The sequence below is a fragment of the Rhododendron vialii genome, chromosome 13a (genome assembly GCF_030253575.1).
Source record: "Rhododendron vialii isolate Sample 1 chromosome 13a, ASM3025357v1".
Taxonomy (NCBI): Eukaryota; Viridiplantae; Streptophyta; class Magnoliopsida; order Ericales; family Ericaceae; genus Rhododendron; species Rhododendron vialii.
In genome coordinates, this window is record NC_080569.1 from 5,131,146 (window position 1) to 5,192,093 (window position 60,948).

General features: G+C 37.3%; 10 protein-coding genes across 10 annotated transcripts in view; 3 read left to right on the forward strand and 7 right to left on the reverse strand.

The window, feature by feature from the left end:
• Positions 1–1,492, reverse strand: part of LOC131313652 (pentatricopeptide repeat-containing protein At5g48730, chloroplastic-like) — a 3,051-nt gene extending 1,559 nt beyond the window's left edge. Inside the window, exons 1-2 of the mRNA XM_058342086.1 lie at positions 1,166–1,492; positions 1–385 (exon numbers count right to left, since the gene is read on the reverse strand). The exon at positions 1–385 is cut by the window's left edge and continues 22 nt beyond it. Of these exons, the coding sequence (XP_058198069.1) occupies positions 1–385; positions 1,166–1,456 (676 nt within the window). The 5' untranslated portion in view covers positions 1,457–1,492. The remainder of the gene's footprint in view (positions 386–1,165) is intronic.
• Positions 1,493–8,388: 6,896 nt separating this feature from the next.
• Positions 8,389–11,986, reverse strand: LOC131313606 (pentatricopeptide repeat-containing protein At5g48730, chloroplastic-like). The gene is made up of 3 exons (XM_058341996.1): positions 11,493–11,986; positions 9,957–10,363; positions 8,389–9,308 (listed from the first exon to the last, which is right to left on the reverse strand). The coding sequence occupies exons 1-3, from the start codon at positions 11,883–11,885 to the stop codon at positions 8,585–8,587; spliced, it is 1,524 nt and encodes a 507-aa protein (XP_058197979.1). The 5' UTR covers positions 11,886–11,986; the 3' UTR covers positions 8,389–8,584.
• Positions 11,987–18,392: 6,406 nt separating this feature from the next.
• LOC131313264 (UDP-glycosyltransferase 87A1-like) lies at positions 18,393–21,045 on the forward strand. The gene is made up of 2 exons (XM_058341480.1): positions 18,393–18,952; positions 20,082–21,045. The coding sequence occupies exons 1-2, from the start codon at positions 18,481–18,483 to the stop codon at positions 21,020–21,022; spliced, it is 1,413 nt and encodes a 470-aa protein (XP_058197463.1). The 5' UTR covers positions 18,393–18,480; the 3' UTR covers positions 21,023–21,045.
• A 426-nt stretch (positions 21,046–21,471) lies between these two features.
• On the reverse strand, positions 21,472–23,126 carry LOC131313803 (uncharacterized). The gene is made up of 2 exons (XM_058342310.1): positions 22,813–23,126; positions 21,472–21,931 (listed from the first exon to the last, which is right to left on the reverse strand). The coding sequence occupies exons 1-2, from the start codon at positions 23,124–23,126 to the stop codon at positions 21,925–21,927; spliced, it is 321 nt and encodes a 106-aa protein (XP_058198293.1). The 3' UTR covers positions 21,472–21,924.
• Positions 23,127–24,854: 1,728 nt separating this feature from the next.
• Positions 24,855–27,620, forward strand: LOC131313189 (UDP-glycosyltransferase 87A1-like). The gene is made up of 2 exons (XM_058341357.1): positions 24,855–25,414; positions 26,545–27,620. Exons 1-2 carry the CDS (start codon positions 24,943–24,945, stop codon positions 27,423–27,425), a joined length of 1,353 nt encoding a protein of 450 aa, XP_058197340.1. The 5' UTR covers positions 24,855–24,942; the 3' UTR covers positions 27,426–27,620.
• Positions 27,621–31,493: 3,873 nt separating this feature from the next.
• LOC131313509 (UDP-glycosyltransferase 87A1-like) lies at positions 31,494–34,886 on the forward strand. Its single transcript, XM_058341839.1, has 2 exons — positions 31,494–32,107; positions 33,901–34,886. The coding sequence occupies exons 1-2, from the start codon at positions 31,636–31,638 to the stop codon at positions 34,779–34,781; spliced, it is 1,353 nt and encodes a 450-aa protein (XP_058197822.1). The 5' UTR covers positions 31,494–31,635; the 3' UTR covers positions 34,782–34,886.
• Positions 34,887–35,468: 582 nt separating this feature from the next.
• LOC131313804 (uncharacterized) lies at positions 35,469–38,718 on the reverse strand. The gene is made up of 4 exons (XM_058342311.1): positions 38,657–38,718; positions 36,507–36,560; positions 35,891–36,001; positions 35,469–35,789 (listed from the first exon to the last, which is right to left on the reverse strand). Exons 1-4 carry the CDS (start codon positions 38,716–38,718, stop codon positions 35,681–35,683), a joined length of 336 nt encoding a protein of 111 aa, XP_058198294.1. The 3' UTR covers positions 35,469–35,680.
• A 4,763-nt stretch (positions 38,719–43,481) lies between these two features.
• On the reverse strand, positions 43,482–43,953 carry LOC131313805 (gibberellin-regulated protein 12-like). The gene is made up of 2 exons (XM_058342312.1): positions 43,935–43,953; positions 43,482–43,689 (listed from the first exon to the last, which is right to left on the reverse strand). The coding sequence occupies exons 1-2, from the start codon at positions 43,951–43,953 to the stop codon at positions 43,505–43,507; spliced, it is 204 nt and encodes a 67-aa protein (XP_058198295.1). The 3' UTR covers positions 43,482–43,504.
• A 1,957-nt stretch (positions 43,954–45,910) lies between these two features.
• On the reverse strand, positions 45,911–47,181 carry LOC131313607 (gibberellin-regulated protein 12-like). Its single transcript, XM_058341998.1, has 3 exons — positions 46,989–47,181; positions 46,850–46,883; positions 45,911–46,204 (listed from the first exon to the last, which is right to left on the reverse strand). The coding sequence occupies exons 1-3, from the start codon at positions 47,064–47,066 to the stop codon at positions 46,023–46,025; spliced, it is 294 nt and encodes a 97-aa protein (XP_058197981.1). The 5' UTR covers positions 47,067–47,181; the 3' UTR covers positions 45,911–46,022.
• Positions 47,182–59,343: 12,162 nt separating this feature from the next.
• Positions 59,344–60,488, reverse strand: LOC131313608 (gibberellin-regulated protein 12-like). The gene is made up of 3 exons (XM_058341999.1): positions 60,367–60,488; positions 60,236–60,266; positions 59,344–59,691 (listed from the first exon to the last, which is right to left on the reverse strand). Exons 1-3 carry the CDS (start codon positions 60,442–60,444, stop codon positions 59,507–59,509), a joined length of 294 nt encoding a protein of 97 aa, XP_058197982.1. The 5' UTR covers positions 60,445–60,488; the 3' UTR covers positions 59,344–59,506.
• Between the last annotated feature and the right edge of the window lie 460 nt (positions 60,489–60,948).

Below are 60,948 nucleotides of genomic sequence, written 5' to 3' on the forward strand. Positions count from 1 at the left end.
CAATGAGGGTACTATATGTAACTGTGTTGGGCTTGATTCCCTGAGATGCCATGACAGAAAGCAAACTATCCACTTTGTCAAATGCAGAAACCTGCACGCATGACTTGATTAGGATTGAGTATGTGTGAACATCAGGCTTGCAATCAAGGCTGTTCTTCATCTCCTCAAGGAGGGAAAATGCTTTGTCAAAAAGACCATTCCTACTATAGGCAGATAACAGAGCAGTGTAGGATTCACGATTCACCCCACAGCCTTCACTAATCATAGCTTGGAAGAGGGAATGGGCTTTCTCCGGCTGCTTGCATTTTCCAAGCACAACAATCAACTTGATGTATATATCAGAGTCGGGTCTGTACCAAAGTTGCTCACGCAATTGATCAAAAACCTGAAACAAAACGTCTTACACCAACTGAATAGCAATTCTTTTACGTCAAATTTTAACTATAAAGAAACATTGTAGTGTGTAGCATTTAAATATGTTCACAACAAAACACAAGAACACGGGGAAAACAATGATATATGGAAAAGAGAAAAGGCATTACAAAGCAAAGGCAAAAAATAGAGAAAAAACAACAGGTTTTATGAAAGTGGAAATCATGATGATTCGTCCGGAATATGATCCCCCTTTCCATTGATCCCCGACAGGATAGTGCGTCTTCTACTAGTCATAAAACCAGTTGAATTCCACGGAACCATCTTCTACATCCTATGAAAAGTTAAATTATGTCATCTAATGTTTTGCATCTTCTTATTTATCAAAAAAACAATGTTCACATAATCAGAATTAGGCCGTTTAGGCGCTTGAAAAACGTGTCTTCGGAATAAAGTGAATAATTTCCAGCTCCATATTCCTCAGTAAGCACATGCCGATCAGTTTCACTATTTAAACATTCAAATTCTTCGTCATTAGAAGATAGCCAAATGGAATTTAAAGAACCACGACCTCTATCCAATCCCAAAATTGCCTTGAGATAAACTAGCAAACAATAGCTGAGGAACTATATCTCTCATTATGCCGTTTCGCTGCCACATTCATATCGTGTAGAAATCGGAAGCTCATATAAACACAGTAATGCTATTACACGCACACAATTGAATAGAAATTGCAGAGCAAAAAAAAAAAAAAAATTGAATAGAAATTGAACGGATGTGGGAAATGACTGACATTTAGGGCTGACTCCCAACGCAAGGCGGCGATATGCGCTCGAAGGTTTTCGAGGAGCGGCAAGGGCTCTTTGGAATTACTGGGCCCACTCTTGTCCCCAATGACGGCCTTGGTGGCCTCACTTCTCAATTTCATGGATGTAGCCTTCTGTGACGCTATCTTCCTGTTCACTTTCTCTCTCCTCTTTTCCTCATCTCTCTCCTTCGCTGTTAGTGAAATTTCCGGCTTACCATCGGGTCGACGGTTAACCGGAGGTGGTAGTGGATTAATGGGAACGGAGAAGGACGCCATTGCTCTTTTGGGGCCACTTGGGAACTGAAAAGTGTAAGGACCCGTTTCAGTTTCTTAATAAACAAAATTTTAGGATTTTCCGCTTGAAAAAAAAAAAAGTAATTTCAAACTTAAAAATATATTTATGCAAATAATTTTTATACAAATATGAATTTGTTTGATAGATCATTGACATTTTTTAATTGTGCAAAAAAATTGAAATATTATTTTTTATTTTCGTTATATTTAAATTTAAAATTATCTTTATTTAAAAAAAAATTAAAAAGAAAACGGAACGGGGCCTAAACACAGCACCGGAAAATATGTAGGGCCATTTGCACATTTATCCCCTACTTTTCATTAGGGAAAATTTCAAAATATCCCTCAACTTTTACTTTAAATTTCAATTGGACTCCCAATTTTTAAAAAATATCAATTTTACTCCCGCCGTTATCTTCTGTTAATCAAAACGTCTCATTATGTCCGAATGACTAACAGATTTCGTTAAAGGCTCCGTTAAATAGCGTCCGGATCGAATTTCGATGATCCAAGCCGCTCAATGTGTTCAAAACTTGATTTTCAAGGTATCTTGGAGAAATCAGCAAAAAAAATGACCGGAAAGGACTTCATCTGAACAGTTTTTTATTCAATAATTCATTAAAAAACTGCTCAAATCATGTCCTTCCCGATTTTTTTTATTTCTCGCAAGTACACTTAAAATCACTTTCTAATCACATTAAGCGGCTCGGATCATCAAAATTAAATTGGGAAAGGGGAGGTGGGGATCAATCCAGATTTTGTTCAAGTCCGGACGTCCGGATTTTGCTTCGATCCGCACCTCTCCTTTTCCGATTGAATTTCAATGATCCGAGCCGCTCAATATGATTAGAACGTGATTTTTAAGGGTACTTGTGTGAAATCAGCAAAAAAAAATGACCAGAAAGGGTTTGATTTGAGCAAATAAAGCCCTTTTCGATCATTTTTTTTCCCCCTTATTTCTCATGGGTACCCTTAAGATTTACTTTCTCTTTTGTTTAAGAGTTTCACTGAATGCATATAAAAAAGTGGTTAATTGCATTATAACATCCCCTCATATTTCTAGCAAATACGGACATCTCATTGACCAAACTCATACTTTACAAGTTCCCTTCCAATTAGTTTGACACAACCATATCATTAACTGCACTATTTACGAATACGAATACGGAAAAGATATCTGCACCGACGGTTTTCGTAGGGAAACCATATCAACGGCCACCGGACAGCCGATCCGAGCCGTCCAAATTTTTTTTTATAAAAAAACGAGGGGGCCTAAGCGGGAATCAACGGCATCCGAAATGTGTAAAGTGTTTGATCCGGTACGAGTGCTCCCTCCATTAGGTTTTTCCTTTCACGTAGCCAGTAGCCATGTCCTTCTAATATTCTCCGCCTATCTCGCCCCACCATCCCCACCTCCTTGGCTCCATCCTCCCCACCTTCGCATCCTCCGCCCCATCCTCCACCCTGCCCCGCTCTCCCTCCCCATCTCCACTGCCACCCACGCCCACCTATCTCCTATCTCTGTGTACCACCACCGTTTTCATTAGATGACTACCCCTCATTAAGCCACCCCGAAAACCGGAGCAGCCGAAGGGGAGCAATCTTTGAGCCACGTAATTATGTGCACTAGGAGTAGTATACTCCTGGTAATGGCTACCGGGGTAGGAATTGACTGTTATTTCCGTTTCAACAAACAAGCCGTAGAAGTGATCAAAGCAAATACTCTTCTTCTTTGGGAAGAAATCAAGGAATATGAGAAGAAGCGAGATCAAGAATCCAAGAAAGGCGAGATGTCGGAAGGGGTTTTTAGGGAAAAACTTCTCATTGAAATTAAGAGAATCGCCAACTCCGTCAACCTGCCCTTTTCCGCAGCCCCGTCACCACACCACCCCAAGTATGAATATCCCATTTTATTCATGTTCGTATACATGTATTTAGGGTCTTTTTCACTTGTATAGTTCGTATCGAGATACGTATCGTGTATCTTGAGATACGTTTGCTGGAAAAGTAGGAGTTTCTATTGTGTAGTTAGACAATATTTTCTGGACGAGGGAAAATACTAAAGACAAGCATGGAGAATGATAGTATTTTATTGCACTTGAACTCAAACTTTTTTTGGCTTGGTACAAAATGGTTAGAACCCATCCCTATTTATACTACTTCATGGAAGACTCTAGTACAAAGATATTTTCATACAAGATAAATTTTGAAGTAATTCTATAATTACACATGAGACTAATTCTCACAAAAAAACTCTAGATATTTCACAAGGATATTCTAAAGTTTCTAAAGCTAGATATTTTAGAGTTTCTAAAAACTAGATATTTATATCTTTTTCAATAATATCTATCATATTTGGGTTTTGTCAATTAGAAGTTTGGCAAAATACTAAATTTAGTTTATGCTTCAATACCGTTAATCATAATTAAAATATAATTAAGAAGTAGATACAACTAATAACACCGACAAACTATGCTTACATTTTAAAAAAAAAATTTAAGATGCAAAATTTCAAATCTCTCAACTGGGACCTATTACATTAAGGCTTTATGTTCCCTTTGTTAGGAAAAGAAAAGTAAGGAGTATGGTTCTTTCTTTTATACAAGACCTACATTGAGGTTGAATTTCTATCAAAGGGTTTGAAAGATGGCATAATTAGATTAAACGGCTTAAATTAATGCATTTGGGGTTCTACTTCTTAAAATAAGGTCCGACTTTTTCGAATAAATAATCGTAGGATACGTATAGAATTAAGATTTGCGTATAAATCGTAGGATACGCGATCATATCGTAAGATTTTTATACAAAAAGGATACATGATGGGATACGTATCCTTCTCCGAATGAGACGATATAAATCGTAAGATACATATCGTGTATTGTAGGTTTTTAACAACTATGCTTTGACCTATCTTGCTTGGTGTGAACTGTCGATGGAGTTATATTTGGTGTGGATTTATGTGTGTTATTTGCTTTATTATATATTTCACAAGTTTCAACATTCTTAATTTGTTTCTCAAAAGAAATCTTGTCCCTTAGTTCATCAAACTTGTGTTAATGACTTGTATGTGGACTAATCGCTTGTATAATGACCGTGACAAGTGACAACTGACAAATCTTCATGTGGTCATATGATCTCATAACCTGATAAACGACGCGTAGACATCGCTTCATTATTGCAGTGCATTTTGTTTACTGATGGAAAAAGGCATTTTAGTTGAAGCTTTTCATACTCTTTATCGACTCTACAGCTTACGGTTCAGGGATTTAAGATATCATCCAGAAGTGCCTGTTGTCGGGATTGCATCTAGGTTTGATTAAGCAGGGATTATTTTTTATTTTTTATTTTTATCCGAATCAGGTGTTACTTTTATTAGTATTGTTCTTGGGTGGATGGAAGATGCAAATGCTTTGTGGGGTGCTTCTGTCATGTTATGCAATGGATGGATACCTTTAAGATTGAGGGAGATTTTTGATAGAACGATTGCATTGGCACAGATGCTATGTATCAGATGGGTGTAGATGACGTGAGATTAAGATGGGTGTTTGATTAGACTAGGAGAGAGAATTAGCACCAAAAGCATTTTATGCTTGATAATAATCTCAATCTTAGAGTAGAGATGAATAAATTTAAGCAACCGATATTGGCAGTGCAATGGGAAAAAAACAAGAAAGAAGTAATTTGATGGTTAGAAATTAAGACCGAATTTATGAATTGGTTATTGAAATTCTGAAAGCTAATTAAGTTGTGAAACTTTGAATGGGCCAAACTCTAATGTACTCTATCCAGTTGGAAATCGTTAGCATTGCCATCATCATGATGTTTATTTAGTTTAGCATGTTAAGGCAAGCCATTTTCACTGGTAAAATTTTCTTTCTTTTTTTCGCTACCTAGGTCAGCTTTCTCGGTAATTGCTTGTAGTTGGTAGTGATGTTAGGGCTGCAGATTGCTTCTTGTTAGGTTGGATTCATTACCTATTTTATCATGTAACGTGAGGTGGCAAAAACTCAGTATACTAACCTTTGTGTTGAGGTTTCGAAAATGAAGGGAACCACTTTGTGCATTTGATGCCTACTGGTTAGAAAAAAAACCCAATTTATTGTTCCCGTATCCATTATCGGGTACTGACTGGGCATACTTGTTTTTGGTGTTGTTCACCCTCCTTAAAAGAGGGTGAACGTCATCATCCCTCTTATTAGTTGAAATGATGTAGGTTTCACCACAAAGTGATGTCACGCATACACTTTTTGATAAGCATAACATCTTTTTGTGGTGGGATTCACACCATTTTAGCCAATAAAGAGGAGGGTAATGTTCACCTCCTTTTAGGGAGGGTGAAGAAAATTAAATTCATTTTAGGTGGCAACCTATGGTATCATCTTCTATGTAGACTTCTTGGGTATATATGCATGCTTTGTTACTGTATTTCTCCACTGCCGGAGGTTAGTTTGGAAAATCGACAACATCCACCTACAAATTCATGCATTGATTTTGATTCCATCTTTGATGGAATTTATCTGCAATGTTGACCAAGGCTGTCATAACCACCACTTTTATGCACTCAGATTGTGTATCTGCAATGTTGACCAAAGTAAAACCAGATCGTGTATTTGTTGGTTTTTAAATGAGTTCTAACACTTTTATCTTAATTGTTGAAAATCTAGGATAACTGAGGAGCAGAAACCAAAGGAACAGAGGCCAAAAGCTAGTGAAAATAAGCCTGCTATGAACGAGTGATAGCTACATTCTCCAGCTTCGGGGTGTTTGGAAACCTACTTTTTGGCTTTTCATTTTCAGCTTTTCGGTTTTTTGGCTTTTTGAATTATGACCAGAATGTATTTTTAGTATGGTAGGAGTGTTTGGGAGATCTGTGCAGAATGTATTTTGAAATGTAGTAATGTTTGGTAGATGATTGTCGAAAATGAATTATGGGTTGGGTTTTTACCATATTGCCCTTTGTCTTTATTACTTTGTCGAAAATGAAGGGAGGAAAGTGGATATTTTGGTAATTGACCACAAAATCCGAAAATGCAAAAATGTGAAAAACACCTCTAGACCTGCTTCTAGGTTTTTGCCTCTAAACCCAAAAACCGAAAATCTATTCTCCCACAATCCTTTTTCAAAATGGGATGCCAAACACCCCAAATGGGAAAATGAGAATCCGAAAATGCAAAAATTAAATTTCCAGACACCCCCGAATCTTTTGGCACGGGGTAGGATCTTTTAATTGCTATAGAATGAACAGTATTAAGCACCTATTTTGAAGTGAACTTGGCTACTGATGATACTTGTATTTGAGCTTTGTATCACGTTCTTTAATTACAATGTTGCAAGTCGCTTTAAGGACTTGATCCTTTCGTGAAGATTTGATTCTGACAAGTTGTGGTCGACAGCTGTAGGTAGGTGTTGCAGTTACTTAAAGGCACCTTGTCTTTGAAGTTGCAAGCCTGCCCTGGTTTTGCTGAATGGAGTGTTTCTGTTCAGTTTTTAGAGGTAATTTGAGGGCATCACCGACACCAAAATCACGTAAATCGAATATTGTTTGATACGATTTCAGAACACACATTATTTTGCAAATAAAATGTCGACAAGGTTAAATTTAATGGCATTTTCTGAAAAATAACAGTCCCGATTTGACTATGGCCCCCAGAAGAGTCCAATGATATGTAAAATAAAAACTGCATGCACTAGACCCTCTGGTTCGTTTTGTAGACGGGCAAGAATCCAGTTTGTTTTGAACTCCAAAAATACTTTTTGTTTTTTGTTCTGGTAAACATCACACCTTATCTATACCAAAACTACGCACAGATGTACAGCTATTTAAAGATTTTACATGTCTGGCTATTGCAACTCAATGCTTTATACGGCGAAAAGACAATCAAAGAGTCCGGTTCACACATTAAACTTTTGTAGTGGGTCGACACACTTGGCATTCCTTAACACCTACTAGCGTTTGGGCACATGCGATGCGTGTGCAATCTTAAAAATTAAATTCCCTCATGTTTAAAACGAAACCAACCGAAGAAAAAAGAAAGCGAACAAAGCAACGTGAAAACCATAAATGAAAACAAATTTCACCCAAAACACCATTGTAAAGGCCCCGGCCGTGTATGAACACTTTATTTGCGAAAACAAATGAGGGGGAGCAGTTGTCAAGAAGAACTGCCATGTTATTCTCCGGAATGTGGGGGTGGAGCGTGGGAGTGTGACGAAAAACACATTACATGGGTGAATTTACCGATTTATCCTCAACAATCCCGTGACATGTGTGCAGTATATTTTTTGGGAAGAGACATATGTTTGTGTAACTAATGGAAACAAAATACTTTTATCAAACGAGACCTAAAGAGACATAAGTCTATGTAACTAATGGAAACAAAATAGTATAGTAAATGAGATATTGGACCACCAGGATTTTCCATATCGTCTACGTCAAAAGGGATTGGAGGGCTCATTTCACATTCACTTCAATATCGAATTCATATACCGTCAACAGTACTATTGTGTTTTTAATATCCCGTGGACAGACAAGCACTCAGGCACCGTTTGGTTCCTTAACCAAAAAAATTTATTTTAATTTAAGAACAATACTAAAGTCCATACTTTATTATTTATTTTAATTTAGCTTATTTTCCTTAAAGGAATGGACGGGAAGAAACAGTCCAAATCTAAACCATAAATTGCGAAAATAAAGGCTCAGATCTACTCAAGAACTTTTCATGCTAAGAATTCAATTCTTCCAAGGGAGAGTCTTTGAGTAGATCCGAAACATTGATTGCAAGATTGCAAATTTGCAGTATTGGACGGTTTAGATTTTGACTGTCTCCTCCGGTCCAAAACATGAATCGGAGAGGATCCACTTCCTTCATTAAAAATACAAATGGTTGACTATAACTCAAAGGAGAGTCGAGACAGATCGTACAATGATTGCACCGTCCAATTTGGGTCTCTCTTTTTTCTTTTGACGTTCATTTAGGGGTCCTTCATGAGCCCACTTTGATGATGGAAAGCATTCTTTTCCCATTTACTTCTTCACAAATGAAATGTGAAGCAAGAGTTACAGCAATTGATAAGATACTACACATTATACGCAGGATTGCTGCCAAGCTTTTAAGCCTCTTGCCAATGATTGTACCTCTGGTGTGAAGTCTTCTGCACAGAGTTATTCATAAAATCCTTGAGCTCCTGTGCATGGCTAGTCATTCCAGCGGTAGTGTATGCGTTAATCATGGTTCTATATGTGATCCGATCAGGCTTACAATGTTTCCTCTCCATCATTTCCAGCACTCCTTTCATCTCTGCAAAGCATCCCATCATCCCATAAGCATCCACAAGGCAATTGAAAAATATGACATCCAGTGTCACATCTGTATCCTCAATGAAACGCAGAACACCAGTAATTTTTTCAGCTCTCCCAGCTTGCCCGTAAGCCCTTACAAGGGAGCAAAGAGTAACACAGTTTGGTTTTATCCTCTCTGACTGCATCAACCTAAACAAGAACTCCACCTGTTTCAAATCTCCAGCCCTTCCAAATGCGTCTATTACGATGTTGTATGTTACTAGTGTCCATGAGAAGTGGTACTTTTGCATGTATTCCATCACGGAACTCATTTTCTCATAATTCCCGGATTTCCCATAGGAATCCAAGAGAACATTGAAGGTCTTGATGTCAGCTTGGATTCCAGCGCGCTGAAACTTATCGTAACATTTCTCCATTGTTTCTATCTGTCCGCTGCCGCCAAAAGCTCTGATAGTGGAGTTCATGGTCCAGACATCAGGCTCGCATTGCCCCTCACGGAGCATTTCCACAAGTGTTGATTCCATCTTGGCAAACCTAGTGGAAAATGGAACAATGGATCAGAGATGGTTATAACATCATGGAACGACTACAATGAATTTTATTTAAGAATGAACAATAGATTTCATTCTCAAATTTAGTAATCCGACTTCCAAAGTGCATCATAGCCAATAATGCTTCTGCAGTAAGGGGCTATTTGGCACCACATCAAGGTTGGTGAAAGAAATGGAGGAATGCCGCAGACAAATTCAGTTGAGGCGAGGCAGTAAGACCCAAAATGGGAGACTTTCTTTGATCAGCCAAAATGGGAAGCTTAACCTTAATTGAGGAGCAATTCTTTAAAAAAAATACTTTTAAAGAAGGAAAAGGTTCTGCTGCTACTAGTGGCAAAAGAGAGCAACAATGCTGAAATGAAATTTTGGTGGCAGAGGTGGCCACGAAGGGGAAGCAGTGGTGGCAATCAGGAATAACGGAAGTAATGGCTGTCAAGTCATTCTCTACCTTCCGCTGCTCATTTTATGGAACAAAATCAACCAGAAAGAAGATCTAGACTATTCTGTAATCTATTGATTTCCCCCTTTTTTCATGACCAAACCAATTTAAGGAAAAAAAAAGAAGCTTGAACAGTTGAACATGTCCTTCAATTGCAGAAACTTTTAAAGAAAGAGGAATAGTGATACCAACTTTCTTGCTTTTCCATAGGCATCGATGAGGGTATTGTATGTAATTGTGCTGGGCTTGATTCCTTGAGACGCCATGTCGGAAAGCAAACTATCCACCTTGTCAAAGGCATAGACCTGTACACATGATTTAATCAGGATTGAGTATGTGTACACATCAGGCTTGCAATCCGGGCGGTTCTTCATCTCCTCAAGGAGAGAAAATGCTTTGTCAAAAAGGCCACTCCTACTATAGGCAGACAAAAGAGCAGTGTAGGATTCATGATTCACGCCACAACCTTCATCAATCATAGCTTGAAAAAGAGAATGGGCTTTCTCCGGTTGCTTGCATTTTCCAAGCATGACAATCAATTTGATGTACATACCAGAGTTGGGCCTGTACCATAGTTGTTCACGCAGTAGTTCAAAAACCTGAAAGAACAAATGTATGGCCTTGAAGACAACATCCTAACTGAACACTCATTCTTTTACTAGACATATCGTTAGAAAGGAAACTGAACCAAAATTCACAATAAAGAACCATATGCTGATCCATAAAATTTTGGGTTCAACTACAAACTGCTGCCTTTTCCATCTCACTTCAGTAATTCTCGTGTTCCTCCTTCGAGCGCATTCATTCGCATTTACTGCATCTAGGAAAAATCTCAAGTCAAATTCCTCTAATCTCACCCCTGTGTAAACCCTTCCAATCTTGCTTCCTCTTTCCTTTGCAAAAAGTTCATCCATCCAGTAATCTCAACATTGAAATTCGTTTCACCAATATTGATTCATATCATGAACAATGATGTTTCTTTAGACTTCTTCACTGTTCAACCATCTTCCCACAAAGAATGGTCAGCCAGCGGCAGCCATATCAAACTACCTCTTGAACTCCAAACCCTCCATGACAAATGCACTATAAAACAAACCAGAACGTTACCCTCTCCAATCCCGTTAAACGCTAAAGATTGTAAACAACTCCAATTTTAGATTGGAGCTCAACACTGCACACTTAAACTCTCTCCCGCCATTTCGTAGCCCCTCTGAATTTGAAACTCCTCCTAGCCTGTGACCTAATTGATCCTTTAGCCAGAACTAGGGCTGCAAACGAGCCGAGCCGAGCTTTCGAGTGTCCGAGCTCAGCTCGTTCGAAACTATTCTAGCTCAAGCTCGAGTAGAGCCCAAATAATGGCCCGTTTAGTATCGTGGTGTTCGACCTTGTTTCATTTATTGAACGAGCAAAGCCTCCACAAACGAGCCAAGCTTTTATAAATGAGCCGAGTTACAACTAACTCAAGCTTGGTTCATTTACTAGTCGAGTTTAAAACACGAGCTCGAGCTTGACTCATTTGCTAACAAGCCGAGCAGAGCCAAGCCCGTAGCGCGCCACGCCTTGAGCTGCTCAGGCACAGCTCAGTTCGTTTGCAGCCCTAACCGGAACAAAACCCAATTCCGGACGCATTACATACAAACCTATGCAATTGAACTGCTGAAGTGAATGTTCATGTTGTTTTATGTACTTAACCGAAACAAAATTGAAGAGAACTGACAAACAACTGACCTTCAAAGCAGACTCCCAACGCAAGGCCGTAACACGCTCGTGAAGGGCTTCAAGAACAGTCCGAGGCAACAGCTTCTTAGAATTATTGGGCCCTCCCTTCTTCTCAAGAATGGCCTTCGTGGCCTCGCGTCTCAGTATAATCGAAATAGCCTTCTGCGACCCTATCTTCCTGTTCACTCCCTCTTTCCTCTCTCTCTCCTCTCTCTCCTTCAGCTTCGACGCGTCAATTCTGCTCGGGGCTCTATCGCTTACCGTCGGTGCGTTTGTTTGCTCCGATACTGTTGCCGGTCTGGAATTAGGTTTCCGGCGCGTCCAAGCGGTTGGAGGCTTGAAGTCCGGCCGGCGGTGGACCGGAGGGGGGAATGGATTGGCGGGAGTGGAGAGGGACGCCATGGAAGGTTTCGGGCCACTCAGTGAAGCGATATGTATCAGTTGCTGGGTTTTACGGTATGTTCACGGTGGGTTACGAAACATCAGTGAGGCATAATACATGCGCCCACGGCTCAATTTTTACCCGCTATTTTTACTGCTCTCAATTTTATTGTCAAAAGTGTACAGAACAGTTTGAATTTTAAAAATTTTTTTCAAAAAAGAATTTGTTGGACAGTGAAATATTGAGCGGTGAGCGTAGCACCGAAAAGACAAATGATAGCTGCCCTATGGATTGAGGGAGGGATTTCATGAGAAAAAAACGGAATAGAAAGGATAATTTTACCACTTGATTTGATAAATACTAAGTGAAAAATGACGAGGAATGTATGCAAATGTAAGGTCAACTTATGTTTCTCACGAAAAAGACGAAATTTGGTGAAAAATCATACTAATTAATCTTTTTCTTTCTCATCAAATAACTCAATCCAATTGGGCCGTGGGTGTTCGTCTTTCTGATTTTTAGGTACCTAAAAAATAAAATCCACCCCTAGCCGTGGGATCTTTCTATGCACCCAAAGATAGGGATGGCAATTCTGGCCGCCTCACCCCGCCCCGCCCCATTCCCCGCCCAAAATAGGTTGGGGATTCGGGAATTTTTTGGAGATTAGGTAGGGGATGGGGATAATTTTTAAAAAAAAATGGGGAACGGGTAGGGGATGGATATGAGTCTGTCTCCGCCCCGTCCCATTTGTGTGTGTGTGTGTGTGTGTGTGTGTGTGTATATATATATATATATATATATATATAATAAATAAGTTATATACATAAATGAAAATTATATAGGAGCACTATATATACATAAGTGAGAAAGAAATAAGGAAACTAAATCTCACTGTCAATTAACATAGAAGTAATTGAATTCACTTACTATGGATAGAAAATTAGTAGAAAGAAGAGCTCAAATCGATAGTTCTAGTCAGATAAATATTGTTCACGTCGGAAACTCATGAAATAGCGTCGTGTTGAGAGACTAAGAAACGAAGCTTTAAAGAGCTCTGCATGTGTTGTTTGTTCTTGGCGTTTTGCTGTAGGAGGGATACCGGATTAAGAATATTGGTTTTACCTGTGGTTCTAGTTGGATCTCCGATTCCCCACGGAGATCCTCGTTCCCCGTTTGGGGAGGGGATGGAGGATAAAAATATCCCCGGGGAGGGGATGGGAATGGATTTAGATTCAGGAATTGGAGATGGGGATAGTGGTATCCACCCCTACCCGCCCCATTGCCAACCCTGCCCAAAGACCACCTTCACGTCTCTTTCCTTTATGATGGTTACTGGGCCAGATCACTATCAGATAAATATAAAGAGATCAACCTTTAGATCCGCCAGTTTATATGTATTTTGACTAATTTTACGTTTAATTCAGCTGTTTACATTGTTGTTATAAATTTATAGTAACAGAATCTGAAGCTAGATTTAAAAAATTTTATCCAAAACTATCGAAAACACGCCCAAAATGTCGTTTACAATGTTACGACAAATTTAACGGGTCATTGGATTAATAATCGGTCAATATTTGACTTTATAGTTTTCATAACGTCCTAAACATACTTTTCAGTAACATGCCATGAAACTTTATTTCTGGCCTAACATATACTACTACTGCAATAGAATATAGATGGTGTTTCCACTGAAATTTTTTAATTACAAATTATTGTATTTCGTCATGTTATTCACATTAATAAGGCCTTTCCAATAAGAGCCCCTCATACTAATAAGTTGCGGACGTTGTCTTTCCCAATCGAATTTTAATGATCTGAGCAGCTCAATGTGTGCAGAATGTGATTTTAATAGTATCTTTAAGAAATCAGTAAAAAAAATGATCGGAAATGACTTGATTCGAGTAATTTTATTTGAACTGTTCAATGAAAATTGCTCAAATGAAGCCCTTCACAGCCTTCTTTTTTGCTGATTTCTAGTAAAAATCCTTAAAATCACGTTCTGATCTCATTGAGCAGCTTGGATTATCAAAATTCGATTTGGAAAGGCAAAGTTCGCAACTTATTAGTCTAAGGGCGCTCTTATTAGAAGGGCCATGTTCACATTTAAATTGTCGTTCCGCTTTCTTTTTAAACCTTCTTTTTTAAAAAGAAGATAATTTCAAGCTCAAATATAATTAAAATGAAAAATAGTTTTTTAATTTTTTTAGCACCATTTAAAAAGATCTTTATGAGATCTATCAAACAAGATCCATATTGGTAGAAAAATTATTTGCATAAATACATAATTTTTAAGTTTGAAATTACCTTTATTTTTCTAAAAGTTCTTTTTTTTTAGTAACCGGAACGGGCCCGAATCTTAACTTTTTCATCTTCATTTTCCCCTCTATTTTTTCTTTTGACCCACTCATATACCATCTACAATATATTGCCCACTATCCAAAACGGATAATGCATTCTGTATTTGTTAAATATTTTTCACAAATTAAAAGAACTGTTTGATATGTATTAATTTGTGGGATATAGTGTTATGTTTTTTTAAGAAAATCATTCGTTTTAAGTTATGGTTCCGAGCAATGAACAATCTTACGGAACGAATATGGAGTATTTAATAACTTCTAGAATGTGCTCCAATTTTCCTTTCCTTTACTTTCCTTTTCAATTTTCATTTAAATATGCTCTTGTTTGACCACAATATTCGGACAAAAATAGTTGGTTTTATGCTTATTACATTTGTTACCAGGAATTTTTTTCTCATCAATGTATTGCGGAGTATTTCATCTAAATTCTGTCTTCTAGACTATAGGAGTCTCCTTTCCGCTAAAGTTTTTACAGTATTTTTTAAATACTTATTTCTCGCTAAAATTCTCTTACAGTACATCACTTTGACTGTAATTCAAAAAATAAGTACTTATTTGAAATAAATACTTACTTTACTTGGTGGAACACACTCTAATTTAACTTGTTGCTCAATTTAATTTTGCTTCCAATAATTTTACTATTCTACTAATAATATATTTAAGGATAGTTTTACCGCTTCTTCTTTTTCTACTCTGTACACTCAAAGTTTGTTAAAACTTCATTTAAATTATTGCTCGTGTTATTTGCGTAGTTTCTTATTCCTCCACATGCCAAAATTAGTGGGTTCTTATCACTGGATTTTAAATGATACTGTTTGTAAGAAATGGAGTAGTAAGGCTCCGTTCAGCTTTCTTCGTAAATCTTCTTTTTCAAAAATAAGGTAATTTCAAACTCAAATATAATAAAAATGAAAAATAATTTTTTGATTTTTTTTGCACCGTTTAAATGATTTCAATGAGATCTATCAAACAATATCTATATTGGTAAGAAAATTATTTGCGTAAACACATGATTTTTGAGCTTGAAATTACCTTCTTTTTAAAAAATGAAGGTTTTAAAAGAAAGTTGAACGGGCTCCAAGTTGGCCCTCGCCATGATTAAAAAAAAAAGATATAACACATATGTTCGGACATAGATGCACTCGTAGTTGTCAAAGAGTGCGGAACTCACTTGCATGTGTTTGGGACCCACGTGCACATCAATCGATTTTGAACACATTTGTGTTTCAATTTTGTCCGATCCGATTGAACAACTATGTAACATAACACTGCTGACTACTCTGATAAACACATGCAGATGGGTTAAGTTGTTTGAAAAAGAATTGGACAGATGGTCTAAATTCGTAAAAATCTTCGTTATAGCTTGAAATCGACGATGATTTGAGAGGAGGCTGGTGAGGAGAGATCGATCATATAAAGATTGGCAACGGCAGGTGTTAGAACCACTTGATTTATTCTTGTAATTGCAGATCTGTAGGCCTGGACGAAATTTATCACACGTAAAAACCATTGATGTAACAGCAGATCATATCATACTTAGGCTTGATACTATTAGGCATATATGCATGTGATCAATGATTTTATTTTCCATTCCTTATTGGTCAATCTCTGTTCTTGTCATACTTAAGTATTAAAAATCAATCCTTTTCTCTTACAGCGGCCGGGTTTGAAAAAGGAAGAGAAAAGTGAGATCGAGAATACTAGTCAGAGTGCGGATCAAAAAAAAAAAAAAAAAGAATACTAGTCAGAGTTGGCCGGTGCGGTACAGTGGAAGCATAGACCTTCGGGTTGGTGTTGTGCAGTGAAGTGCTGCGCACACTTCTGCACAGCACCATCTCTCAATTCGGAAGCATAATTTGTTAAAAAAACACACCCTCTACGGTTATTTTATTGGTACCATCAGCTTAATTAATTTCTTCTTCCAAAAAACTAGTAGTAGGAAAACAGAACAAAAGCTGTCTCCGTCCCCCGCGCGTGTTGCACCATGGTTGATCAAATCAATATTGTATGGGATTTGATTCTCTTTCCTTAAAAGAAGAAGTCCACCAGATTATTATTTTTTTTTTATAAGTCAAGCAATTCATTTCAAAATATCTGAAGGTAAAACCCTCAGGCTACAAATAGTGGCGGATCTAGGAGCCACTCATTTTCGATCAGTTCTATACATGTGAAAGTCGTAGGCGAACTCACGTTAATTTTCATGATTCAATTCGAAAATAAGTATACATGTATCATATATTTTTCTTTTTAGTGTTGGTTAATTTTGTGCTTGTAAAAAATAGAAATACAAAAAATACAAAATACATTAAAGAAAATAAGTGTTTTTTTTAATTTTATTTTTTCGTAAAAGTTATAGTAATATTAATTGATTTGTGCAATCAATGATAACATTGTAGATGACTTTGTGGTATCAATATGCTACATAAATTCAGTTTAAGGGTGTGTTCAAGTCATAACCCAGTCAAATTCAAGGAGAGAAGTATTTTTTTAATCATTGACACAAAAAAGAGACAAAAATGCAGGAACCGAGTTGAACCGATGTCATTCATCAAGGTACGCGGCTCTCTACCACCAGAATAAGTGAACAACTTTGTTAAATTTCGGCATTTTATATATATATATATTACTTACCTAGTTTTGGGGGCCCTCTTTTGGGGCCTTATTTTTAGCAAGGTCACGTGATCCATCTGAGCCTATATTAGATCCGCCCCTGACTACAAAGATTCCATCAGAAAATACAGAAATGAACCAAAATGATCAAAACTTAGACCGGAACACATCCACAAGGATGCTCCAAAGCGCATACTGCCAAGGCAAACCATACATAAATGCAGGGTATCAAGCCCGTCTCCAATTTTAGTAGTAGAGCTCAAAGGGACACCTAGCTCAAATCATAGCCCTAAGCACAAGATGAAATCATCTACAAGCCGGTAACAAAGAAAACAAAAACGGCAACAAAATAAAATTGGAATTCTTCGCCCACCAACCACGCCCACCGAAGTTAGGGTCAAGACCAGTACAGTCTCCAGACTCAATTAAAGTTTAATGTTTACTAGCAATGACTCAATTAAAGTCATCCGCATGAGCAATCTAGAATAGTTAATAGCATCTGTGAGAGTTCCGAATCTCAAATCGTGAAAAAAGAAGTTAAACTTCATAGTCACATGCCTTGAACGCCCGCCGACCCCTTGGCTGACTCACAAAAGTAAGAAATTTTTGGGTGCCAAATGCCAATCGGGTTCCACGTGATAGTACAATATCTAACAGCGATCTCAGCCATCAAAATATGTTTTGAACAGCCTAGATGTATTCTCTCTCTCTCTCCTCTTTTTTTAAGAATTCAGACCGTCAAAACAGGACGTGGGGGGGCTGCTGTCTCAATTTTGGGGCTCACCCCGGTCTCGCTCCGATGATCTGAATCGTTCATTTTGTAGAGCTCGTAGAGTAAAACAACTAGAAAAAATCAGCTTAATTGGATATCATTAAATACTTGATCGGAGCTCATATAACTCTCAGTCCATGGGTTACAGTGGATTTAATCCAGTGGTTCGGATCCATTCTTTTTAAGATAAAAATGTTCCGATCAGGCACTTAATGATATTAAATTAAGCTGATTTTTTTTAAAGTTGTTCTACTCGACGAGCTCTACAAAGTGAACGATTCCGATCATCGAAGCAAGATCGAGATGAGCCCCAAAATGAGACGCAGCAGCATGCTGCTGAAAAAAAGGGGACAGCATCCACCCTCCCTCTTCAAAAACATATTTGAACGGCTGATATTGCTGATAAACTTCTCCGCAAAAGTACGTGCGACTGTCAAGTGTCAACAACTACCCCGATCAAATTACAACTCCATCGACTTTGACTAGTCCAACCCACGATGAATGAATAAACAAAACCTTAAAATTCAAATCTGAAAACACACAACTCCCACTTTTACAATAGTTGCTAGTTTTATTTCAATTGGTTAAAAAATAAATTATATTTTTGAATTCGTAATAAATTTTTTATCAAATATAAATCTTATTTGATAGAGTTCGATTAGTTTTATAATATAATATTTTTAAAATCACGTAAAATATTATAAATTAAAAAATATAATCGATTGAAAAATATTTCAAATTCTAAAAAAAATTATTAAATCAGGACGATGGAGTATAAAATAAAGTACCCCAAGTCAATCTTCCACCCCACAGCACAACAGAAAACGATTCAGAGACTATTTTCTTTCTTCCTCTTCACCTTCGATCTCCGAACAAATGGCGACATGCCACGTGGTAGCCATGCCTTACCCAGGTAGGGGCCACATCAACCCCATGATGAACCTCTGCAAGTTGCTCTCTTCCCGGCGTAACGGGGACATACTCGTTACGTTCGTCGTCACGGAGGAGTGGCTCGGCCTAATCAGCTCCGAGACCAAGCCGGATTGCATCCGCTTCGTCACCATCCCCAACGTCCTGCCGTCGGAGCTGGTCCGAGTCGACGACATGGTCAGCTTCATGGAAGCCATCCTGACTAAAATCGAGGAGCCGTTCGAGGGGATACTTGACCGGCTGGAGGCGCCGGCGGATGTTATTGTGGCTGATACTTTCTTGCCTTGGGCCGTTGATGTCGGGAGGAGAAGGAATATTCCGGTGGCTTTGTTCTGGCCGATGCCGGTGACTGTGTTTTGGATGCTTTACCATTTTGATCTTATCGCTCAAAGCCTGCACTTCCCTGCTGAGTTTCCCGGTAAGCATACTGGTTAGATCACACTTTTCGTTTTTCCCTCTCTTTTGCCACAAAATTACCTTTACAAATTACGAAAACACTTGTGGCCTGTTTTTTTCATAAATTTGTTCCAAAGTATATACTTAAAGCAATATTCAATCAACATAATTTTTGGTGCGTTGTTTCTTACGAATGTTTTCGACGAGATCTGTAAGTTAATTAAACGGTCTCAACTATCAAAATGAACCTGAAAAGTGTTTAGAAGTGGTCCGAATGAACAGCCGAGTCCAAAGAGGATCTTTCCCCTTGAAGGAAGTTCAAAGTAGTCAAATCAATAAGGAATGCGACAGAGGCTTCAATTCTTTAGACGGCTATAGAAAGAATCATGATCCTTTTGTGATTCATCATACGCAAAATATGATCCATTAAGGTTTTACTTGTTAATTTGATGTGTTCTTAATTTCGATTGGACATTGAAAAACTTTACACACAGTATATTTTTTGCAAGAAAATTAGATAGCAAGACTCCAACTATACATGCTTTTTGTGCCAAATATAACTTGATAAAGTATTTGCGGATACGGTCGTTTTTTCTAAGGACTCCCGCATTTTATGGACCTGATTGCTGACAGTTGGATCGTGTCTTAAATGATCCGGATTCACAGATGGTTTATGACTGGTCATAAATGTAAAGTCATAAACCATCCGCGAATCCGGACGATTCAAAACACGATCCAATGGCTAGTAGCCCAGTACGCATTTTAAGCTAAAAAGCGGGGGTACTTAGGAAAAATGCTTTGTTTACGGATGTTCGGTCAATTTTTTTTTTCTTTCCATGGTGTAAAATAGGAATATCGAGACCTACAAAATTGGGGGCTCAAAATTGTCAAATAGACCCGCCGTGGATTCCATTTTATGTGCCCACATAGAGAATCCGTTCTCGTGGGACTATGTGCCGTCTGATAACAACCAAAACAAGAAAAACTAGCAATGCACACATGAAATTGCCACAAACGAACTCTTTTACAAATTATATTTTAGGAATATGATGCGATTCATTGAGTTCTTTATTTGGATAATTTTCTTTCTTAAATCACATTGATGAATAATATTGATTAATGCGTCTTCCTTGCTTGTGCTTGCACAACAGAAAGAGCAGAAGTGACGGTGGACAACATCCCAGGCCTATCTCCATTCCGTTTATCCGACCTTCCCAGCATTTTTCACCCTCTGACCTCCAAAGTACCCCAAGGACAATATCTCTTGTTGAACTCCAAAGCACCCGGAGCACAATATCTCTTTGACCTGATGTCCAAAGTACCCCAAGCACAATATCTCTTGTTCAACTCCGTTTTCGAGCTCGAGCCTTCGGTCATCGACACTTTGCAAGCCACATTCCCGTTCCCCGTCTACTCTCTTGGCCCCATCATACCTTACTTCAATCTGCAGTACCACAATTCCTCTCGCCCCACCGCCCCAAATGGTGTCGACTACCTCGAATGGCTAGACTCTCAGCCTCGGAGTTCCGTTTTGTATGTTTCGCAGGGAAGTTTCCTTTCCGTATCTAGTGGCCAGATGGATGAAATCGCAGCCGGCCTACACAGCAGCGGTGTGAAGTACTTGTTGGTGGCGCGTGACAAGGCGTCGAGCTTGAAAGAGTCCTTTTGCAGTGGTTTGGGGATGGTGGTGCCTTGGTGTGACCAATTGAAAGTGCTATGCCATCCGTCAGTTGGAGGATTTTTTACTCACTGCGGGTGGAATTCGACTATGGAAAGTTTTTTCGCGGGGTTACCATTGCTTGCTTTTCCTATTGGAATGGATCAAGTCTCAATAAGTAAATTGGTTGCGGAAGATTGGAAGATCGGGTGGAAGGTGAAGGGCACGAATGGTGATTTGGTGAGGAGAGAGGAAATCACTGAGCTTGTGCAGAGGTTTATGGATTCAGAAAATGTTGAGAGGAAAGAACTAGTGGACAGAGCAGGAAAAATACGAGAGACTTGTCGACGAGCTATCGGAAAAGGAGGATCATCTGAGAAGAACTTTGAAGCTTTCATGAAAGATATCTCCTGTTCTGCTAAGGACAAGAATTAGTTAGGTTTATGTCATGGACGGTAACTCCCCGTTCTGCTAAGGAAAATAATTACTTATTTTTATATATTTTTTAAAATAAAGGTAATGTATTGTGAAAGAATAACTTATCTCATAAAGCGAAAAATAAGCACCTAAAAAATAAAAAACTTAGCGGAACGGGGGCTCATTCTTTTTCATTATGATCCTACATGTAAGGGTGACCTTGAATGTTGATTTTGCTATTATCTTATAGTCTTGGGAGCTTTTTAATCATTGTGTAGATAGAGGAATAGATGCCATTGCCTGAAGAAGTGTGCAATTTTCAAAAATACAACCAAAAAAATAGAGATTTTTTTAACTGGAAAAACTAAGAATTGGAAATATTTTTTCCTAAACAGCTCAATGAAGACAACAGATTGGTGTTGGTTGAAGATATCTAAACTACCAAAAATTACCATCTCATGTTGCAATGCCTCAATGAAAATATTACCAACAAAAATAGAAGTTTAAAAACAAATGTCTTTAGAAGTGTTTGTTGTGTGTGAATTCCAACACATTTCTTAATGAAACAAATAGAGCCTTAGCAAAAATAAAAAGATCACCACGATACAATCATTTGTGAAAGGTTACACTTATCGGAGAAGAGTAAATATTTTTGTAATTCACAAGCTAATCTTGGATAATGATCACAAGAAATAGTTTCAGAGGTTCATCTGGGAAATGGGAAAAATAGCATCCTCCCTGAGGGATTACAGGTCTTTTTGAGTAAATATTTCTGTAATTCACAAGCTAATTTTGTCATAATTAAGCAACTATACTCTGGGGTTCACAATCGGAACTGAAAAGGCGAATCAACAAAGCCGTTGTTGAACTCACAGATAAGGCTCCACAACCTGCCCATTAGGCTCCTGGGAATGGTGATTCTAGGACCTGCATTAGAATGGAAAATGCATGAAGAAGGTTATAATGAAATGCGTAGATTCGTAGAGTGCGAAGATTCGGAATCGCAGAGTATATGGCAACTAACAAAGCAATTACAACGTTCAACAAAAAAAGAAAAAGCAAGCTTCAACTCAGATACCGGACATAGAGGAAGCCTTTGTGTGTCCACCAATCATGAAATTCCTCTAAAAGCATGTTTATTTCAGTTTTTTCAAAGTTCAATAACTTGGGATCAATTCAAAAAGGCCATTTTTATCACTTGGGATCAGTCAAGCTCAAGCTAAAATCCCAAAGTTTTTTTGCCGGTTCGTCATCTTTAGCTAGAGCGCTCAATTTCGCTATGTTACAATCCGAAAAATGGGGTCCGATCTCGTCCATTTGCTTCGGACCAGTTTGGTGCATCCGAGCCATCCAAATTTAAAAGGGTGTTTTTCAAAACACTTTTGGACCGCTCGGATGCACCCAAATAGACCGAACTGGTCAGATGCAAATGGACAGGATCCGAGTCCCCGAAAAATACTCTCCACTTACCCCTTTGCCTTGTGGATTCAGTGCTACATAGCATGTAGTTGATGCTCCTTATAACCTAAACCAATACAACTAGACATGGTACTTACGCAAATAAGAAGCCTGATCAAGTGATCCTAAACAAATGAACTCAACCGCAAATCCAAAAACATGTGAAATGAGTCAAATGACACAAACCCAATTCAAATTAAGCACTTTCAGATATGTTTCACACTTCAATCCTAAAAGGCCCTAATTTTATGAAATCTGGAGAAGAAGAAAAAACCTATTCTTTTTTGTTGTGTTTTAAAAAAAAAAAATTCAAACGTAGATTAGTGGAAAGGGAAGTGAGAAAGAGACACCTGTGAGAGACAAGAGGTGGTTGTGGTGCGTCGGTGGCGATGGGGGCTGGTTTGGGTGCCCGACGGTGGCAATACATCGAGAGGAGAGTATGTGAGAGGCGGAGAGAAGAGAGGAGATCAGGGTGGTGGTGGTCAGACGGGAGAGGAGATCGTGGTGGTGGCGGGTCGGTGGTGGTGAGGCGGGAGAGAAGACAGGATATCGTGGTGGTGTTGAGTCTGATTTGATTCAAAATTCGGAAAATTTGAATTCGGCAATTTGGGGCTGGAGAAGTTGGGCCACTTGGTGCAGAACTTGGTGGGACCCTTAAATCCATGTAGAATCAGTTGTCTTCTTTGGTTTCCTTCGTTGCATATAGCATTTCTTTTTTTTGATCCGCGCATATAGCATTTCTGAAGAGGACAAAAGAACAAAAGCTGTCTCCGTCCCCCGCGCGTACACCATGGTTGATCAAATCAATGTATTCAATATTCTCTTTCCTTAAAAGAAGCCAGATTAGGTTCTTTTTAGAAAGGAAAATTTTAAAATAAGCTAAATGGACTGATAATAGTAATTGTGTGAATGTGCGTTAAAAAATGTGAAATATACACAAAATATATTTTTTTCTTGTCTTTTAATGTGTTTATCGTTAACCAAGTAAACTGACAATAGCAAGACCGTTTTAGAAAAGTTCTTTTTTTTGTCATGAACAGTATAAAACATCTGTTCCGCTGCAAAGTTCCACTTCACCCTAGGTTGGGTTGCTGAATGCTCACAAAATGGGAGAAGGGTAGTATTGTCATTTCATGCAAGAGTATTGTCAAACATTCTTAAAAAATAGGAAGTTTCAGAAATCTAGAACAAGCCTTCTTTTTAGACCAAAAAAAAAGGAACTTTTTCCAAAACTGGAACAGGCACGAAGTCCGCCAGATTTTTTTTTTTTACTCCCTCTGTCCCAAATTGAATGTCAATTTTTGATATTTGTGCCAATTTCAATTACTTATATCTTTCAATATGGATCTCAAAATATATGCAATATGGATCTTGTTTGATAGTTCTTGATTAGTTCTATTATACAAAGTTTTCAAACTCATGAAAAATATTATAGATTGAAAGATATAAGCGATGAAAAATGACACGAGTTTCAAAAATTGTCATCCATTTTGGGACGGAGGGAGTATTAGTTAAGCAATTCATTTCAAAATATTCGAAGGTAAAGCCCTAAGGCTACAAAAATTCCATCAGAAAATACAGGAATGAATCAAAATTACCAAAACCTAGAACGGAACACATCCACAAGGAGGCTCCAGAGCGCATGCTGCCAAGGCAAATCATACATAAATGCAAGGTATCGAGCCCGTCTCCGATTTTAGTAGTAGAGCTCAAAAAGACACCCAACTCAAACCATAGCCCTAAGCACAAGATGAAATCAACTACAAACCAGTAACAGAGAAAACAAAAATAAAACTGGACTTATTTGTTCACCAACCACGCCCACCGAATTTAGGGAGTCTAGACCGGTACAGTCACTGAACTCAATTAAAGTTGAATGTTTACTAGCAATGACTCAATTAAAGTCATCTGCATGAGCTGAATCTAGAAGAGTTAATACCACCTGCGAGAGTTCTGAATCTCAAACCGTGAAAAAAGAAGTTAAACTTCCCTGTCACATGCCTTGAACGCCCGCGGACCCCTTGGTTGACTCGCAAAAGAGAAATTTTTGGGTGCCGATCGGGTTCCACATGATAGTATTTATCAGCGATCTCAACCATCCAAACGTGTTTTAAACAGCCTAAATTTATTTCCCCTCTCTCCTCTTTTTTTGTAAGAATTCAGACTGTCAAAAACATATTTAAACGGTTGAAATTGCTGACGAAATTACAAGTGTGTGAAACCCGTTCGGCACCGAGAAACTTCTCGGCAGAAGCACGTGCAACTATTAAGTGACCAAATTAAACAACTCCATCGACTTTGAATAGTCCACCCCACGATGAATGAATAAACAAAACCTTAAAATTCAATTACTACTATAAAAACACACTCCACCCACTTTTACAGTACCCCAAGTAATCTACCACCCCACAGCACAACAGAAAACGATTCAGAGACTATCATTTCTTTCTTCTTCCTCTTCACCTTCGATCTCCGAACAAATGGCGATATGCAACGTGGTAGCCATGCCTTACCCAGGTAGGGGCCACATCAACCCCATGATGAACCTCTGCAAGTTGCTCTCTTCCCGGCGTAACGACAACATACTCGTTACGTTCGTCGTCACGGAGGAGTGGCTCGGCCTAATCGGCTCCGAGACCAAGCCGGATTGCATCCGCTTCGTCACCATCCCCAACGTCCTGCCGTCGGAGCTGGTCCGAGCCGACGACATGGACAGCTTCTTCGAAGCCGTCCTGACTAAAATCGAGGAGCCGTTCGAGGGGGTACTCGACCGGCTAGAGGAGCCAGCGGATGTTATTGTGGCTGATACTTTCTTGCCTTGGGCCGTTGGTGTCGGGAGGAGAAGGAATATTCCGGTGGCTTCGTTCTGGGTAATGCCGGTGACTGCGTTTTCGATGTTTTACCATTTTGATCTTATCGCTCAAAACCCGCACTTCCCTGCTGAGTTTCCCGGTAAGCATACTGGTTAGATCACACTTTTCGTTTTTCCCTCTGTTTTGCCACAAAATTACCTTTACAAATTACGAAAACACTTGTGGCCTGTTTTTTTCATAAATTTGTTCCAAAGTATATACTTAAAACGGTATTCAATCAACATAATTTTTGGTGTGATGTTTCTTACGAATGTTTTCGACGAGGTCTGTAAGTTAATTAAACGGCCCGATTATCAAAACGAATCCGAAAAGTGCCTAGAAAATGGTTTGAATGAACAGCCGAGTCCAAAGAGGATCTTCCCCCTCGGAAGAAGTTCAAAGTAGTCAAATCAATAAGGAATGCGACAGAGGCATCAGTTCTTTAGACGGCTATAGAAAGAATCATGATCCTTTTGTGGTTCATACGCAAAATTTGATCCATTATGATCTTACTTGTTGATCTGATGTGTTCTTAATTTCGATTGGACATTGAAAACTTTACACACAAAGTATATTTCTTGCAAGAAAATTAGACAGCAAGACTCCAACTATACATGCCTTTTGTGCCAAATATAACTTGATCAAGTATTTAAGGATATAGTCGTTTTTTCTAAGGACCACTGCATTTTATGGATCTGGCTGCTGGCCATTGGATATTGTTTTGAATGGTCCGAATTCGAGGATGATTTATGATAGGTCTTAAATAATTTATGGCCAGTCATAAATCATCTGCGAATTCGGACGATTCAAAACACGATCCAATGGCCAGCAGCCCAGTACGCATTTTAAGCCAAAATGCGGGGGTCCTTAGGGGAACTGCTCTGTTTTCGAATATTCGGTCAATTTTTTTTTCTTTCCATAGTGTAAAATTGGCATATCAAGACCTACAAAATTGGGGACTCAAAATCATCAAATAGACCCGGTGTGGATTCCATTTTATGTGTTCACATAGAGGATCCGTTCTCGTGGGACTATGTGCCATCTGATAACAACCAAAACAAGAAAAACTAGCAATGCACACATGAAATTGCCACAAACTCTTTTACAGATTAAATTTTAGGAATATGATGCGATTCATTGAATTCTTTATCTGGATAATTTTCTTTCTTAAATCACATTGATGAATAATATTGGTTAATGCGACTTCCTTGCCCTGTGCTTGCACAACAGAAAGAGCAGAAGTGACGGTGGACAACATCCCAGGCCTATCTCCATTCCGTTTATCCGACCTTCCCAGCATCTTTCACTTTTTGAACCAAAAAATATTGCAAAGACTCTTTGATATGATCTCCAACGTATCCCAAGCACAATATCTCTTGTTCAACTCCATTTTCGAGCTCGAGCCTTCGGTCATCGACGCTTTGCAAGCCACATTCCCATTCCCCGTCTACTCTCTTGGCCCCGTCATACCTTACTTCAATTTGCAGTACCATAATTCCTCTCGCCCCACCACCCCAAACGAGGTCGACTACCTCGAATGGCTAGACTCTCAGCCTCAGAGTTCTGTTCTGTACTTTTCGCTGGGAAGTTTCCTTTCCGTATCAAGTGCCCAAATGGATGAAATCGCAGCCGGCCTGCACAGCAGCGGGGTGAAGTACTTGTTGGTGGCGCGTGACAAGGCGTCGAGCGTGAAAGAGTCCATTTGCGGTGGTTTGGGAATGGTGGTACCTTGGTGTGACCAATTGAAGGTGCTATGCCATCCGTCGGTTGGAGGATTTTTTACTCACTGCGGGTGGAATTCGACTTTGGAAAGTATTTTCGCGGGGTTACCATTGCTTGCTTTTCCTATTGCAATGGATCAAGTCCCAATAAGTAAATTGGTTGCGGAAGATTGGAAGATTGGGTGGAAGGCAAAGGGCGCGAATGGTGATTTGGTGAGGAGAGAGGAAATCGCTGAGCTTGTGCGAAAGTTTATGGATACAGAAAATGTTGGGAGGAAAGAACTGGTGGAAAGAGCAAGAGAAATCCGTGAGACGTGTCGACGAGCTATTGGAAAAGGAGGATCATCTGAGAGGAACTTCGAAGCTTTCATGAAAGATATCTCCAAATGAATTGACAATGTACTAGTAACAATTATTTTGTCGAAGAACAGGACTTAATTAGGTTTATGTCATGGACAGTAGCTCCCCGTTTTGCTAAGGAAATTAATTACTTATTTTTACATATTTTTTGAAATAAATGTAATATATTGTGAAAGAATAAACCTGTCTCATAAAGCGAAAAATAAGTACTTAAAAAATAAAAAAATTAGTGGAATGGAGGCTCATTATATTTCATTATGATCCTACATGTAATGGTGACCTTGAATGTTGATTTTGCGATTATCTTACAGTCTTGGGAGCTTTTTAATCATTGTGTAGATATAGGAAGCCTGAAGAAGTGTGCAATTTCCAAAAATTCAAAAAAAAAAAAGAGATTTTTTTAAGTGGAAAACCTAAGAATTGGAAATATTTTTTTCCTATACAGTCCAAAGAAGACAACAGATTGGCGTTGGTTGAAGATATCTAAACTACCAAAAATTACCATGTCATGCTGCAATGCCTCAACGAAAATATTACCAACAAAAATAGAAGTTCAAAAAACAAATGTCTATAGACGTGTCTGTTGTGTGTGAATTTCACGTCTACCATTTTTTTTTCAAATTATAAACATGTCTGCGTTCGAATCTGTGTTCTTTTATCTGCATCTAACTTTAATGATGTCTCTAAGCACATCTAGATCATAGATTCATTAGGAACACCAATTATTATGTAACTACTCAGAGATGCTCTCCAAAGAATATGACAGGGACGAACAGGAACAATGCGAATCATTTGACATTTAACAGAATTCTCTCATCTCGTGAACCTATTCATCCCAGCTCCCAAAACGAAACAACCATTCCAAATCAGAACCGCAAATACGCAATCTAACGGGAAATCGCATTAATCCAAATCAGACACACAAATTACAGAGTTCAGAAGCCAACGAATAAATGTCCAATTCAAGGCTTTAACCAAGCAAAGCCTTGAATTGTTTAAGTTACATTCAGAGAAGTCCGAGAAATTCCAAATCTAAAAGCGAGATCCAGAGAGTACTTCACAACATCCCTCGTCTACTCACAAACTGTCAGCTTTGGATTATTTGAGATTTTCTTTGGATATTTTTCCAAAATATTTGTGTAAAAGTTATAAAATTTTTTTTTCCGATTCCCCTCATCCTTTACTCACCCATATGACCAGAGACAGAACTAGCAAGGGGCTTATGCGGCCATGGCCCCTACGTTGTTTTCGGGATTTTTTTTTAAAATTTACTTAATATTAGTTATTTTTTGTTTGTTAAGAATATTTAGATATTGTATTTTGTATTGAATGTTATTTAGACATTTAAATGAATGTGTTCGTTTTGGGTTCCAAAACCCAATCTCTCTCTCTCTGCGAACGGTCTCTCATAAGTTTTTCGTTCAATTTTTAATCTCATTTCTCTTTCTATCTCTCTTCACTCATTACCTAAAAAAAAGAACTCCCTCGATCAAAACCTAAACCAAACAAATTATTAAGTTTCCGAACCTTGAAATTTCAAAATTTTGTTGTTCATAGTTCGGCCCCTACGTTTATAAAATCCTGGTTCCGTCCTTGCTCATATCACATAAAAATTTGACATAAAACTAACAAATACCAAAAAAAATTAAAAAAGTTTGAACCAAAAAATTGTTCTGCATAAATTAATCACCAGCATAAGCCCCCCTAATCTCCCAAAAATATCAATCCTTTTTCTTACAGCGGGTTTGAAAAAGGGAGAGAAAAATGAGAAAAATGAGAGAATGCTAGTCAATAGTCAGAGCTCGTGCGGGGCAGTGGAACTTGTGGAAGCATAAAACTTTGCTTTGTTAAATACTGTACACCCACTACGGTTATTTTACTGGTATGATCAGCTTTCTTCTTCCAAAAAACTAGTAGTAGTTGTAGTAGAAGAAAAAGAGGAGAGATTTTTCGGTGCCGGGTGGGTGGGTATATCCTACATGATATTTGTTCGGTACATCTGGGTCGTCCAATATATTTTTTGACGGTTCGGATTGAAATTTTCTCTCTTCTCACATCCCATCACTTTATCTTTCTTTTTTTTCTCTCCAAATTCGAGCCATCCAAAAAAACAATGAACGGCTCGGATGAGTCGAAAGGCCACCGCGTGATTTCCACCCAACACCGAAAAAATTTCCGAAAACGAGAGAACCCACTTGTGGCAAAAAGAACAAAAGCTGTGTCCGTCCCGCGTAATTCAAATCAATGTAGTATTGAATTTGATTCTCTTTTTCTTACTCCCTCCGTTCCTAATTAACTGTCCACTTTACTATTCCGGACATTTTAAAAAATTATTTATATCTTCCAAAGTATAATATTTTTTATATGCAATTTGGATCTTATTTGATAGATCTCGATTGATTCTATTAGACAAAATTTTGAAAATTATGAAAAATAGTATAAATTAAAAGATATAACTCATTTTAAAAAATTTGGAAAAAGTGAAAGTGGACAGTTGGTTAGGGACGGAGGGAGTACTACGTATTAAAGAAAAAAAGGAAGGGAAAATTTCAAAAAAGTCCCTGAAATTTTAGGAATTTTATAAAAAATACCCAGACTTTATCAAAGACACCTGAATTTACCATTCTGTTAACAAAAAAGCCCCCACCGTCCAATTCCATCAATTTTTTAACGGATGGAGTTAACGGAAAGCGTAAACCTCCCTCTCTTTTTTTTACTTTTTTCTTTTAAAAATTACTTTTAACTCTTTCCTTTTTTAGTAGTAAATAAATAAGCAATAAAGTTCTTTTTTTCTTACTATTTATAAAAAATTACTTTAACCTAATTTTTTACTATTTACTAAAATAACTTTAATCCTCCTCTTTTTACTTTAACCCTCATTTTTTTTAGAAATTCAATCCCACCCCACCAATCAACCCCACAACCAACTGCCAAAACCCTAGCCCCAATTTCATAAATAGTTAAAAAAATGGTGGTGAAAGTAATTTTTAAAAAATAGTAAGAAAAAAAAACTTTATTGCATATTTATTTATTACTAAAAAAGAAAGAGGTAAAGTAATTTTTGAAATTTTTTTTGCTAAAAGACAAAAAGGGAGTGTGGTTATCAAAAAAGGGAGTGTAAAAATCATCTCGTAATTTTAAAATTCTCAAATTGGGGCTAGGGCTTTAGCGGCTGGTTGTGGAGTTGATTAGTGGTGTGGAGTCGAATTTATGGGGAAAAAAATAGAGATGAGGGAAAGGTAAAATTTGAAAGTAAAAAAAAGGTTTATTTTTGTAAATAGTAAAAAATGGGGTTAAAATTATTTTTGATAAATATTAAGAAAAAAATAATTTTGTTGCATATTTATTTATTACTTAAAAAAAATTAAAAGTAATTTTTTGAAGTAAAAGGTAAAATACGAAAAGAAAAAGGAAGGTTAACGCCTTCCGTTAGCTCCATCCGTTACAAATTGACGGAATTTGACGGTAGGGGCTTTTTTGTTAACGGAATGATAAATTTAGGTGTTTTTTTGTCATTAGTTAAAATTCAGGTGTTTTTTTATAAAATTATTGAAACTTTAGGGGCTTTTTTTAAAATTTTCCCAAAAAGGAAAGAAGTCCGATCTTCTTTCTTCTCTCTTTTGTTTTGTACTATACTTTAATTACGTATACAATAAACCGACGAAACTTATAAATCTGTCATTGCTGAGCTCACACAATTAAGCACCTAACTCTTTCTCTGTCTTCAAGTGTTGGAATCTGCTTCGGTGCACCCTGACTGATTGGTTTTGAAAGATTAATCTCAAACCTTGAAAAAAAAAATTAATCTTCCCAGTCACATGTCTTGATCATTGGCCCGGATGAGAATGAGAATGCTGTCAAGCACCCATATAATACAGAGTTTCCGATCCGACCGTTTGTTTCGACAATCGACAACTCAAATTTGTATATGCTCTCGAACCATCCATATCAAAACAAACGATCGAATCGACCGCTCAGTAACAGCATCTGTCACCTCGGGTGACTCACAAAAGCACATGTAACTAACTGTCAACAACAACCCCGTCGACGCAACAACTCCATCGATTTTCCCGAGTCAGTCAACAAAATTTTCAATTCTAAAAACACACCAACTCCCACTTGTATTAAATACCCCCTTCATCAATCTCCCACTCCACAGCACAACAGAGAACGATTCACAGACTACTATTATCTAGCTATCTTCTTTCTGTTGTCTTCTTCACCTTCGATCTCCGAACAAATGGCGACATACCACGTGGTAGCCATGCCTTACCCAGGTAGGGGCCACATCAACCCCATGATGAACCTCTGCAAGTTGCTCTCTTCACGGCGTAACGACGACATTCTCGTCACGTTCGTCGTCACGGAGGAGTGGCTCGGTCTAATCGGCTCCGAGACCAAGCCGGATAGCATCCGCTTCGTCACCATCCCCAACGTCTTGCCATCGGAGCTGGTCCGAGCCGCCGACATGGTCAGCTTCGTCCAAGCCGTCCTGACTAAAATCGAGGAGCCGTTCGAGGGGATACTCGACCGGCTGGAGGCGCCGGCGGATGTTATTGTGGCTGATACTTTCTTGCCTTGGGCCGTTGATGTCGGGAGGAGAAGGAATATTCCGGTGGCTTCGTTCTGGGTGATGCCGGTGACCGTGTTTTCGATGTTTTACCATTTTGATCTTCTCCCTCAAAACCGGCATTTCCCCGTTGAGTTTCCCGGTAAGCATACTGGTAATTAGGTCTCACTTTTCATTTTTTCCTCTCTTTTGCCACGAAATTCCGTTTACTTTGACCAAAACCAAAGCTGAAGCGGTTTCAAGTTGGTTCTCTTTCAAAATCCTCAATCAAACCGGAACGCCTTGCGTTTGAACCCCAAAAAAAAAAAAAATCAAACCGGACCAGTTGCTCTGTAAAACCAAACCAAACCAATATTTTCGACCGATTTTTGGGTCGGTTCGATTTTTGGGTGTTTTTTTTTTTTTTTCCATCTCTAGTGGCACATACACATGCACACATAAAAAACACTGGATTGGAGCCCAATTTTTAGAATATAAATGTGTTTTCCAAAGTATATAAAAGGGTATTCAATCAACGTAGTTTTTGGCGTGATGTATCTGATGAACGTTTTCGAAGAGGTCTATAAGTTAGTTAAATGGTCCCAATTATCAAAAAGAACCCAAAAAGTGTCCAGAAAACATTCTAGATGAACAGCCGAGTCCAGAAAGGATCTTTCCCCTCGTAAGAAGTTCAAACTAGTCCAATCAATAACGAATGCCGCTCCAGCTGATCTGCTTAACTCTCAGCTTAATCACGTTGCTCAAAAAATTAGCCTTAGGTCATACAGTAGCTGGTCGGCCTTACATTATATTCCACTCAAGGATTTCGTAACTCCCTAATGTGGGATGTTACAATCTCCTCACATTAGCTGCAGCGTCCCCGTTGCACCACACGGTCCATCACTTTCACTCACCAAGTGATGTAGAACAAGTACCCGCTTAAGCATGACAAACACCTCAAACTCGTCTCATGTGGGACCTACCCAAGCACGACAAGAACCTCAAGCTCCTCACTTGTCGGGTCCACCCCAAGCACGTACGTCTCCTCACAGGACCTGCCCTATACTTTCGATTGGTGCAAACTCTGATACCACCTGTCACAACCCGCTCCGGCTGATCTACTTAACTTTTAACCTAACCACAATGCCTTGTTCTCTTTACAATTCAAAAAGAGTTTTTCAAAAGATTCTCCTGCTTCCAACATTTCTCTCTCTCTATCTCTCTCCACTTATTATTCCTACTATTTTTCAAAAAAAAATTTAAACACCAATCCAAACACTCAAAAAATTAATTTCAAGTTATACTGTAGCTAGTCGGGTTTACATTATATTCCACTCAAAGATTTCATAACTCCCTAGCGCGGGATGTTACAATAGACCAAGGCTTCAGTATTAGACAGCTATAGAGGGAGTCATGATGATCCTTTTATGGTTTATCATACGCAAAATATGATCCATTGAAAACTTTACAGACTAAGTATATTTCTTATCCATTGAAAACCTTACAGACAAAGTATATTTCTTGCAAGAAAATTAGATAGCAAGACTCCAACCGTACATGCCTTTTGTGCCAAATATAACTTGATCAAGTATTTATTGATACTCGGTCAACTTGTTTTTTTTCCTTCTTTTTCCCATATAGTGTACATAAAGTAGGCATATCCAGACCAACAAAATTAAGGACACAGAATCGTCAAATCGACCTAGTCTGGATTCCATCTTATGTGACCACATTAAGAATCCGTTCTTATGGGGCTATGTGGCATCTGATAACAACCAAAACAAGAAAAACCAGCAATGCACACAAGAAATTGCCACAAACGAACTCTTTTATAGAAAAATTTTCGGAATACGATGCGATTCGTTGAATTCTTTATCTGGATAATTTTCTTGCTTAAATCACATTGATGAATAATATTGGTTAATGCGTATTCCTTGCCCTGTGCTTGCACAACAGAAAGAGCAGAAGTCACGGTGGACAACATCCCAGGCCTATCTCCATTCCGTTTATCTGACCTTCCAGGCATCTTTCACCTTCAGAACCAAACACTCTTGCAAAGAGTCGTTGAACTGATCTCCAAAGTACCCCAAGCACAATATCTCTTGTTCAACTCTGTTTTCGAGCTCGAGCCTTCGGTCATCGACGCTTTGCAAGCCACATTCCCGTTCCCTGTCTACTCTCTTGGCCCCCTCATACCTTACTTCAATCTGCAGTACCACAATTCCTCTCGCCCTTCCGCCCCAAACGGTGTTGACTACCTTGGATGGCTAGACTCTCAGCCTCAGAGTTCCGTTTTGTACGTTTCGCTTGGGAGTTTCCTTTCCGTATCAAGTGCCCAGATGGACGAAATTGCAGCCGGCCTGGACAACAGCGGCATGAAGTACTTGTTGGTGGCACGTGACAAGGCGTTGAGCTTGAAGGAGTCCGTTTGTGGTGGTTTGGGAATGGTGGTGCCTTGGTGTGACCAGTTGAAGGTGCTATGCCATCCATCGATCGGAGGATTTTGGACTCACTGTGGATGGAATTCAACTGTGGAAAGTTTTTTCGCGGGGTTACCGTTGCTTGCTTTTCCTATTGCAATGGATCAAGTCCCAATAAGTAAATTGGTTGCGGAAGATTGGAAGATCGGGTGGAAGGTGAAGGGGGCAACTGGTGATTTGGTGAGCAGAGAGGAAATCGCTGAGCTTGTGCGGAGGTTTATGGATTCAGAAAATGTTGGGAAGAAAGAACTAGTGGAAAGAGCAAGAAAAATCCGAGAGACGTGTCGACGAGCTATTGAAAAAGGAGGATCATCTGAGAAGAATTTCGAAGCTTTCATGAAAGATGTCTTCAAATGAATAGACAATGTATTGGTAACAATTATTTTGCCGATGGACAAGAATTAATCGGGTTTATGTCATTGATCTCGTAGTTAGATGAAAAGGAGAGGAAAAAAAAAAAGGGTTTGGAGTTCTGAATAGTTAGCCCCATTTCGCTAACGTTCTTATTTTATAAGTACTTATTTCATTCTAATCCTACATGTAAAAGTGTGCAATTTCCAATTCCAAAAATTTAATAAAAGAAAAAGAGAGGTTTTTTTAAGTGGAAAACCTAAGAACTGGGAAATATTTTTTCCCAGAGAAAGAAAACAGCTCAATGAAGACAACAGATTGGTTTTGGTCGAAGACATCTCATGCAGCAATGCCTCAACGAAAATAAGGCCAACAAAAACAGAAGTTCAATGCCTTTAGACGAGTCTGTTCTGCGTGTGAATTCCACATCTAACATGTGAAATCAACTTTCATGAATGCAATTATAAACACGTCGGCGTTTGAATCTGTGTTCCTCTATCCGCATCTAACTTTAATGATGTCTCTCAAGCACATCTAGATCAAAGATTCTTTAGGAACACCAATTATTATGTAACTACTCAGAGATGCTCTCCAAAACAAATGACAGGGAAGAGGAGGAACAATACGTATCATCTTGTGAACCTATCCATCCCAAGCTCAAAAAACGAAATGACCATTCCGAATCACAACTGCTGAATACGCAATCTAACGGGAAATCGCATTAATCCAAATCGAACACACAAATTACAGAGTTCAGAAGCCAACGTATAAATGTCCAAACCAAGCAAAGCCTTGGATTGTTTTAAGTTACACATTGGGAGAAAACGGAGAAATTCCGAATCCAAAACCGAGATCTGATACTTCACAACATCCCTCATCTACTCCACAAACCGTTATTAGTCCATTTACTTCTTGTTGTTCTTGTTAACAACATCACTGCTATTCTTGGTGTTCCCACCCGTTGCCCCTTGAGCTCCTTTCCTCGCCAGCTTCTCTTGAAGGGCCTTCGCATCCCTGTCCATATCAACAAAATCCTACCCAAAATCAGAATAGAACTATCCATGAACAGAAAAATTCTAGACAGAGAACAAGAGAGAGAGAGAGAGAGGAAAAACCTTTCTCGTCTTTGTTCGGGTGTTAATCCATCGTCTTTAGGATTCCTGGGCTTCTGGCCGGACCTGGCTTGCGCCCTTTCTCGGTCTCGCTCCCTTTGGTTGCCGCGTTCGCTTTAAGTTAAGGTTCACATAACACAAAATCAAATCCTAAGTTGTAACAAACACCCATGGACACAAACCCTAATTGTCAAAATTCGCGGGCAATCCATATATGGTTGCTGAGAAAATTTACGAAAGGTAGATGTTTTGACGGTTCTATTAACCAATTTCTCAATGTTCATCTCAGACAGTTGATTATATTTCCAAATCCAATTAACTTCAAGCAAAGATTGGATTTTTGAGAGACCAAAGGACGAAAAGAGGAAGAAAAATTATTTCCCAAATTTTGCTCAGCAACCCATCAAAGATGGAAAAAAGTAGAAGGGTTGATCTAAAATCAGAGGAAAGAGGCATATCGGAAGGATATGAGTCATTCTTGATTCTCGAAACAGCCAAACCACAAAACAGAAAAACCTGAAAATTTTTCAAAACACTCAACGAATGAGCAAAAATCTATAATTTGAAGGAATTTCAACACAGAGACTGATTTCTAAAAAAGTCAAAGGCAGGAAATTACCTGTTGAGAGAGAGAGAGAATTTCGGAGGCGAGAAGGGAGCTGTAAATTGACGTTAAAATTGCTGGAGGAGAACCTATCCGAGGGAGTCGGTGTCCAGAAGGGCCGAGAAGCGGCGAAGAATTTCTAATGAAGCAATTACTTTTTTTTCACTTTATCCCCTTGATCTAAAAACCCATTCACCTTGCACCCTTAATGCATCATTTAGAATCAATTAGCCCCCTTTGTTACTCGTTCATCATAATTTGAGCGTTAGATTCTAATATGGCATTCACATGTGAATAATTTATGCTGAAAATGCATGTCTTCACCAAGATAGTAGTATTCTTTCAAAAAAAAAAAAAACCAAGATAGTAGTATAAAATCATTTTATGACTACATTTACAAATAACAAGATCATCAAAATTAGAGTCATAGTAGACTCTGCAGAGCAAATAAATGACCGCGAGAAGCATGTTTTTCGAATAATGATGTATTTTAAGAAATGAGGTAAATTAAACTTACAAATATTCAAAATAATTCATGGTATAATTTAATAAATAGCAACATGACCAATGTCTCATAAAAAAAGAGGAATTTTGGTCATAAATTACTCACATGTCCATGTCATGTAGAATGTTCTAGCACCCAAATCCTAATGGAAGAATGATAGAAGGGGCTAAGTGATACTAAATGATAGATTAAAAAAGCAAAGTGTAAGCTTTTTAAGATGAAGGAGGTAAGTGAAAATAGATAATAGTTAAAGGGATAATGATAATTAACCCTTCACTTTACGTAATCCTTACATTGTACGAGGTATTCGATTACTCCTGTATTTATCTGCCGATGAACATGTAAGAAGAAGGATTCCAAATGACAACTTTCCTTAATTTTTTCAATCAAATTTTTTAATTTGATACACGTCAACATTGTTGAAGGGAAAAATCCATCTATTCGCGCGTTATTTTGCATTGCCAAAACTGCCTTCCCAGATTTTTATAATTTTTCCCTCTGTGTCCTTTTTTTTGTTTACATGTTCATTTTTTTTAGATCCTAGCATGGAGATATTTTAGGTGTTTCAGCAACATGTGGCAATCGGCGATGGTGAGAGTGACGAGAATTTCGTGTCGCTATCATTGGTTGTTTCCGTAAATTCTAAGAATAACATTCAACCACTTCTTTAAAAGTGTATGACCACAATGGAGTAGTGAATGGTGTGGACATTTATGAGACGGTGGTGGTCGACGGAGACTTGGGTGCTTGCCCTTTGGTTGTATCTTTGAATGCCCCACACCGTTTGGGGAGAGAGGATAGGGATTGAATTTAATACGCGTTGATTTATTGGAAGGAGAGAGTTGGATTCTTAACCTGCTGTCCTTGTCTTTTCACAAATTCTCTCACAGCTGTATTGATTCTTAACGTCCCTTCTCTTTGGTATTGATTAGATTTGGATTCTTTGATTTCCCGCATTTTGCTATTTCGAGTTTTATGATTTCGTTCATTTGTATCTTATTTGCTTCTGTTTAGTGAAAGAGACCAAATCCACAAACTCGATTAAATTCAAATAAGGACAAAAATAAAAATAAAAATTCTAAAAGTACTTTTAGTGCTCAGTGGAACGAGGTACCACGATCCCAATAACTCAAGTAACTCATTACCAAGTAAACCTATAACCCTCGTTACCCATGAATTAGTACTTTTATCTTTTCCAAATTAGATTTTATAGATTTTGGATCTAAGAAAACAATTTTCTTAAAAAAACGAAAAGAAAAGAAGTAATTTGGGAGAAGTCTAGTCTAGTATAGGAGTAGTAAAAAGAAAAGAATAAGAAAAATAGTCATGTACAACATTTTCTTTCCATGCGTCACTAGATGCTGTGTTCGGTTCCCTTCTCAAAAAAAAATTTCCAACTTCAATACCATTTATTATTCTTACTTTCAATCATTACCCATGATGATATGCTAATTAGATTGTGAACGAAAGCCATAGATTTTATTCAACAAACTACATTAAACTTTCTCAATTTATTCCATTGTACTGTAGCACAAATCATCCAACTAGGAAAATCATATTCAAAACCAGAATCCCCTAATTTAATTTTTTTTCCCCTTATTCTAAGGTCCACCCTCCTTGGTTTTCTAGTTGTTGTAGCAAGGGCACTCCTCCTTGTTACCTTAGGCGCTTGATGGAACACACAGGCATTTGTTGCAACACAGGTTGTAGAACATCAAACATGCTTTCCGGTGGTTGTCGGCCTTGGAACACCGATAGTCACATGTAGGCCTGTCAATGGACCGGATCAGAAGTTATGTTTTTATTTTTTTTTAAATTTTTTTTGGAAATTTTTTTTTTTAAAATTTTTTTGAATTTTTTTGAAAAATATAATTTTTTTTTGCTAAAATTTTTAAAGTAAAAAAGTTTTCGGATCGAATTCGGATTTTTTGATCAGATCCGGATTTTTCGGATTCGGATTACCACTATCGAATTCGAGTCTTATCGATCTGGGTCTGTCGGATCCGGATCGGATCTGGCCCATTGACAGGCCTAGTTACATGCCGCAGGGTAATTTGTCATGGAAAAACATCACATTGGTAAACTGCTAATTTTAGTAATAATCTACATACTACTTCTTTTAAATGTACGAAGGTGTTTCCTACTCTTTCTTTTCCACAAATACCCCTTGCACTTGCAAGTAATTTCAGCCCTACCTCACACCTCTTCCCAACCGTTACAATGCAAAACCCCAACGATTTTACTAGACAAAACCACAAACGCCTCTCCTCGCCCTTGCAAGTAACCTCTACCCCACCCCACACCTCTTCCCAACCATTACAATGCATAACTCCAACGCCACGATTGTTGAACGTTGAAGAGGAGCTTTCTCAACTGCTAGGTGAATCTAAAATTGTGCAAAACTTTTTCTGGACTTTATCTTTGGAAATCAATTTGGGAGTTTATCTTCTTTGCCACGTCATAGTACATAGCAGAGGCGGCTCCACGTTGGAGCTTGGGTATTCACTTGAACACCCTAGAAATCTTTCAGGGTAAATTGAGTAGCATGTATTTTCATTTTACCCATGCTTTGAACACCAAACCAAACAAAGTTTGAACACTCATCAACTTGAGAGAGCCACAAATCAACTCAGATTTTTGAACACTTTCTTCGGCTTTAATAGGGCTCTTTGCAAGTGGGCGGGGAAATTGAATCGCATGATTAATCGAGGTGCGAGTAAACTGCACAGACACCTGAGTTATTAAAAAAAAAAAATCACATTTGAACACCTAGCAACTCATGTTTATACTAATATTTCAGTCTTGTTAAACAGAGTCAGCGGGGATTAAGAAGAGAAAATTGATGAGACGGATGTCGATGGGTTGAGGAGAAATTGGAGTAGTACAGGTTTTTCTATCATAAACGTGAACTTCAAAGTTTTGAGTCTTACTTTGATAGAAATGTTTTGTGGTGTAAATAGTTCTCTCTATCAATCTGTTTCATGATATTTAAACTTGGAAAACAATTCTTATGTGGTGAAGAGGTGTATATGTCGGGGCACCCCTTGGCGGTGCACTGAGACTCATTCGTAATTTTTCTGGTTATACAATTATTACGTGGTAAAAAGGTATGTTGAAAATTCACAAATCGCTTCTTGACACATGGTGTTGAGTCTATTGCTTGATCATTGCATGATTCGAACTCAATGTTTGATGGATTGGGCGCGCTTGTTCTGGTCGAAAACTTTACATGAATTTGTACATTTGTTGCGCACAAGTGAATCTCATTCACAAGAGCTAGCTCCTAATGACAATTGTAGTTACACATCTTGTTGTGTACCCGTTTCACACAACACAACATGCTGACGTGACATTGTCTCTTTCGATACCGAGCTTATGAAATAATGAAAGCCACGCACAAAACGATACAAATTCCTCTACGCACACGCGCGACTCACAAAAAAGACTCAACAATTACGATGATATGCTAACCAAATTGTGAAATAAAAGCCATACGTTTTATTCAACAAACTCCATTAAACTTTCTCAATCTATTCCGTTGCAACCCAAATCATCCAACTAGGAAAATCATATTCAAATCTAGAATCCCCTATTTTATTTTTTCTTTCTAAGGACATGTAGCTACACGATTTGGGAGTACTATGGTGCTGTAGCAAGGGCACTCCTCCTTGTTTCCAGAGGTGCCTGATGGAACACACAAACACTTAAAACAACATAGTTCGCATATGAGCTCACAATCATAGGGTCTGTCGGCCTTGGAACACCGAAAGTCACATGCCGGAAAGCAATCTGTCATGAAAAAAACATCACGTTAGTAAACTACTAATTTTAGTAACAATAGACAACAAAAAAGGGGAAGGGGTGAGTCCAATAAGTTTGGAATATCCTACCATTCCTTTTGTTGGGTTTGTCCATTTGTGTATTATAACATGGAAAATGTTAAGTTAATAAAAACATCGATAGCCACATATTCGCTTAAGATATGACCTCAACAAGTAACTATATATTGACGTTCGATTGATTTTTCATATTATTTAACCACTCGACAAACCAACGGAATGAAATGGTTTGGAGTAAATCTCGAAACTTAAAAATTAGCTCCTGTTGAACTGTGTATATAGTGAGATCATTTTTCCTAATGTCAATTCACCACAGCATACTATCGTGTGTTAGTATAAGGTGATACCACTATCATGTTGATTATTTTTTCTCTTCAATTAGAATATGACAAAACATATCCGTTTTTTGAGAAATAGGTTCATGCAGCCAGCTCCAATTGATTGGGACTTGAAACTTGATTTTGGTTTAATTAGTTAGAAATTGAGACACGTTTTTTACATGAATGACTAAGACCCATGTAACAGAAATTCACCTCTTCGTTTTTCAATAGATCCTTCGCCACCAGCCTATCAATAATTCCAAAAAAAAAGTTAGAAAAGTGAATGCAAAGTGTCTTAATCTTAAATTAAGAAGAATGTTCTTATTGAAACCACATATTATATTTACCATTGAAACTTGAATGGCACACATCGAAGCCAAGAGGAAGAGGAAGAAAATAAATTGAAGCCTTGAATAGCCAGCCATGTCTCTCTCTCTCTCTCTCTCTCTCTCTCTCTCTTCTGCTACCGATTCCAATTTTGCATTCTTTGCATGGGAAATTGTTAGGCCGTATTAATTTTTTGCTATTTATATCTTTCTCTGTTACTGTGTTGCTAAAATTGATGAGATCCCAAAAGCACAAGAAATAAATAAATTCATGTGGGTACCGCATATATTCATGAAATAGCCCCCACCAGATAAGGATTACTCATAACTGCGTACGAGGATGTGGTCAAAAAATATTGTGACTGTAATTAATTTATCTAAGGAAATTATAGCAAGATTAGGACCGTAAATCTACTAAAAGAAGGAAAACACATTGAATGTAAATATATTTTGTACCTATCAAAAAAAATGTAAATATATTTTCCATCAATAATAATTTCTTTTCCGTAACGGTTGGGCAGCGACGGTTCAGATCGGTTAAGGTAGGTTTTGGGTTTCTTCGGGCTAGGTTTTTTTGATGTGTCTCGGCATTTTATGCCTTTTGGGGTGTTTATGTTGTTCATTGCTTTTATTTAGGCACTTTGGGCTCTCGGGTTGTATTGAGCTTTGTCACTCTGGCTATACGGTTTTCTCTTTAACTTTTGGTTGAACTCCCTTCCTATAAAATAAATTATTACTTTTGCCGGAAAAAAAATTCTTTTTATTTTTGAGGGACCCTATTAAATTTTACTACCAACTTTTGATGGATATGGCCAGTAAATGGAAGGTACAGTAGAATTTGTTTTTACAGAACAAAAAAAGGTATTGTTCAGAGTCTTTTTTTCCCATATTACTACATGTCCTAATCATATTGGGCCTTTCTTTGGTTAATTGGGTTAAGTTGTAATTAGTTATTCTACCTATTCATATTTGTTGACTCATTAAATTTTGTTGTAGGCCCAAAATCGAATAAACCGAGTAAACCAGACCAAGCTGAATAAATCAAACCGAAATTGTTTGGTCCAGTTTTGGTTTTCAAAACTCCACATAGAATGAACCAATTTTTTTTTGCAAAATTTGTCAAAAATCGAACCAAACCGAACCAATATCACCTTTAGCCCTTAGGGCCGTGTAAAGGTTTCAAGATTGAAGTAAACAAGATTGGAAGCTGAACTCTAGGATATTTATAGCAAGGAATGGAGGCTATAGAAGTGGAGTCTGACTGATCAACTGCTATTAATATGATAATTGGAGAACCATTCGAACACTCTGTTCATACAATCCTCATTCAAGAATGTAAAGCCCTTATGGAGGCCACGAGATGTATTTTAAAGCACACATTCAGGGAAGGCAACAAAATGGCAGACAAACTTGCAAATATGAGAGTTGATCAAGAAGACAGGATGGTGTCTCACATCGATCATCCCGCCAGACGACCTTATTCCAATCTTGGAAGCGGACATCTGAGGAGCGGCATTCGAGCGTTTTTAGTCGTCGTTTTGGTGTACAGAAAAAATGAAGTAAAACTCGTTTTTAACCTTTATTGAATTGGGCTGTGTTGGGCTTTTGTGTGATACCAAATGGATGCTCAAATAACAACGGGGCTTCTCGAAAGCCTGCAACAATAGGGTTAGGTTGTCTATGGATTCAAACTTCAAATAATTTCATTTTTGATAACCTCCCTCAAACTTCAAATATAGCCGTAATGCTTACGCGATATTGTCTCACTCGATTCCGAGTTTATGAAATAATAAAAGCAACGCACACAATGACACAAATTTCTATACGCTCACACATGACTCATGTCACAAAAAGACTCAACAATTATGATGATATGCTAATCCGATTGTGAACGAAAGCCATAGATTTTATTCAATAAACTACATTAAACTTTCTCAATTTATTCCATTGTAGGACAAATCATCCAACTTGGAAAATCATATTCAAAACCAGAATCCCCTAGTTTAATTTTCTTCTTCTTTTTCTAAGGACATTTGGGTCCACCCTCCTTGGTTTTCCAGTTGTTGTAGCAAGGGCACTCCTCCTTGTTACCATAGGTGCCTGATGGAACGCACAAACATTTGTTACAACAGAGGTTGCAGAACATCAAACATGCTTTCCTATGATAGTCGGCCTTGGAACATCGATAGTCACATGCCGCAGGGCAATCTGTCAGGGAAAAGCATCACATTAATAAGCTACTAATTAGTAACATAGACAACAAAAAGGTGAAAGGGGTGAGTCCAATAAGTTTGGATCCCACCATTCCTTATGTTGGGTTCGTCAATTTGCGCACTAACATGGAAAATTTTAATAGTTTGATAAAATATTGATAGCCAGATATTCGTTGCAGATATGTCCCAACATGTGACTATTGACGTTTGATCAATTTTTTCTTTTTTATATTAGTTAACCACTTGACAAATTAACCATTAGAATGTATGGTTTGGATTAAATCACGAAACTTAAAAATTAGCTCCGGTTGAACACACAAAACAAAAGCCATGTCCAAGAAAAATGGGTTAAACAGCATAACTTGATTCAGGTAGAATATGTGAAAACATATGAGTTTTGGAAAAAATGGATTCATGTAATCAACTCCAAATAAGGATAACTCAGGATAAAGAGGAAAAGACATTGAATGTAAATATATTTTCCATCAATAATAATATTTTTTCTGTAATGGTTGGGTGTGACGGTTCGGATCTGTTAGGGTAGGTTTTGAGTTTCTTTGGGCCGGGATTTCTTGATGTATCTAGACTTTAGGCCTTTTGGGATGTTTATGTTGTTCATTGCTTTTATCTGGGCACTTTAGGCCCTTAGGTTGTATTGGGCTTTGTCGCTCTGGCTGTACGGTTCTAACTTTTGGTTGGACTCTCTTCCCCTAATAAATTGTTACTTTTGCCAATAGAAAAATAGTAATAATTTCTTTTCTATTTTTGAGGGACCCTACCAACTTTTGATGGATATGGCTAGTAAATGGAAGGTAGAATTTTTTTTTTTACAGAACAAAAAAGGTGTAAGTAGAAGGTCTGCTTGAGGGCATGGGTTATTTCTTGTTTCCCTCTCCTTTTTGTTTTTCCTTTTATAAGTGTGTTTTTTTTTTCTTCCTGCAATGTTAACATTTTTTTTGACATTATGCTACGTGCAGGTTATTTGATGACATTGAAGACATCATTCGACCGTGATGAAGGGAACTTCTTTTGACATTTTTTTTTTTTGACATTATGTTAGTGATTGGTTGCATAATAACTTATGTGGATGAGATAATGTAATATAAATTTTTGAAAATTTATGTATTTGATAGTTTTAATGGGTTCGTGTTATGGATTAGTACTGAATTTTGAAGTTTTGCCATCCTATTTTGTAGTATTTGTTAATCGTTGGCATACAATGGTTGCAAGTTTTTATAGTATACAGAAATTCCCTGTATTATTAGACCCAAAAAAAAGGAGAAAAAGGAAGAAATCTACTAGGAAAACTTTTCCTGACGTTTAACTAAACGTTGGTAATGTCTCGCCGGATCGGGAAAATTTGCAGGTCACGGAGCTATTTCCGGGATTTTTATAAACGCCGGCAATAATGTTAAAAACGCTAAGAACTATTAGCGGCGTTTACAAAACGCCGGGAACTATTCCCAATACTGACAGTCGTGGCGTTTACTATGAACACCAGGGAAAACTACGGAAAGACTTTTGCCGGGGTTTATTTCACTTTTGCCGCCAAGATTTCTTGTAGTGCGAAGAGAAAATTGAGACCGATGTCGATGGGTTGAGGATAAATTGGAGTAGTACAGGTCTCTCTATCATAAACGTGAACTTCAAAGTTGGAGTCTTTCTTCGATGGAAATGTTTTGTTGTGTAAATAGTTCTCTAACGACTTCTCTCTATTTAAACTTGGAATACAACTATTATGTGGTGAAGCAGTATGTCGGAGCACCACTTGGCGGTGCGTCAAAACTATTCAATAATTTTTCCGGTTGTACAATTATTATGTGGTAAAGAGGTATGTTGAGAATTCACAAATCGTTTCTTGACACGTGGTGTTGAGTCTATTGCTCGATTGTCGTATGATTCGAACTCAATGTTGGATGGATTGGGCTTGTTCTGGTCGAAAACTATACATGAATTTGTACATTTGTTGCGCACAAGTGAATCTCATTCACAAGAGCTAGCTCCTAATGACAATTGTAGTTACACATCTTGTTGTGTACTCGTTTCACACAACACAACATGCTTACATGATATTGTATCATTCGATACTGAGCTTACGAAGTAACAAGAGCCACACACACAATGACACAAATTCTTCTACGCACACACGTGACTCACAAAAAAGACTCAACAATTACAATGATATGCTAACCAAATTGTGAAATAAAAGCCATACGTTTTATTCAACAAACTTCATTAAACTTTCTCAATTTATTCCATTGCAGCCCAAATCATCCAACTAGGAAAATCATATTCAAATCTAAGAATCCCCTAGTTTATTTTTTCTTTCTAAGGACATGTAGCTACACGGTTTGGGAGTGCTACGGTGCTGTAGCAAGGGCACTCCTCCTTGTTCCCAGAGGTGCCTGATGGAACACAAAAACACCTAAAACAACATTGTTCGCATATGAGCTCACAATCATAGGGTATGTCGGCCTTGGAACACCGAAAGTCACATGCCGGATAGCAATCTATCATGAAAAAAACATCACGTTAGTAAACTACTAATTTTATCAACAATAGACAACAAAAAGGGGAAGGGGTGAGGAGTCCAATAAGTTTGGAATATCCTACCATTCCTTTTGTTGGGTTTGTCCAGTTGTGTATTATAACATGGAAAATGTTAAGTCGATAAAAACATCGATAGCCACATATTCGTTGTAGATATGACCTCAACGAGTAACTATATATTGACGTTCGATCGATTTTTCATATTATTTAACCACTCGACAAACCAACGGAATGAAATGGTTTGGAGTAAATCGCAAAACTTAAAAATTAGCTCCTGTTGAACCGTGTATATAGTGAGATCATTTTTCCTAATATCAATTCACCACAGCATACTACCATGTGTTAGTATAAGGTGATATCACTATATATCATGTTGATTATTTTTTCTCTTCAATTAGAATAGGGAAAATGACGGCTAAGGACGTGTTTTAATAATTAATACCCGCAAGGACATTTTCAGCATTAACATATCAGTTTTTTGAGAAATAGGTTCATGCAGCCAGCTCCAATTGATTGAGACTTGAAACTTGATTTTGGTTTAATTAGTTAGAAATTGAGACACGTTTTTTACACGAATGACTAAGACCCATGTAACAGAAATTCACCTCTTAGTTTTTTAATAGATCCTTTGCCACCAGCCTATCAATAATTCCCAAAAAAAAAAGGAGTTAGAAAAGTGAATACAAAGTGTCTTAATCTTAAATTAAGAAGAATGCTTTTATTTAAACCACATATTATATTTACCATTGAAACTTGAACGGCACACATCGAAGCCAAGAGGAAGAGGAAGAAAATAAATTGAAGCCTTGAATAGCCAGCCATGTCTCTCTCTCTCTCTCTCTCTCTCTCTCTCTCTCTCTCTCTCTCTCTCTCTCTCTTCTGCTACCGATTCCAAATTATCTTTTCTAAATTTTTCGATGACTGCTTTACACTACATACCAAGGTACCCTACCATTTTTGCTTTATATATGCATTTAGCATTCTTTACATGGGAAATTGTTAGGCCGTATTAATTTTTTTCTATTTATATCTTTCTCTGTTAATGTGTTGCTAAAATTGATGAGATCCCAAAAGCACAAAAAAAAAAAAAAAAATTTCATGTGGGTACCGCATATATTCATGAAATAGCACCCCACCAAATAAGGATTACATAATTAACTGCGTACGAGGATGTGGTCAAAAAATATTGTGACCGTAATTGATTTACCTAAGGAAATTATAGCAAGACTGGGACTGTAAATCTACTAAAAGAAGGAGACATTGAATGTGTAACACCCCGACTTTTTAGAACAAAAAAGAATAAGGAAAAGTAAAGGGGTAATCTTTTAACGGGCCGCTTACCGTTAGAATTTAGAAAGTAAATTGTTTGTGACTTAAGATATAAAACAATTAGAGTATTTTCTGCATATGTGTCAATTTTTAAAACGTTATTGCCCTAATCCTGTTAACGACATTGTGGCCAAGGGAAAGGACATAAGTTCCCGCGAGGCGGAGAACCGAAACAAAATAAACCGGAAAGAGACGACATCTCATTATAGGGCGAATCGGATCAAATCCTATTAGAATAGCCTTAGATTTTGTGGGATATACTTAGATATCATAAGATATGATAAGATTATAGTTGGATTTTATTAGATTATATATAGATTATTCTAGATGTGATAAGATTGTGTTGGATTTTATTAGATTATATTTTTTTTTCTAGATATTACAAGAAATGATAAGATTATGTTGGATTTTATTAGATTATATATAGATTATTCTAGATATGATAAGATTATGTTGGATTTTATTAGATTATATATATATATATATATATATATATATATATATATATTTACACATATATTTCTAGATATTACAAGATATGATAAGATTATATTGGATTTTATTAGATTATATAGAGATTATTCTAGATATGATAAGATTATGTTGGATTTTATTAGATTATATATATATATATATATATATATATATATATATATATATATATTATTATTATTATTATTATTATTCTAGATATTACAAGATATGATAAGAGCATCTCCAACGGGAAATGTCAAAGCTGAGGTAGACAATCAAACGGCTAGTTTTGGCATTAAGTTACCATCCAATCATGATGCCTTCTATCATGCCAAAAGTGACATGGCTTTAAAGAGAGATGACGTGGCTTTAAAGGGAAGTCCCAAGTTATCAACATTGACATCAACCTTTTAGACTGCCAATTTTTAAAAATTGACCATAAGCTTTCAAAGTAATTTGACATAAGGGTTGAAGGGAGGGAGCTTGATGTCAAATTACCACATAAGCCTTTAATATAATTTGACATCTCCATTTTTAACCTCTATGGTTGGAGATGCTTTAAGATTATGTTGGATTTTATTAGATTATATATATAGATTATTCTAGATGTTGCAAGATATGATAAGATTATAGTTGGATTTTATTAGATTACTCTAGATTTGGATAGATATTACAAGATATAGTTAAATATGGTAGAATATTCTAGAGCTTGTGATCCAACACTATAAATAGCCCTCCCATCTACTTCACAAGTACACACCACTCACGGCACTCAACTAAAAAAGAAAGAGGAGGGAGAGAGAGAGAGAGAGAGAGAGAGAGAGAGAAAGAGAGAGAAAAGATGAGGAAAGAAGAGGAAAAGAATTATGTATGTAACGACCCTGATTTTTGGTAAATAAAAATTTTATTAAAAATTTAAATTTTATTTTTATTACTTGAATTTGCTTTTAATATTCTTTTTTAATTTCTATAATCTGTTATAATTAGATTTAAGCCCTTAAAATATTTTTCTTGACTAAAAGTCCTACATGGCAATTAGAATTAGTTTTCAACCGAATAGTCGGAGGAACCAATCGACCAATTCACCTAGTTACAATACCCTAATCCTAAATGGACCTTTTTGACCATCTTGAAGCTTTATGAACCCCTCCAAACCCTATTGAACCATTAGGCCATTAGAAGTAATCATTATGCCTATGACTAGTCATTTCAAGTCACCCCCTTCATTATTTCATCTTTAACCATTGGTCAATAATGATTAGGGAAATTTTTGTCTTTTGGATAATACAGATATAACTTGCCAATGAATTATATAGATATGACAAGACTAGTCATTAGAATTTTTCAATCATTTTGCTTCAAAAAGAAGAAAACTAGTCTTACCATGCATGCACACCTAATGTAATCATGACTATTAGGCCTAGGTACACTTTCTAGGAAACTTTTATCTATTAGACAATATTTCGTAGGAAAATCTTTATCCTTTGAGTAATGGAAGTAAGGTTAGCCTTTATCCAATAAGTACCAAAAAAAATGACTAGACAAGTCAAAACCAAATCTCATCATTTTGCTTCCTTTGGAAGCAACCTAAGCCTTGTCATTCATCACCTCCCATCCTAGACTACTTGGTGCCTAAGTATACACATATATGGTTATCTATACACACACACACACACACACACACACATATATATAAGTGGTACATAGTACAGAGAGAGAGAGAGAGAGGGAGAAAGATTGAGTGTGTGCATGTATTTGTACACTCTAGCAAGCTATCTCTTTCACCAACTTCACACTCAACCCTAAAACTACATGACAACCCATTTCTAGTCAATTTTAAGTATAGAATCCTAGCCTTAGTCATCCTAAATTTGCTTCCAAACTAGCCTTTAATCATCCTAGAAATTGACTACAACCTAGACTTATGAATGACTAAACATGGAAGGCTATGCTTTAGCCTAATTAAACCCCACCCTAGACTTGTAAGACTTGCCAACCTAGACTATGATCACCTAGATTTACCTAGAAAGCCTAAGATCCTACTTGATTTTATAGCCTTATGCCTAAAGATTGGATTTGACAAGTCATGGAGGCTTTCAAGCATGATTTGCCCTTTTAACCATTGGACAATATTTGCTAGGGAAAATTTTATTCATTGGGTAATAGAAGTTAGTTTGGCTATAAATAACACCCCATCCTTGCCATTTAACTCACACCTTCCAACCATTCAACTTTTCTCTCTAGAAATTCTTGAGTTCTTACTTTGTTCTTCCTTGTTCTTAGTGTTCTTGAGTTTTTCTTGAAATTCTTCAAGAAATTCATCCAAAGCCGCCACTAAACTGCCACTCAACCACCATTCGATCCATAAAAGTTTAGTAGTTTAGTCAAGACTTAGTTTCGAGAGAAACCTTTCTCTTTCGAAGCTACCGGAAGCTTACCGTAGAAAGTTACTCCGCCCAACGTACTTTTTCTCTCCGTAGTCGTCACTACCGCCAAGAAGAAAGGTAGAATCCCTAGACCACTAACTCTACGTGTAACGCCCCCAATTTTGGGTACGTTAAATGAGGCATTTATTATATAATAAAGAGAGTCTGGCTCATTATTACATCATAAATACATCATAAGGAAAAGGTACATTTATTCAACAAGGAAGGAAACTAGGGTTCCTAATACTACTCTGCTTGCTCTTCCATCCTAGCAAGCTCCTCTGCTCCAAAAGCTTCCACGGTGTACATCTTATCCTGTTCATTTAAGAAATCTGACACATTATACCGGCGTCGCCACCCATATAATATGTCAGGGTCACCAAAAAGGCAACACCGTGAGCTACAACGCTCAATAGAGTAAACCCTACCCACTAACTCATAACTTACAAACAGTAAATCATATACGACGAATAGTAACAATCACACATCCACATTCACTATTCAAGTATCGTTGGTGTCCATGTTTTTTCTGTGTTTCTCCTACGCAACTCATCGTAGACCGTGTCTCCATTTTCACTTTTCATCACCAAATCAACATTTTCAAAATCCGTTTTTAACACACCCAACCTCGGTTCCGCCGTTCCGGGTTCCCGAGTATCCTCACAATGGTTCCGCCGCACCGGGTTCCCATTGGCACACATTTGCATTGGCTCCTCTCCGCGGATAACCAAGCCACACACCCAACCTCGGTTCCGCCGTTTCGGGTTCCCGAGTATCCTCACAATGGTTCCGCCGTCCCGGGTTCCCATTGGCACACATTCACACACACATCTCACATAATGCCATCAAAATCGGTCATTATGTAGTTTCAAAAATATTTCCTCCTTCGAAACACATTTTTCTTGTTAACCACACCCTAGGTGTCATGTTTCTATTTTCTCGATTTCCGTGTCTCGTTCTCATGCATAGACTCCGCGGTAGGACTTTTCACATACGCAACCATAAATCATTCATTGTAATCTAACAAGATCATCCAATTCTATATTGCTAAGCATGCTCGAAAAGATCAAAATATGAATACTTCAAATCAAGCGTTAAAATCTTATCTTTCGAAAATCGTTATATCTTACTTTTTGAGAAATTCAATACAACATATGTTTATTTAAGACAAAGTCATTTATCCAACATGTTCATACCTCCATTAGTGAGATAAACTTATTGACAATCATGCATTTTAAACGATAAGCTTATTTACTTGAAACCAAACAATAGATAATCTTATCTACGATATTGATACTTTGAATCAAGAACATGCTACTCTCTAACGTAGATTTTATACTATACGTAGAGTTATTGGATTAGGGTTCTACGTATACTTAGGGAAGTGAGTAGAGAAAATCTACATGATCGTAATGTCATTTCAAGATTTTGTAAAACGAGCTTGCTATTTATTCCTAATACTTTAACTTGCCTTATCATAAGCAAAATAACTAAAGTTATACTAGGGAAAATGAGTAGAGATTTATCTACCTTGATCCGAAACTAGTCGGGGCCGAATAAGCTAGTTGAAAGATTTTCTACGGGCGGTGAAACTTGCAAATCTGGACCAAACTTTGGATGGCAGTAACTCGGTCAATATTTGGCCGAATACGATTGTTCTTGGGTCGAAGTTGAAGCTCTCGAAGTGCTCTACGACTTTCGTGAAGGAAGTTGATCCTAGAAACTACTTTAGGTAGGAGAAAAATGGTGATAAAGGCAGAGACAGTATGCTGTCAGGAAATGGAAATCCGAGATTTTTACTGAACTTCGGATGCCGATATCTTTGTCATTTCTTCACCGATTGGGATGGTTCTTGGGTCTAACTTGAAGGTTTCGAAGTGCTCTACAACTTTCTCGAAGGGAGTTGGTTCTAAAAACTACTTTAAGCAGGAGAAAAATAGAGATTCGTGGAGGGCAGTAAGCTGCCTGGAAAAACAGAAATGGTTTCTAGAGAGAAGTGAGAGCAAAAAGTGATGGTGTGAATTGAATGGAAGGCATGGGGTGCTATTTATAGCCAACACTTGAGCTTCTCCTTCCTCCTCTATGGCCGGCCCCCCCCTTCTCTCCTTCCTCCCATGGATTTGCTCCATTGTCATGTCCAATCAAGCTTGAAAGCATGCCAAGTCTTCCATGAGTTGTCACTTCCATTTGTTGGCCAAATCTTTAGGTCATCATGAAGGGTTTTGGACTTGTCAAGTCTATGGGGAGGTTGCTTGCAAGAAGGAATATAATCATGGCCTAGCTTTGTACTTTGGAAGACTAGAATGGGTTGGCATGTAGTCAAAAAAAATAGGCTTAAGGCTATAAAGGTTGCTTGTGTAAGTAATCAAAACTCATGCACACACTCCATCTCACTCTCTCACTTTCGGCCTCTCTCTCCCTCTCTCTCACGGTTCTCTCTCTCTCTCTCTCTCTTGGTCTATATATATATGTGTACAAGTATATATATGAGTGTCTAGGAAAGTAAGTCTAGGATTATTAGGTTTAAGGCTAAAATCTTAGGGTTGCATGCATGCATGGTTAGGTTAACTAGTCTTGGAAGTAAAATGATGATATTCTTGGCCCATGATTTTGTATGGTCAAATCAAAGCCTCATTGGCAACTTAATTGCTATTAACCAATGGTCAAAAATTCTCCTAGCATTTATTAACCATTGGTTAAAGAAGGTAAGTATGGGCTTGAATGACTAGTCAAATCTAGGTTCTCATTATGGCAAGTCTAAGGTTGCTTCTTTTGGAAGCAAAATGATGGGATTTTTGTATGACTTGTCTTGTCATGCATTTAGGCAAGTCAAAGGTCTAATAACCAAGGGACAAAAATTCCCCTAACAATTATGGACCAAGGGGTAAAGGGATATTGGTAATAATTTGATATGACTAGTCATGGGAATCTATTGTCCAAGGGATAATATTTTCCCTAACATTTATGGACCAAAGGTTAAAGTTTTCCCTTGCCTTTATTATCCAATAGGTAGGGTAAGTAATGATGCTAGGTAAAGTGAAATGACTAAACATAGGAATAAAATGATTACTCCTATAGTCTAATGGTTCAATAGGGTTCGGAGGGTTTCATAAGGCTCAAAGACGGTCAAAAAGGTCTAATTAGGGTTAGGGTAATGTAACTAGGTGAATCGGTGGTCCAGTTCCACTAACTAATCGGTTGAATGCTAATTCTACTTGCCAAGTAGGATTTCTAGCCAAGAAATATAATTTAAAGATTTTATCTAACTCGTTAAGAAAATATACAAGTGCTTTTATAAGCATACTTGTTTTTAGAAAATGACTAGATTGTTCCGGCGTGAAAGATATAATTTTATAAGTCTCAAATCTAATTATGACGGATTATTAAAATTAAAAAGAAATTTTTAGTAGCAAATCCAAGTAGTTAAAATAAAATTTAAATATTTAACGAAATTTTTATTTACCAAAAATCAGGGTCGTTACACTACGTATAGTATAGAATCGTATGTTGAAAACTAGAATGTCCTTAGTTTAAAATATAAATATCCTTAATCGTTTTCTCTAAGTATATAAGGTAATCTATCATTAAAATGTTTGGAATGCATGATAGTCAACGAACTTATTTTTGATCTTAAGAATGGTTATGAGCATGTATACATGAATTGTTTGTATTACTTGTTGTGTGATAAAGCATAAGTGATTTTTCACTCCAAGGGCGTTCGTACATATGACATTATGCTTGAGTACGATTAGTAATATTGAGTTAGATGATCTTGCTAGTTTAGTTTTAAGATTATAATGAATGATTTATGATATCGTATGTGAAAAATCTTATCGCAAAGTCGTCGCATGAAACGAGACACGAAAATTGAGAAAGTAGAAATATGACAGCTAGGGTGGGGTTAATGAAAAGATGTGTTTTGGAACCGCAATGTGACCGGACTTGGTAGCCCATCGTGTGGATTGTGAAAACCACGACGTGGCCGGACTAAGTAGCCCGTTGTGTGAATGAAAACTTGCAATGTGGCCGTACTTGGTAGCCCATTGCATGGATTGTAAAAACCATAATGTGGCCGGACTTGGTAGCCCATTATGAAGATTGCCAATAGGGCCGGACGTGGTAGCCTCATTGGTAATATAGCTTGGTTATCCGCGGAGAAGAGCCAATGCAGATTTTGTGTGCCAATAGAAACCCGGCGCGGCGAAACTATTGTGAGGATACTTGGAGACCAGTGCGGCGGAACTGAGATTGAGTGTGTTTAAAACAGATTTTGAAAATGTTAATATGGTTTATGAAAGTGGAAAATGGTGACACAGTATACGACGAGTCGCATAGGAGAAACTCAGAAATCTTAGACACCAACGTTAGTTTGGATAATGAATGCGGATGTGTCATTGTTAACTATTTTTAGTATGATATGTATGAACTATGTGGAAATCATTGAATCTATGACCTATTGTTAAGAGTTAGATGGTATAGGTTATTCTATTGAGCCTTCGTAGCTCACGGTGTTATTTTTGGTGACCCTGATATTTTATATTGGTGACGACACCTGTACAATGTGTCAAATCTCATAGATGAATATGGTGAACTCTACACATTGGAGGCTTTTAGAGCCGAGGAGCTGACCAGAATGAAGGAAGAAGCGGAGCAGTAGATAAAAATCCTAGTCCACCCCTCCTTTTGTTGAATAAGATCATTCTTTTGAGATTTATGATGTAATATTGAGTCAGACTCTATTTATTTTGAAATGAAATTGTCCATTTAACGTTTTCAAAATTCGGGGCGTTACAATATGCGAGTCCTTCGAAGTAGTTGATCATAAGCCAAGTTGGACGGAATGAAAGGTGAGTTATGAATTATCCCTGTTACATAATTTTTGTAAAGTTTACGTTTTTAAAATTATGGTTATTTAACGATAAAGTTCTTTTGTAGTAAACATACCATGGAATTATGATGTTATGAACAGTTTATAGAAAAAAAAATATAATCGATACATCCGAACGATGTCCTTGAACCTAGGGGACGTTAAAGATACTAGTTGGAATAGTGTTATAAGGACGGAACGGAAAAAGGGGCACAGCCAGGTGTCCAACTGAATTGATCAATTCGTCATGTTATGTTGGGGGTCGCTCCCTCATTACTGGCGGTAATCGTTGGATGATATATCGTATTATTTTTACAGCATGTTATGTTATATACGAACTTGTTTATGATATTAGTTACAATTTAAGCCATGAAAAACTGAAGTTATGGTTTTGGTTACAGTTCAAGCCATTGAAAACTGAAGACTGAAGTTATGGTTCCTGTTTCCCTTTGATAAAAAGAATTTCATGGTAGCTCGTGTAACTCTAGTAATTCATGATCTCATACAAGTAGTAGCTTATGTTATTAAAATATATCTTCTTTTCCGATAATTAGAATTAGAAGGACGGGCCAAATATCAGTACTATTAACCTTATATCATGGATATGTAACGAATAAGGGAGGATGTAGCCATGTTTTCGTTGGCAATGAATAAATCCAGTAGTTTTTATTATTATTAAAAATAGCTTCTGTAAATGTTAAGTTTATTTCTTTTTATAAAAAAAATAGAGGCTTTTGGTGAGACAAAGTCACTAGCCGGTTACGATTTTCAAATCCGCTTGATCTAGGTTGTGACAGAATGTAAATATATTTTGTACCATTAATAATTTTTCGGCAACGGTTGGGCGGCGATGGTTCGAATCTGTTAAGGTAGGTTTTGGTTTTCTTCAGGCCTGATTTTTTTGACGTATCTGGGCATTTTACGCCTTTTGGGGTGTTTATGTTGTTCATTGTTTTTATTTGGACACTCTAGGCCCTCAAGTTATCTCTAAGGCTCTCATAAATTACTTCAATTTTTAATCCATTTGAACTAGTAAGGGATCTTATTTTTTTGATCATTTTATCCTAAAAACTCACAATTAATTTTTGCCTTTAGGGCTCTCATAATCTAGTTTTTGCTCTACAGGGTACTAAATAAAAATAAAAAATTAATTATGAAATCCCTATAAACAAAAATTAATTATGAGATCTCTATAAACAAAAATTAATTATGACCCTTTAGAATGATATGATAAAAAAATAAGATCATCCCACCAGTTCAAACGGATTGAAAATTGGAGCGTACTTAATTTTTTCGGAAAAAAACTGAAATGGTTCCTGTAATTAAGTGTTTGTGTCAATTTGGTCCCTGTAGTTGTAATTGGCTCGATTTACACTTTGTATTTTCCATTTTGTTCAAATTTAGTCCAATTACTAACCGCCGTTAGTCCTTTTAACAGCAAAAATAAATGGCCCCTTTTTTGGGGAGTCAAAACAGTAATTCTCTCATTTCTCTATTGCTCTAATATTAGGAGTGTGCACGGGTCTGGCGGGTCGAGTTGAACCCGACCCGACTTGTTAGGTAACAAATGTTTTAGGCCCGCAAACCAAACCGAAAAGTGGTAAGAACCGTCCGCAAACCTGATTCTTTACGTCGGGTTAGGTCCGACCAAAAACTGAATTAATCTTTGTGAATTGGCACCAACTACCCCAAACCGAAATATGATTTTTAACAGAAAATGAACTCGTACCCGTTCAAACCACATGTTCGACCCCGCTCGAGACCCTTCGAGTCGGGTCGGGTTGGTTCCGCGGGTAGACGAATTTTTTGCACAGGCCTACCTAATATATCTCTGAACAAAAACACAGTTCATTCTTTCATTCTCCATTGATAAGGAGACACCTGAGAAGAAATTTGGTTATAGTTTTCTGTATAAAGTTGCCCTCCAATTCAGCATTTTCATGATCAGCCATGAGGTAACATAACCACTGGTATTGTCTACCTATTCAACTTGTGAACAAATACTGAGATGCCTTATTTTTCTACATAGTACTGAAAATGCATACAAAACCATATTTAAAAGTCACAACATGATATAGATCCAAAAGTCACAACATGATAAAGAACCATGTCCAAAAGTCAAAATATTATATAAACTCAGTGGTTGTTCGGCTAAATAAGCCAAGTGGCTTATTTTTTTGTCCTTATTTAATTTTTTTTGGTATTTGTTAGTTTTTTGTCAATTTTTTGAAGATTATTGCTTCGTCATGACGAGAGGAACCTAAAAAGTAAAAAATTACTATCGAAATTTAATTTTTTTTAATAAAGACGAAAAAAATTGGTTTATTGGCTTATTCTTGTCTTTATGAGCTTATTTTTGTCTTTATTTAAAAGGACTAACGGCAGTTAGCAATTGGACCAAATTTGAACAAAATGGAAAGTACATAGTGTAAATCGAGTCAATTACAACTATAGGAACCATTTTGATTTTTTTTCCAAATTTTTTCAAGACTGTTATATATTAAAAAATTTGGTTAGACAATAAAGTGTACCAATTTTTAATCCATTTGAACCGATGCGAAAATCTTATTTTTCTAATAATTTTATCAAAAAGGGTCATAATTAATTTTTGTCTTTAGGATTTTGATAATCAAGTTTTTGTTGTATATGGTCCCAAAAAAAGAGTAGATACTTAATTATGAGAGCTCTAGAGACAAAAATTAATTATTACCCTTGAGAATGATATGATCAGAATTCGCACCGATTCAAACGGATTGAAAATTGAAGCACTTAATTTTTTTAACGTATATTTTTTAGTGATATATAGTCTTAACAAATTAAATGGAAACGACATTGTTTTGGAGTCGTTTTGGCATAGCAGATCATCTGTTAAAGAGTGCTGGAGTTTCATGGGTATGCCTCATTAATGAAAACGGCGTGGTTTTGAAATAGTTGCAACCCTATGGTGAGGGAGCTCACCACAGGCTCCCCGAGTAAATTGTTCAGAGTTAGGATCAAAAAAAAAAATTTGTTCAGAGTCTTTTTTTTTCCCCATATTACTACATGTCCTAATCATATTGGCCCTTTCTTTGGTTAATTGGGTTAAGTTGTAATTAGTTATTCTGCCTATTCATATTTGTTGACTCATTAAACTTTATTGTAGGCCCAAAACCGAATAAACCGAGTAAACCAGACCAAGCTGAATAAACCAAACTGAAATTGTTTGGTCCAGTTTGTTTTTTTTAAAACTCCAAATAGAATGAACCAATTTTTTTTTTTGAAAAATTTGTCAGAAATCGAACCAAACCAAATCAATTTCACCTTAGCCCTTAGGGCCGTCTAAAGGTTTCAAGATTGAAGTGAACAAAATTGGAAGCTGAACTCTAGGATATTTATAGCAAGGAATGGAGGCTATAGAAGTGGAGTCTGACTCATCAACTGCTATTAATATGATAATTGGAGAACCGTCCGAACACTCTCCTCATACAATCCTCATTCAAGAATGTAAAGTCCTTATGGAGGCTACAAGATGTATCTTAAGGCACACACTCAGGAAAGGCAACAAAGTGGCAGACAAACTTGCAAATATGAGAGTTGATCAAGAAGACAGGATGGTGTCTCACATCATCCCGCCGGACGACCTTATTCCACTCTTGGAAGCGGACACGAGAGGAGTGGCGTTCTAGCGTTTTTAGTCGTTGTTTTGGTGTACGGAAAAAATGAAGTAAAACTCGTTTTTAACCTTTATTCACTTGGGCTGCCTTGGGCTTTTGTGCGATACCAAATGGACTGCTCGAATAACAACGGGCTTCTCGAAAGCCTGCAACAATGGGTTATGTTGTCTATGGATTCAAACTTCAAATAATTTCATTTTTGATCACCTCCCTCAAACTTCAAATATAGCCGTAATGCTTACGCGATATTGTCTCATTCGATACCGAGTTTATGAAATATTGAAAGCCACGCACACAATGACACAAATTTCTATACGCGCACACATGACTCATGTCACAAAAAGACTCAACAATTACGATGATATGCTAATCCGATTGTGAATGAAAGCCATAGATTTTATTCAATAAACTACATTAAACTTTCTCAATTTATTCCATTGTAGCACAAATCATCCAACTAGGAAAATCATATTCAAAACCAGAATCCCCTAGTTTAATTTTCTTCTTCTTTTTCTAAGGACATTTGGGTCCACCCTCCTTGGTTTTCCAGTTGTTGTAGCAAGGGCACTCCTCCTTGTTACCATAGGTGCCTGATGGAACGCACAAACATTTGTTACAACAGAGGTTGCAGAACATCAAACATGCTTTCCGGTGGTTGTCGGCCTTGGAACACCGATAGTCACATGCCGCAGGGCAATCTGTCAGGGAAAAGCATCACATTAATAAGCTGCTAATTAGTAACATAGACAACAAAAAGGTGAAAGGGGTGAAACCAATAAGTTTGGATCCCACCATTCCTTATGTTGGGTTCGTCGATTTGTGCACTAACATGGAAAATTTTAATAGTTTGATAAAACATTGATAGCCAGATATTCGTTGCAAATATGCCCCAACATGTGACTATTGACGTTTGATCAATTTTTTCTTTTTTATATTAGTTAACCACTTGACAAATTAACCATTAGAATGTATGGTTTGGAGTAAATCACGAAACTTAAAAATCCGCTCCGGTTGAACACACAAAACAAAAGCCATGTCCAAGAAAAATGAGTTAAACAGCATAACTTGAGATTATGAACTCTTCAGGTAGAATGTGAGAAAACATATGAGTTTTGGAAAAAATGGATTCATGTAATCAACTCTAATTGATTGAGACTTAAGACTCGATTTTGGTTTAATTAGTTAGAATATAAGACAAGTTTTTGAGATAAGTGATTAAGTCCCATGTAACAAAAAGCTCACCTTTTTGGGCAACACATCCTTCGCCACATGCCTGTCAATAATTAGAACCCAAAAAATAAAAAGAGTAAGAAAAACGAATTCATTATGTCCTATATAAGAGTGTTGTTATTGAAACCACATAGTACATTTACCATTGAAACTTGAATGGTACACATTGAAGCCAAAAGGAATAGGAGGAAAACAAACTGAAGCCTTGGATAGCCAGCCATCTCTCTCTCTCTCTCTCTCTCTCTCTCTCTCTCTCTCTCTCTCTCTCTCTCTCTCTCTCTCTCTCTCTCTCTTTTATGCAGTCGATTCCAAGTAATGTTTTTCTGAAAATTCTGATGAGTGCTCTACTCTCGATTGCATGCCAAAGCACCCTTTATATACGCAATGTCCTAGCTTTTAGCCTTTGTTTACATGGGAAGTAGTTAGGCCATATTAATTTGTTTTTTTTTTTTTGCCATTTATCAGAATAATAGTAAATCTACTCAAAGAAGGAAAGACAATGAATGTAAATTTATTTCCACCAATAATCACTTCTTTTCAATATTTTTGATGATCATTATTAATAAATGTTACTCGTAACCAACTTTTGATAGATTTCGCTAGTAAGTGGAAGGCAGAAAATTTGTACAAGAACAATTAATTGAATAAATCCAATGTGCGGAACAATTTGAAGTTGTATTGGTAGCAAGCTTAGCTAAAAATAGTCTTTGAGTTTATCCATACTT

Bases quoted from the DNA above. Each gene is read 5' to 3' on its own strand.
- LOC131313606 (XM_058341996.1), bottom strand. From the start codon at position 11,885: ATGGCGTCCCTCTCCACTCCCGCCAATCCATTCCCCCCTCCGGTCCAC. The intron at 10,364-11,492 runs GTCAGTTGTTTG...TTGTTCTTTCAG, and splicing joins GTTGGGAGTCTGCTTTGAAG to GTTTTTGAACTACTGCGTGA. The intron at 9,309-9,956 runs GTTGGTATCACT...ATTTTCCACTAG, and splicing joins GCCTATGGAAAAGCAAGAAA to GTTTGCCAAGATGGAATCAA.
- LOC131313264 (XM_058341480.1), top strand. From the start codon at position 18,481: ATGGCGACATGCCACGTGGTAGCCATGCCTTACCCAGGTAGGGGCCAC. The intron at 18,953-20,081 runs GTAAGCATACTG...CTTGCACAACAG, and splicing joins CTTCCCTGCTGAGTTTCCCG to AAAGAGCAGAAGTGACGGTG.
- LOC131313803 (XM_058342310.1), bottom strand. From the start codon at position 23,126: ATGGATTTAAGGGTCCCACCAAGTTCTGCACCAAGTGGCCCAACTTCT.
- LOC131313189 (XM_058341357.1), top strand. From the start codon at position 24,943: ATGGCGATATGCAACGTGGTAGCCATGCCTTACCCAGGTAGGGGCCAC. The intron at 25,415-26,544 runs GTAAGCATACTG...CTTGCACAACAG, and splicing joins CTTCCCTGCTGAGTTTCCCG to AAAGAGCAGAAGTGACGGTG.
- LOC131313509 (XM_058341839.1), top strand. From the start codon at position 31,636: ATGGCGACATACCACGTGGTAGCCATGCCTTACCCAGGTAGGGGCCAC. The intron at 32,108-33,900 runs GTAAGCATACTG...CTTGCACAACAG, and splicing joins TTTCCCCGTTGAGTTTCCCG to AAAGAGCAGAAGTCACGGTG.
- LOC131313804 (XM_058342311.1), bottom strand. From the start codon at position 38,718: ATGTTTGATGTTCTACAACCTGTGTTGCAACAAATGCCTGTGTGTTCC. The intron at 36,561-38,656 runs GTAACAAGGAGG...CCAGCAATTTTA, and splicing joins TGTTCCATCAAGCGCCTAAG to ACGTCAATTTACAGCTCCCT. The intron at 36,002-36,506 runs GTAATTTCCTGC...CTTAACTTAAAG, and splicing joins TTCTCTCTCTCTCTCAACAG to CGAACGCGGCAACCAAAGGG.
- LOC131313607 (XM_058341998.1), bottom strand. From the start codon at position 47,066: ATGGCTGGCTATTCAAGGCTTCAATTTATTTTCTTCCTCTTCCTCTTG. The intron at 46,884-46,988 runs GTAAATATAATA...AATTATTGATAG, and splicing joins GTGCCGTTCAAGTTTCAATG to GCTGGTGGCAAAGGATCTAT. The intron at 46,205-46,849 runs GTGAATTTCTGT...TTTTCATGATAG, and splicing joins ATCTATTAAAAAACTAAGAG to ATTGCTATCCGGCATGTGAC.
- LOC131313608 (XM_058341999.1), bottom strand. From the start codon at position 60,444: ATGGCTGGCTATCCAAGGCTTCAGTTTGTTTTCCTCCTATTCCTTTTG. The intron at 60,267-60,366 runs GTAAATGTACTA...AATTATTGACAG, and splicing joins GTACCATTCAAGTTTCAATG to GCATGTGGCGAAGGATGTGT. The intron at 59,692-60,235 runs GTGAGCTTTTTG...TTTCCCTGACAG, and splicing joins AGGATGTGTTGCCCAAAAAG to ATTGCCCTGCGGCATGTGAC.